The sequence below is a fragment of the Trichosurus vulpecula genome, chromosome 5 (assembly GCF_011100635.1).
Source record: "Trichosurus vulpecula isolate mTriVul1 chromosome 5, mTriVul1.pri, whole genome shotgun sequence".
NCBI lineage: Eukaryota > Metazoa > Chordata > Mammalia > Diprotodontia > Phalangeridae > Trichosurus > Trichosurus vulpecula.
Window position 1 is genome coordinate 17,233,692 of NC_050577.1, and position 72,089 is coordinate 17,305,780.

Genomic DNA, 72,089 nt, shown 5'->3' on the forward strand with positions numbered 1-72,089 from the left:
CATCCACTATGACTCGTCAGTATAATTTCATATACCAGCGGGAACATTTTGTGACACACACTATCAGCAGCCAATCCTCGTACTCAGACCTTATACAAAATATCTTCCTTGGAGAGCTGGAGAAAAAAAATTACCCAAGTATTTCAGATTCATTTCTGGTATTCCCCATCAGACCTTCCTCTGAAAACAGTGATAACCATATCATTTTTTTTAATCTGGGCAAAGGTTTAGCCAACTCAATTTGCCTCTTCAATAATAGGCAAAACTCTCTTAAAACAGAGCTGGACATTTTATTCTCAGATATCTTAAGGGCCACGGAACCTTTCAGGAGATAGTTTTAAAATGTCCACATTTCCTGCATTTCAACTAAGTGTGAAAATACAAAAGGCCAGAACCCTGAAAGCCAGGCTGAGAATTCACTTGGGACCACCCAGACCATAGTTCCCATGCTAGTTCAGATGTTAATGGACCTTCCCCAGAAAGCTTGGGAAAACAACCCAAGTAACTCAGCTCCCCCCAAGAGAAAAAGGCCTCATTTCTCCACGGCAGATTCACTCCTAATCACATTGCAGGGAACCATTATTAACATCTGGATATTCAGAAAGAGCCACTGAGCTATTATCGAAATACTTTACATCAGCAGACTCCAACTCAAATGATCTACAGTGTATATAGGAGCCTGGGGTTCCACCCTCCCCCCTTTTCTCCAAGTCAGGAAGAAAAATGAACAATCCCTTGTATTTCAACATTCGTTACACATTTGTTTTTAATCTGAGAAAATTCACGTCTGTCTGCTGCCCCCGCCGTATCAAAGCCCCATCGATGGGGGCTAGCTTCTGCTCTCCCACCACGACTTCCCCTTGAGAACATGATCTTCTGTGAGCAAGATTACTGAGGAAGTTAATTTGTTAGAAACGTCGACCAGTTGGATTCTAAATGCTGGGCCAGGCTCCCTTCCCCTGCCATTAAGTGCAAAGAGATTAGACAAGCATTAGGCGGTCTAAATGACCTCGCCATAAATAGCACCGTTCTCCTCCACAACATTTCCAAAAATTAATCACGATGACTTATGTGTCATTCATGTGCGTGGATTTTTAAAAGCTTTTCAGACCATGAAACCATGGAACGGCTCCATCATCTTTAAGGCAAAGAATAGCTTTGAGAGATCATTTAATTGGTATTGGCATCATCCTCACGGGCATGTGTCCTTTTGTCCCAATATTTCTATTCCAGGAAAGGGTAAAAGCCGAATGAATGGTTCAATAAGGAGAAGTTGCAGAAGGGCAGCTGGGGGTGGTGAATACTGAAGAGAGAAGGAGCAGGCCCAGGTACTATCTGACCGCTCGGTGATGAAAGGGAAGGGATCGATTGCACCCATAAGAACACCATAATAGTGCCTGACATGTACGTGGCACTTCCAGATTTGACAAGGGCTTGGAATATTGTATTATGATCCCTATTTTACAGATGAGAAATTGAGGCTGAGACACTCACTGACTTGCCCGTGGTCATAGAGTTACTAAGAGAAAGAGGCAGGCTTCAAATTCAGATCTTTCTAGTTCCAGTCCGCTAGCACAGGCTGTCCCAAGGCTGGAGGTCTTTCCATCATAGCGGCCGGGCATTCACAGGGAAATTGAGTGGCTGCCCACCAGGCCTCTTGGCCTCATGTAGAGGACACCTTCTTCCCCAGTGGAGGTCTCTGAAACACAAGCAGCACAGAGTCCGGGGTCACCCACTGTACCTGCATCTAACACTAAAGGACAGAGTTCTTTGTTCTCATGTGAGCATGTTTGAGGATGAAGAAGGAAAATGCCAGGATGAGCCCTGAACGATCAATGCCCCCCACTTTTAAAACCAAGCTTGGGGAAATCAGGGAAGTGTGACAAAGGGCCTACTGTTTCACACATGAAGACCCATCAGGAAGAAGATTTTGCCTTCAGTTTGACAAAAGGCCAAGTTTTTTAGTCCATGATTTGGACTACAAAGTACTTGGGAGCCAATTGTACGTATCTGTTGAAAATAGCTAGGACTGAGGGAGGAAATAGGAGAATTTAGATGCCCCCCTTTTCCAAACTTTTTGCTCTTAATCATCTTTCCCCCTTCAGACCCATTGGAAGAAAACATTAGCCCCCTGACCCTCTTGAATCATTTTTTAGCTCAGTGATTTCTCTCTGGAGAGAAGGCACTCCCCGCCCCCCCCCCCCAAATTTCAGGCTTTGTGTGGAAAGCTGTGTTACTATGTTATAATATCAAAGATTATTTTGCAAATGCTTGTTGCAAACCACTGGAAAATAGAGGAAAGGGAGCAAGGAATTCCTGGTAATGCAGAAGCCTGGGATCTTTGGGAGGAGCCCAGCAGTCCTGGTGCCACCTTTCTCTGTGCCCTGGACACATTTCTGAAGAGCTGAGTTCAAATGGCATCATGGCTGCCCTTCAGCACCTTCCTCTAACAATCTGTAAATAAACATCCTCTTACTGTCTTTTGAAAGAGAAGCAACTCATAAATCCATTTACAAATCAAAGAATTTCATTGTCATGGGACTGACTCCCTAGTGCCAGACAGATTAAATGAGATCTGATTCATAAATTCAGAGTTCATACATAGGGTCAGATCCACAGTCAGGAGAGAAAAGAAACCACCAGAATTCCCCTCATTCAGAAAGTATCCTTGGCATCTTTTTGCCAATCATTCGGGCAGTCAGAAATTCATTCAACAAAAACCAAGTTCTTTTAATGATCCCAGTTTCCTCTCTTGGGTTCATTTTTGGAAAAACCATTAAAAATATTGAGATATTGTATGCCTGAAAGTCATAGGCTATCACCATCCCCAGAGAATTGGGATTGACATGAAAAATTTAAAAAAAAACCCTCATAATGAATAGCCTGTATGCTCCCCTCACAACCTTGTGATGTCAAGAGAATTCAAAGGCCGTTGGAGAACTTTGCCAAGGGGCCCACTGAGTGGGTAGCCATGAGTGGGTTGAGATCTATGCCCTGGAGGGTTGTGGCCATGCTTTACAAACCTTTATCTCAAAGGTGAGCAAATGAAGGTTAATGAAAGTAAGGCAAGCAGACAGATGTCACACAGGTAGCAGAATCTGGGCTGGAGCTCAGGTCCTCTAAAGGAAAATCCCCGGCTCCTTCCAGCCCACCAAAGGTCAAATTGCAAAGCGAAACAAATATGTATTATGAAACCGCTAATGCAGCTTAGGCCTAACGATTTCAGGAAGTGAAACATAATTAAATTTCACTTGGTGCAAAGTTGCAGAAATTGTCCCATGTGAAAAGAGCGTTCTGTTGCTATGGCCCAGAGGTGGCCATAAACAGGCCCCAACCTCTCGGGCTGGATACAGTAGCACCCGCTGCCAAGCCTCAGGTTGATTTCATTCTAAAAGGTTGAATTTATGAGATGAAAGATTGAAAGGATTGTAACGACATGTTTAAACCCTCCCCACTTTTTTTTTTTAACAAGAAGCCCATGGCTTCATTCCGATTAAATGTTCACACTGGAGCTTGAAACAGTATCTGTTTACTGAAAAAACAGGCTTTTATTGCACTGTTAATAACTTCCCATTGAAAAGAAAAACAAGATACAGTATTTCAATGATTTGTGAAATGTCTGGAAATATGAAGCCCTGACTATGCGCCAAGCACTGGGCTAGGCACCAGGAAGAGAAAGATGAGAATGAAGCAGTCCTGCCCTCGGGAGGCTTAGAGTCTAGCGGGGATCACAAAGTTTCAGAATGAGAAGGGACCTCAGAAGATGTCTCGTCCAGCCCTTTCACATTACAGCAGACAAGGTGCGGTGAAGCTTTACCTCAAGGACTGTTTCCACACCATTCATTGTTAGGAAGCTCCTTCTGACATCGAACCTAAATCTGTCTCTCTGGAAGTGCCCCAAATGTTCCTTGTTCTGCCCTCTGTTGCCCAGCTAGGAGTATGCTGGAGCCAGCTCATCCCAGCTCAGGAGACCCTATTGTTAAATTTCAGCATGAGCAGAATAAAAAGCTGAATTTGATTTATTGTTTTGCTGATCATCTAGACTTAAGAAAGTAATAGAAAAAAATGTTAATACTATGAATTAAACTTGAAAGCATGTTGTGGGTGCATTTCTTTCTGAGAGTCAATTGTCAAACATTTACCAGCTCACCCATGACCTATTAGAACAAAATGAATCCCTCTTCTGTATGACAGCGCTTCCTGGTGCCAGCTTCCTTGTCTCCTGTCTGTGGGATAAACATTCCTAGGTCCTTTGACTGACCCTCCTAGCTCCTAGGGCATGAAACAAGACCCACCGGGTTGCTCTCCTCTGGACTAGCTTTAACTAAACAATGTCCTTGAGATGCAGTGCCCAGAACCAAGCACAATCTTCCGAGTGTGGCCTGGCCAGGCAGAGTGCACATGGGAGAGGGGGGTAGCATTTCCCACCATGGTGTACTCCTCCGGACTCTCCATCATGCCCCAGAAACTCTTCATCTTGCAGGATCTCTTCAGCCCTGGAAGATGCGCCCTTTGAGGCCCCCGGGGCCCCTCCTTCTGGCTCCTCCCAGTTAAGGAGGATCCCCAGAACAGCCACCTGTTCATTTCCCCCCAGGCTCCACTCCTTTTCACTTCACCTTCTCCCTTTTCAGCTTCCTTTGTGTGTTATCTTCCCCTTTTTGAATGTTGGATTCATGAGGGCAGGTTCTATCTTTATTTTTGCTTGCATTTGTATTCCCAACATTTAGCACAATGCCTAGTACACAATAAGCACTTATTAATTGCTCACTGACCAACTGACTCCCTAGTGCCAGATATTCTGCCTTTCTTAATGTAACCCAAGATCTCAGTCTCTTTGAGCGCTGCCATGACACACACACACAAATCCACTCCTAGCTTTAGAGCAAAGCATCTGCCCCAACCTCATTATTTTACACACAGGGAAACTGAGACTCCGATTACTGACATGACTTGTCCATAGTCATGCAGCTAATTTATGTCAGAGCCCTTTTTTCTACTATGCAGCATCTGTCCCTGCCAGTCAGAGGGGTAATCTAAACCAAGCCCACTGAGACCTTTCCTAGATGAGACCCCTCCCCTCACCTAAGTATGAAGGCTGATCAGATGGACAGACTTTAGTGGTACTCTCCTGAATTCCTTCCATGTTTCTTCTCATGCTTTGGACCTAGTGGGCATTTAATAACTTTTGCTGTGGTGTGCTGCTATTGCAGAAGAAGGCAGGAGAAAGAAAATGTCAGACCGTGGGTCTTCTGAAAACAGGCAGCCAGCTTTCCTTGTGTGGTTCTCTCCTGATGTTCTCCACCTGGGCTCTTGGCGCAGTCACCAAGGGCATGAGGAAGAGCTCTCTCTAGGCAGCCTCCATCCCTTTCCCTTACCTTGGGCACGTGCAAACAATTCCCCCACACCTGTCCTGCCTTAATGGTCTTACTATCCTCTCGTTTTTTGCCTCCTTTGTATGGTGATGGGAGTAAAGAAGAGGTTCAGGTTAGGAAGGCCTGAGCAGGATTGAGGGACGGGAAGAAATCAGCTGAGTTCTTTTGGCTTCCTGCTTCTGGTCTGACTGATAAAATATGCATCCTTTATCCGACCCTAGATTACTGATGCTGGAAGACCCTTGGGGGTCTTCTAAAGGCAGCAGGAAGAGTCCTGGCTGAAGAATTTTGGACTTAGGATCAGAGTGTGGGAATTCAGATTTGAACTCGATTATTTAATTTGTAGGTGACCTTGGGCAAGTCAATTCTCTTATCTGGGGCTCAGTTACTTTGTCTTACAAAATAAGCAGCCTGGAATAGATGATCTCTAAGGGCTCATTCCATCTCTGAATCTATGATATGCTACACACACACACACACACACACACACACACTTTGTTTTACAAATGAGGTCATTGAGAACCAGAGAAAATCAAGGTCACATAACTAGCTAACACAGAGAGAAGACTCTAAGCCCAAGCCTCCTATGCTCCCTCCCCTGCACTGCATTTCCTGCAATTTCTGTCGTCCACTATGATCTTCATGACACTGGGCACCTATAATTTCTAAGAGGAAAGGGTGGGCCCTCTGTTCTCTTCTGAGTGGCCATGACTGCCCTTGCTAATATGCCCACTTTGCTTCATAAAGGTGACTCCGATGACCTTACTTTCAAGTCCTCTAGCCTACAATCTGCGTGTTCCCTGAGTTCTTTACCTCATCTTGACTCCAATTAGCAAATGAGCTTGAGCAGAGAAATCCAAAGCAATTTAGCACATACCTTCGGAGAAAAAGGCAACACAAATCCAAATGAGGACCGTCCCAAACCCAATTGAACAGGTGTGCATTTCCATAATGGCTGTAAGATTCAGCAATGCTGGGGCATCTTACAGCTTGTGCTTGTGAGTAGAATTAGTAATCTCCGCATGCCCTGTCCCAGTGATTGAAATAAATTACTTTGTTAAATTGCTAAGCAGGTTGACCCATCTGTTGGCCCATGAATGTTCAGATTCTCAGAGGGTTTATTATTCCAAATAATAGCTGCCATATGCAGGGGTAAACAGTTCCTTTCCAATTGACGAAAGAGTTTGGTGTGACTTTTGAAGGCAATTTATAAAGCCATTTGTGTTCCCTTAAAGGATCTGCCCTTCAACTAAACTTCCCAAAAGTTAGTTTGATCGGCTAATCCTGACATCGATATCTTGTTCTTTTTGGTGAAGAGAGGGAAAAGTCAGAGGTGTAGCACTGGGGTATTGCTTTGTATACCTGGGATGGGAGGAAGATGGGGTAGAAGTGCCCTCCCTCCTGTTCTCCCAATGACACTTCTCCATGGGTCCCCATCACTTCTTCAGTGGCACTCACTGTAATGCATGAGGCTGTACCTTATTCTAGTCTTCTCCCCTGTAAGGGGAAAGACAGAACTTTAAACCTTTCAGTGGCAAGAGTCCAACAGGAATGTGAAAAAAATAAAGAGGAAATCCACAGGCCCTTTTCTCCTCCATGGCCTTCCTTTACATTTCGTTTCGATCAGCCTTCATTTCAAATCCCTCAGTAGAACGCGCACTCTTATTCCCACAAGGTCCATAAACCATGTTCAGCCCGTGGACCATCCATGATCTGTTCATGATGTTAACAATGACTCACTGTGGTGAGATTACAGATGTTGGATTGCTGATGGATGGCCCGCGGCCAGCTCAGGCTCGGCTCTTTTGGTATTCAGCTGGGGTATTAATCATGTGTAGAAAGATTTTTTTTCCCCTCTCCCTGTGAATAATGAAAGAGCTAATGCACTGCATGGAATATGCATCCTCCAACAATTCTTTTCTGAAAGGGATGAGAATAAAGCTATTAAAAGAAAACCCTGAAAGTGACATGATGACAGTGAGATTTTCAGATGAGTTCAGTGGATCAGCTCCCCCTCTTTTGATTTATGCCAATGGAAGAGGGTTTCAGAGAATCCAAAGGAAGAGAGACCTTGAAGAGACTGACTCTCCCCATTTTCTGTTTGAACATTGGGTGTAGCTAAGAGTTAGGCCAAAGGCAAGCATTTTGACAGGCAGGGACCCATCCCGAAGCCATAAAGGTCAACACCTAAGGGATCAACAAGGGAGGGAAGAAGAATTGCCTTGGCATTCTGCCAGGGACCTTAGTGGAAGAAATTTGCAGGAGAAAAACCCACTCCGGCAAACTCTCCCAAGTGTGAAAGCTAACTCTGACCTCCGTGGTAGGTCTTCCTCCCAGGCCAGGAGGGGATCAGGCACAGCTGGCCCCCAAGGCTGAGAATCCTGGGCCCAGGAAGGGAAATTCATCCTGTTCTTTTATCCACCCAGGATAGGACAAGACACAAGAGGCAAACCCACAACAAAACGTTTGGCAAGAAAGAAGGTGGCGGTAATCTATGGCTGAGACTAAGGAATGGAATGCCTAGTACAGTGGGAAATGTCCCTTGGAATTTAACTATAAAATCAATTCTCATCTTTCCAAGATGGTAGAGTGGAAAGAGGTGGCGGAAGAAAGGGAAGATGCATGAGAGACAGTGCAGCGCAGTGGAAAGAACACTGGATCTGAAGTCTGGATTTGGATCCCAGCTCTACTGCTCATTGCCTGGATCCCTTCATTTCCCCTCTGGGCCTCTTCTGTCAAAAGAAAGAATTGGTCGAGATGATCCCTAAAGTCCTTATAGCTCTAAATACTGACTGTGTGACCTCGAGCAAATCATTTCATCTTTATGAGCCTCATTTTCCTTATGTGTAAAATGGGTATATTGGATTAGATCTCTAAGATCTCTCTCAACACTGAATCACACCAACTGTGACTTCTAAAGGCATTCTGATTCCTGAGACAATTGAGCCAGCAAGTCGGCCAGAGTTAAGATGGATCAGATGAAGAAAAATAGCCTTGGCTTTAGACAGATGAGACAACTAAGTTGTTGGACGTGTTACATGTCCTGTGTTGTGTGGTGTTGTGTAAAGAGATTTGGATTTGGGTTTGATACTAGTTCTGCAACTTATAACTTCTGTAACCTTCAGTAATTCAGTTCACTTTGGTTAAATTCAGTCACCTCTATTAAGGGGCTTTTACATATAAGACACTGTTCTAGGCACAAAGGCAAGACAAAAAAATCATCTTCCCTCGAGATGTCATCCTAGACTCCTCACTTTCTCTCACTGCCACTCCATGTTCAATCTGTTGTCAAATCCTGTCCTTCCTACCGTGATAGCCAACCTTCTCAAAAAGAATCAGGGAGAGCTGTAGTGCAATAGTGAGCCAGGAAGGTAGGAGCAAGTGAGGGTATTTTTAGAGATGAAGGAAACTTGGGTGTCTTTGAAGGTAATAAAGAAAGAGCCTGTAGATATGGAGAGACTGGGTATAAGAGAGTAGCCATGGCAATGTGGACAATCTATCAGAGAAGATTGGAGGGGATAGGATCAATGGTACATGTAGAGGGGTTGACCTTGGCCAAGGACAAGGGCCACTGATTCACTTTGAGATTGGAGCGAAGGAGAAGATAGTGTGAAAGGATGTCTGAATGATGCAAAGTCAAAAAGAGGGAAGAAGAGGGAACTCTCAGAGAATGGTCTCAATCTTTTCAATGAAGTATGTAGCAAGGACTTGAAATAAGATGGGGAAGGAATATTGTGAGATGTTTAAAGAGAGACAAGGTTTGGAATGGCCACTATAGAGAGAACAATGAGTGGTGACTCGGTCAAGGGTATGGCCATTTTGTGTGCCACTGAGGTCAAATGGAGGAATGGGTCATAGGCACTGAGCAGATTGAGCAACTGAGCACTTAGGATATTTGAGGATGTGTTAATATATGTGCTGAACTCTCCTAGTGTGAGGCAGAAGTTGAGGAAGAGAAGAAAACCATGAGCCGGACACTGAACTCATTGAGGAAGGAAGAGGAAAATGTCCTGGGGAGCAATAGATAATGACCAGGATCTGGACTGGGTGATCAATTTTGATAGCAGGAACCTCAAGGAAGGAGAGGCTGCTGAGTGATGGAGGAAGAGCTTAGAAGTGACTATGGGGAACAAAGAGGATTCCATCTCTCTCACTATGACCAGTGAATAGAAAAAGCAGTGGTCTGAGTGAAAGGGAAACCAGCGCTGGAGAGAATGGAAAGGAAAACTATGTCATGAAGAGGGTCAGAGTCAGAACTAAGGTGAGGGCTGGGTCTCAGTGAGGGCCAGAAGATGGAGGAGCAAAAGGAAGAGACTGAAGCAGGGATGACAATGTCTAGTTCCCTTGCTTCTCAGAATTCTTCAGAAGGGTCCCCTTCACTGATCCTCTAGCTTTGGGACCATGGAGACAATTGCCTTCATTTACCAAGAGGCAATTCTGCTCAGAAAATTCCCCTCTCCTTCTCTCTAGAACACCCCTAAACCCTTGAACTTTGGCATTATCTACAAAGCAATCCTCCCCGCCCCCCAGCCCAAGGCTGTGCACCGGCTTGAAGGCTGGATGCTGAGATTATGCTACCTAGTAAACAAAAATCCTCCTCCTCAACATAGGAAGTTGGGGTTTGGTAGCATTGTCCAGGAAGTCTCTACCTGAGCCCTGTGGGTGAACATGTGTCTATTTCTACCAAGTCCTTCTGTAAGAACTTTGTAATGCCCTGGCTTGGATGGAATCTCTTGGATTCTTAGAATCAATTAGACCAAAAAAGTCCTTCTCAAGAGCTCTTCTCTCAGACCCTATGAGTCTACCAAGTACTTTTGTTATATAAATCACCGCCTATGCTTCTGGTGTGGAGGGGAAAGAAATCCCTTCTCTCCCTCATCCCCACCCCCACTCTAGGAGAAAGGTCTTCGAACTTGATATAAAATCTCGGGCAAGTCACTTCATGCCTCTCAATTACAGTTCCTCTATTCGTTGGTCAACAAGTATTTATTAAGTGTTTGCTGGGGGGAGGGGGTGGGAGGGGGCAGAGCTGTGCTTATCCCTAGAGACAAAGAAAAGGTCAGAATGAGGAGATTTAACCAGGTCATATCTAAGGTCGCTTCTAGCTCAAAACCATTTGATCCTACTATTCTTGGGGAGCTCTCTTAATATATTCCACAGCACAATCCTGTCCTGACCTAAACCAGAAAGGTAAAGAAAGGAAGAGAGTGAATAGAGGTAATAATAATAAAATATTATCTCCATGCTCTCTGTGGCTTCACAAGATGTTGGGCAAAATCCGTCTGGACTAGTCATAGTATAATGTTGACAACACCGTCACCTGAGTGCTCCTGGGATCTGCTAATTAAATTGCATAGTTTACTCAGGTGGAAGTGCCCACAAAGCTGAGTCAGATGCTGACTTGATAGGATTTAGGGTAGATTTCAGCTCCCTTGTCAAATGAAAGGAGAACTGAGCACCCAAAGGGGCATAAGTAGGTTAAGATCTTATCAGGCAGGAGAAAAAAAAAAACATTTTCAGAAAGGGTTGTCTTTCACATAGTCAGCATTCAAAAATATTCTTCCTATGGCAAAATTGATTAATATTCAGTCCATTGCATCCTGGCCTGTTTGGGAATCATCCCAGGCTTTCCACAACTCAATTTTCTAGTATTCTGGGTTTGGCAAAAACCCGAATTTTTGCTGAGTGCACCTACGTCCTCTGTTATGTTTCCATTCATGAAGGTATTAAAAGAAGATATAATATGCATGTTACATGTTTATTGCAGGTATGCCATTATCATGTGGGATGTCCAAAATGGCATTTGATCCTCCTCTGTCCCCAATGAAAGCTCTCTGTCTTTTGCCAAGGGCAAACAAGGTCACCGTCTGAATCACCCACTCTCCATGTAAACCTTGGAAAGAGGTTCCAAGCTGAGAGCTAACGCCTGGAGGATCTATTTCTGCCAGTCATTGAATATGGCCAATTCAGTCCAACAAGCGTATATTAAACACCTACTATGTGCCAGGCACTTTGTTGCAATGCTGGGCTTACAAAGACAAAAATGAAACCTGCCTTGCCCTAATGGAGCTTACATACACTTCTCTCCCTCAGCTTGCATGATACTTACCCTGGTGGTTCTCTTCTTACCTTTATGGACATCCCTTCTCTGCCTCCTTTGCTTACTCCTAATGCTCTGCCTCCCCTTAGACATGGGAATCCCCAAAGTTTCCCTCTTTGGTCTCTTCTCTTCTGCTTCTACCTCTCTTCCTTTCGGACTTGATCCATATTCATGCCTTCAATTATCACCCTTATGTAGAATTCCCAGGTTTCTATTTTTACCTCCAAACTCTTTCCAGAGCTCCAGTCAATTTAACAAGCATTTATTAAATATATACTGTGTTCAAGGGGTTCCCCACTAGACTCTGGAGGAGTCCTAAAGATAAAAAATAGACCAGTCCCTGCCCTCAGGAGCTTATAATCTAATGGGGGAGAGAGGGATATGGGGCAAAATCAAGCAATGAAGTAAGGTCCTTTCTAACTCTGAAATTCTTCAAGTGCAAATGAAAGACTCCAACCAAAGGCTATAAGAAATCTGAAGAGGAATATACTACCTCGACTTGGGAAGGTAGATAAAGGAAAGATCCATGCATGATGTCCCACAGGACCTGAGACTCAACGAGAATTTAAATAATAACAATACCATGTATACAAAGCCTTAAGATTTTCAGAACATTTGACAAATATTATCTCACTTGATCCTTACAGCAATTTTGTGAGGCACACACACACTAGTTTATTTTTCCGATTTACAGATGAGAACACTGAGGCACAGATAGGCAAAAATGTCAGGGGAATAATAAACCAAGTGTCCTGAGCAGACACATAGAGCCAGGAGGGGGCAGAACAAGATGGGAGAGCGATGAGTTTGGCCAGAACATAGACTGTGTGAAAGAGAAGCTAAATTTCCTTCTGGCTGGAAATCTATGGTCCCATGATCCTCACTCTACTTTCCCAGCCTTCATCTGTCACTTCTCCAATCCAGCCCATACCCTGTTGCCTGCTTAAATGTCCTTCTGAAACCACGCCCATCCCCCTTGCTTTTCTGACACCTCAGAGGAATGCCTTTCCTTTGCTTACCTGCTGCCTCCACCCCCCTCCCCAATCCTACACTTTTCTTTAAAAGTTCATACCTGGTCCCTGGCCTTGCAGGTCCCCAGCCATCTTTGAGTCTTGTTTCTCATGCTCTTCCAGCATCCTCTAGCCTGCCTCTTCAGTGGACAGTGAGGAGGACAATGTACCCCTACATGAACATACACTGAATTTCTGTCTTCCTTCAATCTTCATGAACAGAATATACTTGGATGGGGAAGATTGATTTTCATTAAACATAATTTTCAGTGGTCATGAAGAAGCCTGGTTTCTTCCAGGCTCACAAAAAGATCCTGCTAAATTAGAAGGCAAGTCAAGTTGCACCAACTTCTCCACCCCTAGAAAACAGAAAATCAGGGGGTTCCAGATTTACCATGGTGGAAACACTGTTGGCCATGCCACATTCCTTCCCCTCTCCCCATATCCAGTTTTGATCTGTACACAGAAAAAGAACACTCCAGAAGGGTCTCCTTTCTCTCTCAGGAACACTGTAAACTTCTGGTGAGATCCAACCAATTCCAAGTGTTTGGAAATGTGTTGTCAGCAGCTCTCACTCAGTTGGAGGTCTTCTTTCATCTTTTAGTGTTCAGAACACAAGAACCATCTGGGATGCTGGGACAAATCCTTCCTGATCCGGTCTAAAACTCTTTGTGTAATTGATGTAAATGTAGGTGCGTGGAATTCTGTGTCAATGGGTTTATTAATATAATGTGTGTTGATGGTGTTGACCATTACCCAGAAGATCTGTAAGCCAGAGAGAAGGTGATAGAAGGAAGAGAAATTGCACCTGAGGGCATAGGGAGAAAGGAAAGCATCAGGAAACAGGGAGATAAATAAATTGATTTAATGAGTGGACAGATCGCCTTCATCTCAATGTTCTTTGGAAAGGGAACTTGCCCCCCTTTCCTGAGCAAACAGAGAGAGAGAAAAAGACCATCTCCCAGGTCAGTCCCTAAAGAATCTCTCTCCCATAGGTACCAGTCTCACAACGTATATCACACACACACACACACACACACACACACACAAAGAATGAAGAAGACAAGCTTGGACTGACCACTGAGCAGAGGCCACACTCTGACAGAACACCATAAAGACATTCCTTAAGCAGACGCCTTTTATCTAGGGACCAAAGTTGGGCGAATAGAGGGCAAAGGGCAAGAGGGAAGAGCTTCTTCATTATTGTCCAACTTTCTTCAAACCCAATGATTCTGTCACCAAGGTCTCAGAGAAGAGGAGATGTTGGTTTGACCCAGAGACAAAGAAGATTCCATTCAATCAAGTGCAATTCAACAAGATTTTATTGAGTTCCTGGTTTGGGCATGGGCTGCACCAGGGGGCCTCGGAAGCCCCTTCCAACTTGGAGGCATCAGTTTCTATGAGCCCTACAACATGTCTGTACCACCGTGCTAGGTGCTGAGGAAAGGAGGCAAAGAATGGTCATGGGAGGGAGGAGATGGGAAATAAAATAATGGAATGGATAGGGGGGTGCCACTCACAGAATAACCTTGTCCATGTAGCTAATTCTACATGGCTACATTCACATAGTTGAAGCGAAGAGGTTTTCCATTTACCCATATTTACAGATCCTGAGCATGGCTGGCATAATTCATCCAAGTAACCTCATAACAATATCTGGAAAGTATGTAAAAAGGGTTCAGAATCTGCCCCTTTTAGAGATTCTTTTGGGCTGGCATTGAACCCAAAAGTCAATTTGTCCAAAACCTATCCCCAAGATCGAACAGGTGGGCCACTCATATCTCTTGTTAGCAACATCAACAATATGTCTCAGGTGCCTTGTTAGTCATAAGCAAGCCTTCCTACTGCTGAAAGCTCCTCCTCAGGGGCCAGATAATCCATGCCTCCCAGGAACCAGTTTCACTGGAAACTCAACCAAAGTTCATGGATATGGGGCAAAGAGAAAGATACCTTCCTTCCATCACTTGATTTGGGCATGTACGTGTGCACACACACTCTCACTCACATTTAATGAAATTTCACTCATAATCTACTTCTAACTTGTTTTGTCATCTGTCTCCTGATAATGGACACTCCCTTTCAGTCAGCAGCTGGCCAAAGGTATACATAACATACCAAAGGTATTGGCAGGTGAGGATGAAAATCTTGGGGGAAAAGAGCAAATAGACGTCTCGAATTCTTCTCTGCTCCAAAGTAAAAGTTAATGTGGGGGAATAAACTGCCATGTTCTTATAATTTCTAGAAATAGAACATGACTGATAACAATGAGAATCCCTCTAGTGAGACACTTAGGAATTGTTCTGTGCATCTGAACTGGTGTGATGATTGGGCTGGGAAACTCTAGGGCCATTTTGGAGTGAATAGTCTCAGTGAAGCAGATGGGGTGAGAACTGAAGCCTTCCTAAGGTCTTTAAAAGCATTTGTCCCTATGGAATCAGCTTCCAGGCTATTCAAGTGGATCAAGAAATAAAGTTAAAAAATAGATTAAACTCTTTTATAAAAAGTGAGAGAACAAAGGCCTCAGTGACCCAAAAGGAGTCTGAGTGTTGACCAAGGTGAAAGGTAAACAATGATACAAAATACATTTTACTCATTCCCATCCCCTCCTTGCTTTTCTTTGTTCTCCTTCCAAGAGGTCAAATTGTTTTAACTATTTTGTTTACTTATGTTTCATCATTAGAGTTAATTGCTTATGTACTTTTTAGACACTTGTCATAAGGTCATAGATTTGGAGTGAAAAGGGACCTCAAAAGCTATCAGGCCCAGAGGGGTAAAGTATAAAGAGGTGACCTGGCTAAAGGTCACATAGGTAATCAATGGAAGAACTTAGATCCACTGACACCAGAGCCAGTGCTCTTGCCCGGGAACCACAGCAAAGTCATCCTCCAATACCTGTTGATGGCATAGAGGTGACCCTGAGTTCTTAAAGTCTGTGCCAGGGGATTGCAAACTCAGAAAGGTCCAAGTTAAAAAGTCTCCAGGTGCAGGAAGGACAATAGACTGTGCCTGTTCTCCAAATGGCACCACAAGTGGGAAAACAGGATGATGGATCTATGGAACAGGAAGGCAGCTATATAGCCTTGCCCTACAGAACTGATGGTAGGCTGAGGCTTATCCTTTAGCATGAGTCAGGAGAACAGGTGACCATCTCAGCCTGGTCCATGGCCATCCTGGAATGAAGCCTGCTTCTGACCCTGACTACCTGAGCAAGTTGGATAGGTCTCTTCTCCCCATCCCCCACACAAATATGCCTATGTCCATCCCCTCACGTGTAACACATTGGGGTTGGGCTATGTCTGAGGTCCCTCCCGATTCTGGATCAATGATCCAGTGATGTTTACTCTCTGGGCCTCAGTTTCCTCCTCTGTCCTGAGGTACCTCACAGGGATGAGAATTGTCCTTTTCCTCTTTTTGTATCCCCAGCATTTAGCACAGTGCCTAGTAGGCATTTAATGTTTATTTATTGATTGGTGACAGTAAATTTCTAGACATGGGGCTTTGGCTTCCTCCAATGATCCTCTCAATCTGAGTCCTGCCTCTGGCTTCATCTGCTCCACTTCTCCTAGGACGATTTCAAGGCCTACTTCTCTCTTCATCCCATATGGGCCTGGCTTAATCCACACCCCTAGAGTCTTCAAGTCTATGACAGCTGCCACAAACCCTCCCAGCAAGCCAGGCAGAGATGAGCCCAGTTAGCCGAAGACTCTCCTTTGGGTGGCTGGAGTAAGAGAAAGCCACCCTCTAGTATTCCAGAACACGATTTGTCTGGTTTACATTCCTTGTGTCTCCCATTAACCCACAGATTTGCCTTTGGTCCTCTCTCTTTGTCCTTCCTGGAAAGTTGGTCTGGTAAAAAAAAATGAAGAGAGAAAAGTTATTCTCTCTTTCCCTCCAGGGAAGATCAACCCCTTTCCAAGAGGTCCTTTCACACCAAAGACATCTAAAGGCGGGACCCCATTTGGGAGTGATTATTCAGGGACCACACTCTTCCCCATCACCCCCCTCACTCTCATCCCTCCTACAGCTCCCCTCCCCTCCCAGACTCCCACCCACTCCCAGCACATTCTCTTAATTCTTCCCTGGAGGAGGAGTTGGGGCCCCTTGTGGGAAGGCAGATTCAGCAGGGAGCAGATGTTCTGTCCCCTGGGTGCTGATGAAAGCGGGCCATTAACAGAGCACATCAAAGCCAGTGACATTTACCCTGGCCAGACCCCAGAGGGCCTTTCCAAAGACACCCACACACTTTGTGGCGTCCTGGTATTGGCCCTTCCTGAGCACTGACAAAGCCCTAGGAACAATGGGGGCCCCAGAGGCTCTGCATGGCGCCCGACAGATGACGGCTTTCATAAATGTGAGTGATGGTGTTGAGGGCAATCACGGAGATTGAATTGTACACATGGTCCAGGGTTCAGTTCATCTTCCAGTTTGTGTTGTACTTGTTGGCCTCACAGGGAAAAGCTATGTATATATATATATATATATATATATATTCATACATGGATGGGGAAAAAGACGTGATGTCAATAGCTACTACTGTCCTCTCAGTAGAGAAAAGTGGTGGGCTATGTGTGAGGGATATTATATACACTGTCAGATGTCATCACTGTATCTGAACTGGTTTTTGGTTTTGTTTGGTTGTTTGTTTTTGTTTTTGTAATTAAGGGGAGAGTACTGGGGAAAAGAGGATTACTGCAAAATGGATGTGATATAAACACATTTTAAATAAATTTGAAAAACAAGATGTAAGAATTGGGCCATCACTCCCATTTGAGCTTTTTGGAGACAGCCTTGGCACAGTGGTTAGAACACTAGGCTTGGACTCAAGAAGACCTAAGTTCAAATACAGCCTCTGATACTTACTAGCTGTGTGACCCTGGGCAAATCACTTAATCTCAGTTTCCTCAACTTCTACTTACCTGTTTATGTATAGAACCATGGGATTAGATGTCAGGAAGACCTGAGTTCAAATGGAACCTCAGCCCCTTACTATTTGATTCATCAAATGAGACAATATTTATAAAGTGGTTGGTGCATCATAGGCACACTATCAAACCATATTTGTAAAGTAGTTGGCCCGTACTAGGCATGCTATCAATGCTTGCTTTCTTGCTTACCAATCTCTATCCAGCTCTAAAATCCTATGATCTATTCTGCTTTGCAAACACTGGGAAGGTGAGTGGATTGCAATGGATGGAGACAAACAGTCAGAAGGCAGACAGAACAGCTTATTCCTCTCACCCATCCTTTAAACCTCAGAGTCCTTGGAAACCTCTTTTTAAAGGTGGCATCTCTCTCGTCTCTTTTCCCAATTTTCATGGCCCTGCCTCTAATTGCTTCTGAATTTAATCCACCACTTCATCATCAAAGCCAGTTAAGATTTGTCCTTGGTAACTCTATTCACGATGTATTCAATATACTATAAATACCAGCCCCCGCTGAACCAGATTGCCATGACCAGCCATTGTAGCCATCTTGAATCTGGATAATAGTGTAAAAGAGCTCGGAGGGGTAAATGGTGGTGATCAAGCCCATACTCTACCTCGTAGGATGGTGTGGATCCCCCTTGAGAAACTCACAGATAACCAACCACAATGACAGGAGAAGAGCCCACCAACAGTCAAAGCAAGAAGCAGAAGGATGACCGATGGGAAGGCACCATAGTCAAGGGCCACTTAAGATAGAGGGAAAATGACCCTCCACCCCTCCATGATTCCTGAAGGCTTCATTATATTTCCAATAAAATGGCTGCCCATAATGATCTGGAGTGATGGACAGAAATCGTTAAATTCTCTTCCTTCCGTTAGATCACTATCTTTAGTACTGTTTTAAATTTAACCAACATTGACACAGTTTTTTTTTTGGTCCAGACCTGTGATTTCATCAGTACGAGGGAACTCCAGATATAGAGACTTTCTCTCCCAACTACATAGAAGGCTCAGGGAAGTGAGTAACTTGCTCACAGTTTGGATGTTCCAGAGACAGGACCTGAACTCGGGTCTTTCTGATCCCAAAGCAAGCTTTCTATCTCTCACACCCTGATGCTTTCCACACAGGGTTTGGATCTTTGTAAATGCCTTTCTATCATCAGTTCTTCTGATCCTCCCAGAAAGCTGAAGAAGTAGGTCCTATAAGGCAGTATTTCTGAATTATTCACTTGTGCCCTATTTCTTGCTCTAAGAAGGCAGGGAAGTATACAAATGCATTTGTTTTATTTTCTGTGGAAAACAAGTTTAATTGGTGCTTGAAGGCATAACTGTCAGGGAGGCAGACTGACCTAGGGAGGGAATACTGGGTTTGAAGTCACTGAGACCTGAGTTCGAAAAATCTCTCTGATCCTTAACAGTGGTGTGACCATGAGCAAGTGACTTCTCTCCCCAGCCTCAGTTTCTTCATCTGTAAAAGAAGATAATAATAGCATCTATGTCACAGGGCTGTTATGGAGCCAAAATGGGCATGAGTACAACAGCCTCAAAGTGCTCTGCAAACACCAGCTGTTATCATCTAGAAAATCCATTCCTGTGGCATTCTCTTTGTCTCCCCCGTGCCTAGCACTGTGCCTGGCACACCGTAGATGCCTGATAAATGCTCGATGCAGAATAAAGGGTTTTATCCTGTACTCCAAGGTCATGAAGCAATATTCCTTTAAAAGCCTAGATGAGCCTTCCCCCAAACTTTGTTTTCATCCAGACCTTTGAGTTCACTGGCCTGGGGAACCACCAACAAGGCAACACTTGGTACCCATGCAGGTAAGCAGGTGAGCTGAAACTCACAAACACAGAGAAGGGACTGGAGATTGGAGTCATGAGGTGAGTGCCCAGGGCTAGATGGCCCAGACACCCAGGAGGACCTTCCCCCAAGTCTTCTTGACTCCAAGGCCAGTCCTCTGTCCACTGCCCCTCTGGGCATTCTCAGCTTCTGATAATGAGGACTCCTTGCTTTGTTCTTGCCCTGCTTTCCCACTCTGTGTTTGCTTCTCCCCTTCTCCCAAGTGCACTCCTCGGCACAGTCTCAGAATTAAGGACCTCCCATCAGTGCTGGGCAAAGATCTGTTTGAGTAGAGCAGCCTCTGGACCACTCAACACACAGCACAGCGTTGGTTTGTTAGTCAAAGATCAGCAGGAAAAGAATTCTTTTCTCAACAGACAGAAAAGATTTGAGGAGCAAGAGTCCCCTCCTCTCCAAAAACAAGCCAGGATATCCTCCCCCTTCCCACTCTCCCTCCACTGCTCCAGAGCTGGGGAATACATGCCCATCTACTTCACATATTTCACCCTCCAATGGAGCCAGGGATGGGGCACCCCTCCCCATCCCTGAACTTTGGACTTATCAGGGGCAGACATCTGGGGCCACTGGCTGCTAAGACCACCCATGGGGCAGAGGAGGAGAGCCCTGGTCATCTGAGCCCATCCACAGGAGGTCATAGGTCAACTGCTCCAACCAGCTTGCTGAAAGCATCTCCCTCCGACCTGAATGAAAAGGTCATTTTAAGATAGTGACAGGGCACAGCTGGAGGGGAGAAAGGAAGAAGAGGCAAAGAAGTGTGTGTGTGTGTGTGTGTGTGTGTGTGTGTGTACATGTATTTTAATGACCAAAAAAAGCTGTTTCAACTCCTCCAATTTTTGAGTCAAAAGGGTTGAAGCCTTTTGGAATTTTCTAGTTTATGGAACACACACCCTTCTCATGGACATAATCCACAATTAATCAATAAGCATTTATTAAGTGCCTGGACATAATCCATAATTAATCAGTAAGCATTTATTAAGTGTCTACTATCCATGAAATACTGAGGACAGAAAGACAAACAAGGATGGGCTCCTGAGAAGGGTCAAGAAGAAGAAGGTTCAAATGGAAGGAAGATGAAAACCTGGGCATCTTGCTGCAGATCATGTGACTACATAAGGATGCCCAAGGGATGGCTCAGAAAAGCACATACTAACACTATCTATGTTCTACTGTATTTGTATTTATTTTGTTAGAGGTCATTGAGTCCAACACCAGCATTTTACAGTTGAGGAAACTGAATCCCAGAGGGACAAAAAGAATATCTTCAGTGGGATTAGAAGCCAGATCTTCCTAACACCACTTGCAGTGTTACTCTGGTGAAAATGTCCAGGTCCTCACATCCAGCTTCCAGCAGGATTTTAGGAGCCTGTCTCCCAGAAGGGAAAGATCTCCACATTCAGGAGAAAGGTTTCATTCCCCCCACAGAGCTGAGCTTTCCACCAGCAGCCCCAGCCTAGCCCTGGCCACTGGGGGAGGGTGAAGGTGCTGACTCCACCTCCCCCCGGCAGGCCAAGACTCATTTTGCTGACTTAAGAAGATGCCACGTAAATTAGAACTCATGTAACCATATGGTTCAAACCTGTGGGTCATATTTTATACACAAATGACTATGACAGGCTGTATTTTTGTGCTGACATGCTGTATTTCACCCGTGTTTACTAGGAATCCAGGATGGTTATTAAAAGCTGAGAAGCCAAACTTTCTCAGACTTGGGGACAAAATTTTCTTGTGGGGTTTGTTGGTTGGGTTTTTTGGGGGGAGGGGTCTTTTTCACAATGAAAAACAACTTGGCTGCAGAGAATGTTTTATGGGTCAGGGAATTCGTGGTTTGGTGATTTCGAGGATGCTGACATCAACAATTCAAGGGAGCATAACTCAAGCTTTGGCATACAGTAGGACCGGTGTCTAGGGCTCAGGACCATCATCTTCCATGGCTTCCCAGAAAAGGAAGTCCCAGGATTGTCCTTCCAGTTATGGGATCCCACTGGGGATTCCAGATGGATGAGCAGAAAAGAAGTGGAGATTATCCTGAGGAAGAGGAGGGAGAAGCAATGGTGCAGGGGTGGATTAGGTGACCTCCGAAGTTTATGACGCTATGTCCTTGAGCCATCCCACTGGCACCTCTCTATAATCACACTTACAAATATAAGTGAGATGCTGTGCTAGGTACTTGCATGTTGCCAAGGCATCTTAGAGAAAGGGGCCAGGATTCTGCCCCCACCTAGTTGAAGTGGGATCTCCAATTAAGCTGATCAGTGACAGCCATTGGCCTTTGAGTCAGAGAGGAGAAATGGAAAACCAAAGTGGAGAAACAGAGGGGTCATCCTAAGTTCTCAGGGCCCCTCTGGAGCAAAGCCTTAGAAAAACACCTTGGGAGTTTACAAAGAACTCTGAATGAACTCCGGAGACCTAGCTAGGCAGGCAGGCAGGCAGACTGATGAAAATATGGCTGCAGAAACTCAAATGGCTACACAAATCTTGAACTGACTGCAGACTTAACAGAGGGAAAACCCATTTTAAATGAGTCACCCAAGTCGTCATGCTCCCTTGAAGAAGGATGCCGATTCCAGTAAGTTCCCCATTTCATCTTCTGATTTCCCATAATCTACAACACGCTGGGTCCCAGAAGCACCTACTGGATAGGCATTCATGTGTAAAAAGCCAACATATTTTCTCTGGTCTAGCACAGAATAACCCAAACTTCTCCTCTCCCCCATCTCTGAGAAACCCAAAGAATCACGCAAATTCTTCTTTTAATGTCTCACTGAAAACGTAATGTCAGACAGTGATCTAAACAACTACACTTGCTGTAGTAAGAACGCTCTACATTTAAATGAACTCACTTCAACATCCAGAGCATTATTCTAGTCCTTCCTTTTAAGTCAAGATTTGGGATTATTTCTTTTGCAGGGGGATCCCCAGACTCTAGCACACAATGGGTGCTTAACTCATGCCTGTTGGTGGATTGATTCATTTATCCATTCACTTCCATCCACTCTTCAGATCAGCACATGATTATGGAACATCAGATTAGCGTATCCTCCATACTTCTCATTACTCCATAAAGGTCTTTGCAGTTGTTTTGGGGTTGTTTTTTTTTTTTGGTATTCCTTATACTTTTCAGTGCTCCTCGTTTTATAGTACGCCTTTGTTTATCAGGACGTTGGGCAGGAGCTGGGATTCCCACAGGTCTAGGGAACAGAAACACTGCTCTCCAAGAGCCTCCTGGGGCACTGAGAGTTGACATGACCTGGCCAGGGTCACACAGCCAAGATGTGTGATAGGCAGGACTTGAATCAAGTTCCTCTTGATTCCAAGGCCAGCAGAACCACCAGCCCGAGTTGGCTTTTCTTCCATTACATGGAATTTAACCACAATTTAACCTCCCACTATTGTTGAATGTTTCAGTTTTGTCCAGGTTTTTGCAATTACATTTAATGTTGCTATGAACATCTTTGGACTCATAGCTCCCTTTTATATCGATGTTTTTGATAAAAGACTATCATGGTGTAGTCCCAATGGCAGAATTACTGAGTCAAAGGGTATGATTATTTTTGTAATTTTTACTGCACAGAATGAGACTCATTTTTTGGACACAGACAAGAGGGAAAATTTGTTTCACTTGACTATTAATATTTCTTACAAGGGATTTGGTTTTTGAGGGGAAAGAGAAAGGAAAAGAAAAAAATAAATGTTTGATCATTGAAAAAAATAGATTGTAATGAAAAAATTCTACTGTTTTAGACAGCCAGATGGCTGGCTAAAAAATATATATATATGATATTCAAAGAGTTTTATCATATTTATTGTACACAAAATTTTTTCAAGTATTTAGGTTGTTGAAAAGTCAGAATCAGACCCGCAGAGAGGGCTGGCCAATAACCAAAGAATGTCTTCGAATCCTGCCACTCTGCCACCAAGGTGCTTTCCTCCTTCCCCCAAGTTAACCACCTTGCCCTTGGTTTGCCTGTCGATCATTTCCCCAAGGTATGAGGTTGAAGGATCATAGAGCTGATTCATCCCACCCTGGCATTTTGCAAATGAGAAACTGAGGCCTAGGGAAATGAAATGATTTACTCAAGGTTGAATAGGTAATATAGGGGAGAGTCAGGTCCTCTGACTCCAGGGCTGGCATGATAATGGCCTGTGGTATTTACTCCTCACAGGACAGCTAGGTGTCGCCATAGTTCACAGAGCACCTGGCCTGGAGTCAGGAAGATTTCATCTTCCCAAGTTCAAATCTGGCCTCAGACACTGACCAGCTGTGTGACTCTAGACAAGCCACTTAACCCTGTTGGCCTCAGTTTTCCCATCTCTAAAATGAGCTGAAGAAGGAAATGGCAAACCACTCCAGTGTCTCTGCCTAGAAAACCCCAAATGGGGTCACAAAGAGTCAGACTCAACTGAAAGGACTGAACACTAACAATAACAATTTATTCCTCACAGTATATTATTTTGTAAAGATTAGATTGTAGTATTGATTCAATTCAACGAAGCTGCCCTGCCCTCAAGGACCTTACAGTCTACCGCAGATGGGGGAGGGGGAGGACATGGCATGTACACAGACAAGTAAATTTAAATACATACGTATATATGCATATATGTATATATACACAAAGAGATCTGAGGTAGGGGGAAGAAGAAAATGTCAATGACTAGGGATTAAGAAGGGCCTCATGGAAGAAGGAGAAGCTTTGTGTGGCCAAATAGCACCGTGTGTATCTGGGAAGTTAGCACTCCGAAGGGCATTACCTCTTTGACCCTCACACTAACCCTGTGACACGGGTGCTGTGGTCAGCCTGGTTTATGGAGGAAGAAACTGAGACTCGGCTCAGCCAAGTTCCAAGACATTCTTCACTTTGGTGCATCCAGGGGGACCAAGTTTTCAGCCCCAGCAGCTTTTCAAGACCATTTCCCAGAAGGCCTCATTGGGCCTAAAGCACCTGATATTCAATCTGAAAATCACAGATCCTGGAAGCCTTTAAATTAAGACCTTCTTCCCCCGTTTTGTGGCCTGGCCTGGGTGAGGGCCCTTCTCAGAATCATGTTTCAGAATAACTAAAGGAAATGTGTGATTTGGGTTAGAGATTAGTGAAAGTAAAGATGTAATTTTGTGCTCATCCAAGTTCAAAGACCTTCCTGAAAGAGATCCATGGAAACCCCCAGGGAAGAACCCGCGTCATAAAAGATACTCGTACCAAGTATAAGGGGCATTTTTCTAGAGAGGCAGTTTGTCAGTGTGGACTGATTATGGTGTTTGTAATCTAGAACATTTATACAGCTGGCAAAGCGCTTTACAAATATCACTTCATTCGATCCTCACAATAACCCTGAGAGACAGGTGCTATTATTAACCTCAATTCGTAGATGTGGAACTTGGGACTCAGTAAGGTTAAATGATGCCCAAGGTCCTACCACTAGTAAATGCCAGAAGCCCAATTAGGACTTGGTTCTTCCTGAGTCCCAAATCCAGCCCTCAGTTGACTCGGTCCCTTAAGCTGGACAGACCTCAGTTCAAATCCTGCCGCAGATAGTTACTAGGCAGGTGATTTTAAACAAGTCTTTTCATCTCTCTGAGTCTGTTTCCTCACCTGTAAAATGGGGATAACCACAGCAACCCCTTATAGGGTTATTGTGAGGCTCAAATAAGATAGTGGACCTGAAGGGTTAAAGAAACATGAGCTACTGCTCCCAGGATCCCTCCCAGGATCGGACTACAGGGAGCAGATAGAGACAAGATCTTTGAAAGAATTTCCTGACCATGAGAGTCATTAAACCCTAGAATGAGGTTCCAAAGGGGGCTGTGGAAACTCTCAGGGGGAACTTTTAAAAATAAGCAAGATTCTCATTCATCTAGGATTGTTTAACTGTGATCCCCACCCCCACCCCAGAAGGCCTCTCAAAGTAGTTCCTAGTCCTTGAACTCATCACCCAAATTCACCCTGATGTTCTTGGGTGGTTTGCTGCTAACAAAGCTGCTGCTGGAGTCAGAATTCAAGATGTCAGCCTAGACCTTTGAGGGCCCTCTTCCTATCTAGAACAGGACAACATCTCTTCCCATGAAGGCAGAGCTTTGTTAAACATGCTGGATCCTGGATTCCACTGACGTGTCAGCAAATTAACCCCTTCACATACCTCCTTACGCTGTCCTCTCCACAGCCCTGGGTACCCAGCCTTTGCACTGGGAATCCTGAGCTTCTGTCTCAGAAATATTCTTCTCATGATTGAACCTAACCTGACTCAGATGCACATGTCAGCCTAAGTTAACCCCGAAATTACCTTGCGTGACTTTCCTGCCAACACCCCTAATTGTAGGACACCTCCCTACTGCTTGGACACTTTGCATTTTAACTTGTATCTATTGTTACATATGTGTGTCTATGCTGTTTCTACAGCTAGATGAGACAGGCACACAGGGCAGGCACACAGATAGACTAGAAGAATACATCCTTTTGGAGAGACTTGAGTTCAAGTCCAACCTCAGACATTTACTAGCTGTGCGACCCAGGGCAAGTCACTTAACCTCTCTGCCTCAGTTTCCTCATCTGTAGAATAAAAGCAACAATAGCCCTGCCTCCCTGGGTTGTTGTGAAGCTCCAAGGAGACCATATTTATAAAGTACCTTGCAAACCATAAAGTTCCAGCTGTTGTTAGGTGATGGAGAAAGCACTTATTTTAAGGGCTTACTATGGTGCCAAGCACTGTGCTAAGCTCTGGTAGAATGAAACTTCCTTCAGGGTAAGAACTGTTCCAGTGTTGTCTCTATAGTCCTAGCACACAGGAGGTTTCATAAATTCCTGTTGATTAATTAACTAATTTTTCCCATTCATTCAGTCATTCTGATGAGATGGAATGCATAAAGCACTATGCAGAACCGTAAAGCACTTTATACACATGGACTATTTCTTAAGTGCCTACTATGTGCAGGCAGTGGGGGTAAGGCAGACCTTCTCCTCAAGGGGGTTACATTCTGTTGTAAGCTCATAAAAGAATACAGAATATATACATAGTATTAATAATAATATTCAGAGTATGTAATTCAGGGCACTAGCAACTGTTTCACTGAAAAGCTTATACCAAAGGTGGTGTCTAAGTGCTTAGAAGGAAGCAGAGACTTGTCTTCACCCAGTTGTTCGAACCCTTGCCAAATACTTTTTCATCATTCATTTGGTGAAGCCCTGAAAAAAAATTGCCAGACCAAAAACCAAAGCAAAGTCCATTAATTCTTCTTACTTTGTGGGAACCTGCATCTCAGCATGTTCCCTTCTCCTAACTTTGTCTTGAATTTCTCAATTCTCTGATCTTTCCAAAATAAATCACCAGAATCTAATAATGCTGTTGGAAGATTCCCTAGATTTACTGGCACTGACCCAATGTTCTCAATGTCCCCTATAGTGCTATTCGATCAATAGCTCTTACTTTTTAATTTTTCAGATCCCCTTTGTTGGATTTATTCATGATTTGTTTAAACAGTAGGATGGATGACTAAAGTTGGAGATGGAAGGCATGGTAGAGACCAGGTAATCCAAAACCTTCATTTCACCAAGGAGAGAACTGAAGCCCAGGGAGGGGCACACAGCTAGTGTTAGAAGAAGTACTCAAACCCAGGGCTCCTCAGTTCTAACTGCAACGTGCGTGATGCCATCCATTTCATCAAAGTTAGCCAAATTATGTGGTTTAAAAAAAATGTATTGACACTTTTATTCCCTCCCATTAGATTGTAAGCTCCTTGGTGGCAGGGACTTTCTTTTTATTAGTTATATCCTCAGCACTTAGCACATGGTAGGCACTTAATAAATGTTTATTGGAGTAGATTGGACTGAGAGCAAGTTTTCAGAAAGATGTCCAAATACTCAACCATCCACCAGTCAAATGTTCCCCAGTCTGTGCTTCAGATGCTGTTCCAGGAGAAATGAACAAAATTCTACGAGAAGCTTTCATCTCAGATCATAGGTCTCAGGATTTAGAGAGCAAATGGGGCTAGAGAGCTCATTCAGGTTAATTCCCTCGTTTTATAGATAAAGAAACTGAGGTCTTTCCACTGAGGTCTTTCCACTTGTCCAGAGTAACACTGTAAGTAAGGGGCAGAGAGTGGGATTGGAACTCAGGTCCTTCGATTCCAAATCCAATGGGACCACTACACCATAAATGCTGGCAATACTTTCCTCTGTAAAGTAATAAACACAAAATTACACATGTACTAAAGATACATATTATGTACAACAACTCTTCACTGGGAAAACTGGTTTAATTTTCTTAATTTTGCCCCCAAATTTTCATGATCTCCTCATCCCAGGGAAAATAATAAGTGATGCTTATACTGTAGTGCTTTATTATTCAGAAAGCCCTGGATACGCATTATGTCATTTGCTCGGCAATTGGCCCAGGGTCAGAATCAGAAGGACCTCAATGGCCACAGATTCTAATCTATACCTTTATAAGATATTCCTCCATAATACCCCAAGCAACTGATCATCAGGGCTGGACCTAGGAAGAGACTGGCAGGAAATCTTCACATCTGATGGGGGAATTCCCCCTCCCCAGATCTTCCACCTGAAAACATAGACATGCCAGCAGTACTCACTTCTAACATAGCTCTGCTCCTCACTCTACACTTTTCCACCTTGCCACCTCCCCTTTTTCATGTGTTGTCTTCCCCAAAATTTCCTTGGTCTCCATTTTGCCTTATATTTGCATTTCCAACACTTAAAACAGTGCCTGGCACATAGTGGGTGCTTAATAAGTGCTTTATCTAATCTAATCTAATGAGGATCATCTGTAGAATCTGTAACTCAGCAGTGGCTAGACTTCAAGTAACATCACCCTAGAATGTAAGCTCCTTGAGGGGAGGGATTGTTTCACTGTTGTCTTTCTATCATAAGCCCCCAAAACAGTTCCTGGAAAACAGTAGGTGCTTAATTGGTGCATGTTGATTAATTCATTGATTGTTGTCCAGGGTGGGCTTCAGACCTAAGTCTCTCCTGACTCCAAGTTCATTGCTCTTTCCCCTACACCCCACTCCCATACTCCATAGAGTATCAGAGCTGGAAAGTTTAGAATCCAGACCTGGACATGACAAACACTCAACTATGTCTGTTCTTGGTCCATGAAGATTTGAAAGAATAAGAGGATGCTGTCCCCCATACTTCAAGAGTGGGGAAAGACCCCCACCACCTCTTCCCATTCCTTGGTCCCCTTCACAAAAAAAGAATTTCACTTTCACACATGGCCCCAGCATTCAATCTGAGCCTTCTGCTGAAGACAATCAACCAGCTCTGGCTTCTTACTCTCCCTACATCAGAAGCTGACCATATCACCCCCAAGCCTAATCAAGAACTTTCAGTGACTCCCTATTGTTCTAGGATTAATACCTATTTCTCAGCTCCTCATTTAGAGTCTTTCACAGAATGGCTCCAGCCCACCTTTCCAGGCTCATTGCATGTTACCCCTCTTTATGCACTTTATATCCCAGGCAAAATGAACGAGTTGGTATTCCCTGAACTTGGCACCCTATCTCCTGCCTCTATATCTTTGCATAAGCTGTTTCCTGGTTTGGGAATGCATTCCCTCTTTGCCTCTACCTTTTAAAATGCTTCAAGGCCCCTGTGACATGCCAATTCCTATGGGAAACATTCCCTGATCTCTTTAGCTCTAAGTGGAATCTCCTTCCTCCTAAATTGTCACATATGTACTTATCTGTGTGAATATTCTATTACACATCCCTCCACCTCCCAGTAGGCAAGTTCCTTCAGGGTAGAGATTAGTTTTCACTTTGTCTTTCTACCCCCAGTGCTAGTACTAAGTACTTCATCAGTGCTTGGTGGGTTGGCTTGGCTGTGCAAAGTAGTCTCCGGGAATCTCTCTGGATTGAGTCAGAAGACCTGGCAAGGTTTGAATCCAGATTGTCACTCACATGAAGGAGAGGTTCTACTCCTACCTAGATTAAGTCTATTTATCAACTGAGACCAGAATGTAATGAAAAGGTATGAAGTAGGTGTTAAGGAATTTTCCTACCACTCCTCCACAATGTGTGAAAAGGTCTTTAATTAACTTGAAAAGGTCATAGGGTGTGGAACCACGGGATAAAGCAAATGACACCACACAGGAAACACCTTGTAATTAGAAAACATAACTTTCATGGGTCTGTGTATAAGAACAAGTTAGTGGGGGAGTTTGCCAGGGCATAGTGGAGGATTTCAGGCTTAGGAGAGCTTTGTGGAGGTCAACTTTTTCCTCTTATACCAGAGGGATCTGTCTCCTCTCCTCCTCTACCCCTATGGACCATGTTATTGGGAGCTCCTGTACCAAACAGGAGACAATGCACCCAGCCTAGAGCAGAAAGACACACCAAAGACAGAGATGCCTAGAGACAGTCGCCCAAAAGAAGAGGCAGCTTCAGAGACCTCCACTCCTCTTGTGAAGCAAAGGTCTTCCAACTATGCCCTCAAGAAAGAAGCAGAACCTAGGAACCCAAATGAGTGGCCTTCCCAGGAAAAAACCAAATTGCACCTAAGAGGAGCTACAGGAAGTTTCTACAGAGAGGAAGATTTCCTATTCTAGGAGGCCAGGTGTGGATTACACTTTGCCATCCCCACATCCTGCACTCGTGCCTAACTACCATTATATTCTCAGTTTGAATCCACTCTTCCAATGAACATTGTGTGTAATTATGGGAGGGCATCTTCCAAGTTTGGGAGGTAACATTTTGTACCCACTGTTCTTACTACAGCCTTATGAAATACCTTTGTTAACAGGTAACCATAAAGCCCCTGGTTAATTGATAGTGGGAAGCACACTGGTGGGAGCTTATGAGCCACAGATGTGAGAGTAGCTGTTCAGAGGGTGGGCCCTAGGTTGTAGTTGGGCATACAATCTGTGAGTGTGAGCACAAATCGGGGGACTATCTCAGACACTTATAACCTGTGTCACTTAATCTGACATAGTCTCAATTCTTCATCTGTACATATGATCACGTTTTGCCAGGCCTGAGAAACATCAGAAAGATACCCCTCCCCCACCCCCAAGCTAGAGGAATTCACATGACTTGTTGAAGAGGCCCTGGAACTCAGTCCCATGAAATCTCTCCACTGCGCCTGGCAGGGTTGCAAAATGTCGATCCTCTGTGGGGATTTTGAAGGTGCATCTGGTTTCACTACAGCAAAACAAATCACCCCTTGGACTCAAAAGCAAAGAGGAGAGGAGGAAAGAGAAGATGAAAGCTATGGGCCTCTCAGTAAATTATATATTATCTGTGCCTGGAATGCCCAGTGGGATCATGAATTTCTAGGTTTCAACAACTGAAAATAAAAGGCTCCAAGAGCTGACACCTTCTGCTTCTAGACTCCATTATAGCATTGGGAATGAAAGGGAAGGAGGAAATGGTGAATAAATTATTTAAAAGAGGAAAAGGTTTCATTATTTTCTTGCACTTTTCTAAGCTTTCCCCAACAGTTTCCAAGGAGCTAGGGGAGGAGGATGAGCATCCTGCCTATTAAATTATCCCTCAGAATCAGAGGCTGAAAGGGCCTGGCATTCTCTCTCAAGCTGCAGAATCCAGAGCATTTTGCTACTCAGTCTCAGATCTTCTTGCCTTTTATTCTAAAAATGAAATGGGTGGGAGTCACAATGAAGGAGAGTAAGACACGACATTGTTTCAAGCGTTCAGTCACCAAGCCGCTGAGCTTGGTCCCACACCCAGACAATTTCTGATTTTTTTCAGAAGCCATTTTTTTTTTCAAATGCCTCATGGTCCCATTCTTTCTAGGTTTGCTTGCAATGAACTGGAAACTAACTTCTTGAGGTCTCTAATCTCCCTCAAGAGAAGCTTTGTTCCAAGCTGACTGGGTGACTTTCTCCACTCCTGGTTCCTTCCTCTATGTGATTTCTTCATGAGAATTGCATGATGGGAAAAAATACAAAAAAGACATCAGGAAGGAAGCAATGGTGACTGGAGAGAAGGACCAAGAAGCATCAGAAGGGAGGAGAGCTGGTGGACCCCAACGGGAAATGAAGTGTATGCATTCAATTGATGAACATTGATTAAGTACTGACTATGTGCCAGGCACTGGCCTCTGGGGACACAGAGAGACAAAACACTGCCACTGACCTCAGGAAGAAAAAGACTGTCTCTCTGTATATGAATGTTTGTATTTTGTGTGTGTGTGTATACATCTTGTAAGTGCGTATATACTTACACACGTAGATATGTAAACACAAAATATGTCAGTTGTCAGACATGACCGATGTGCTAATGTGGGTTGTTTACTGTCCTTCCTCGTGTTAAGAGAGGGTTCACTTAGGCCAAGAGAATAGCACGGAGACGTTGCTTTTTAAAAAGCAACAATAATTTTTAAGATATTCGCTAGTGCCTAGTGAGTTGGCCTCACAGTGTGGTCCAGTGAAGAAAGCATTGGCTCTCGGGTCTGAGGACCTGCCGTCAAATCCCAACTCTGACACTGACTGTCAGTGGAATCATGGGCAAAGCGCTGCCCTTCCCACTAGAGTGTGAGCTCTTTGGAGGCAGAGATTGGTTTTGCTTGTCTTTGTATCTCCAGCACTTAGCAGTGTCTGCCACATAGTAGGCACTTAATGTTTATTGACTGACTCCCTGGGTCTCAGTTTCTTCCATTGTGTAATGAGAAGATTGTGCTAGCTGGACTCTGAGGTCCCTTCTACTCTATGTCTCCGGGCCTAGAATCTAATGAGAGCCTCTCGTGTCTGTTGTTCTGCCTTCGACACGGACATGGCCTCAGGACTAACCTTAACTAACCTTGAATCTCACCAGTTCGTCAGGAGGGCCCAATGACTTCAAGGAGATGATGGTTCATCGGCTGCTGCTGTTGTGGACACACGGACCCACTAAAGTCAACTCAACAAGCTTGTTATGTGCCAGGCACCGGGGCCGCCAGCACAAAAATGAAACAGCCCCTGCCCCGAGGAGCTGCCCTTCTATTCAGGGTATGAAAATAACACGAAGATTATCGAGGGGTCCCCAACCACACCCACCTTCTGGCCAAGGGTGGCACCAGCCCAGACTTAGCTACTGTTCAGTCAGCCTTGCACTAGTGAAGTTGATTCTTTTTAACTTAAATGTACAGTTTTGCATATTTACCAAATGTCTTTTTTTAGGTTTAATGCATCATTCTGTGTAATTATGATATTTAGGGACATTGATTTCGCCATCGATCCCCCTCCTAGATTCCAGTCCCTTGCAAATAAACATGCTTTGTGTGTTTGTGTGTGTGTGTGTGTGTGTGTGTGTGTGTGTGTAAATAACTTTCTATAAGATGTCTTGTGTCTTTGGTTTGGTTTACTTTGACCAGACCCAAGATTTTATCAGTGGAAAAACGCAGGGCCCCCAGTGAGGAACCTCCTTCTCCAGGGCAAATTGACACCTTCTCTAAAGGCTGAGAGATTTAGCTGATAAAAATGAGCCAGGAAAGAACCCTCCCCCATTTCAAGCCACCTCCAAGCTTAGACTGATATATTAATTAACATTTAGGGTGAGATATTTTGAAATAGCCTGGTTTCACTGCCTCAAATCTCTCCCAACTCTGGTTTCTCCTTTACTCAGTGGCCAAAGTGAGCTTCCCACAGGATAGACCTGACCACATCCCCTTGATCAACAAACTCCAGTGTTTCATGTTCCCCACAAGAACTCAGGCTCACAAGACATGTAGCACAGACTTTATTTAACCAAACAAAAAATATAGAGCCAATTTGTATAACCATAAAAAGTCAAGAAGACCCTCCCCCCACCAAAGTCCATAGTTAGTCAATTCTCAGCATTAGCGTGTTTTAACTTTTATGACTTCAAGCATTCACATGTTCATTTTCACTTAGGCTTTGGCAACCACATCCATTCATGGTCATTCAAATAGAGAAAAAAAATGATAAGTCCCATGTGCCCAAGTTTGTAGAACTGGCCAGAGACATTGAGGCCGGTAATCCCATCATTGAGCACAACCTCAAGGGCAAAATGCCAACTTGCCTGTGTTATGCTCCCATATTCCAAGACCCTCCAGGGTCTCAAATGGCCCATGAAGAAGACATTGCCAATGGATTATTTCAAGCAGTGAGTCTTTCATGAACTCCAACACCATCTACCAGCCATGAGGCACAGAGCACTAGAGGCCATGTTGAGAACTCACCAGGCTCAGTGTCTTCTGACAGCAATAGCTGAAGTTCCAGCAACCTCTCCCTTGGTTTTCAGAGGGTAGCCAAGGCAGAGTGGTTCACAGCAGTATAGTATACAGTTCAATGCCCTCACGCCACCATCTGACACAGCAGAAGACAAGATTGAGTCTTTAAAATGTTTTAGTCTTAAGAATTTTATTTGCTGTAGGGCATTTGTTGTTGTGCAGTCGTTTCAGTCATGTCCGACTCTTCATGACCCCATTTGGAGTTTTCTAGGCAGAGACAGTGGAGTGGTTTACCATTTCCTTCTCCAGCTAATTTTACAGATGAGGAAACTGAGGCAAACAGAGTAAAGTGACTTGCCCAGAATCGAGCAGCAGCTAATAAGTGTCTGAGGTTAGATTTGAACTCATGAAGATGAGTGTTCCTGACTCCAGGCCCATGCTCTGTTCATGCCCTTCAAGTTTTCCTTAAGTCAAACCTAAAACTGCTCTCGATAACTTCTACCCATGGTTCCTGGATCTGCCCCCTGAAGCCAAGAACAAAATCTAAGCTCTCTTCCACATGAGAACCCTTCAAATGCTTGAATATGGCTTTCAGGTCCCACAGAAGTCTTCTTTAATCCAGACATCCCCAGTTCCTTTAAAAGGTTATCATATCTCATGAGCCAGAAGCCCCATCACAATCTGGGTTAGCCTCCTCTGAATATCTTCCAACTTATCCATGCCCTTCCTAAAATATAGCCTACAGAATTGAACACAGTATTCCAGGTGTGCTCTGACCAGAGCAGTATTCAGTTGGACAGTCACCTCCGTGGGCTGAATTCTAGACCTCTCTTAATGTGACTGAAGTTCCTATTGGCTTTCCTGCCTTATGATGAGGTACTGTTGACTTCCATGGAGCATACAGTCTACTAAAATCCCAACATCTTTTTCAGACAAAGTGTTGACTAACCTTACCTCTACCATATTGTATTTGAGGAGTTCATTTTTTGAAACCATTCCGTCTTAGCCATGTTTGATCTACCCTTTTCCTGTCTTAGGTTTGAAAAGATGTTTGGTCATATCACAATGCTCTGAATACACACAGTAATTATTTGTTGGATAGTATGTAAGCTCCTTAAAACATCAACTATTTCAACTTTGTCTCTGTCCTTCAAGATAAGAAAAGCATGGGGAAATCTTAGACCTTGTTGATTCCAAAAAAAATGTGACCAAAAAAGCATCAACAGCTGCTGACCTGTATGCTTCCTCTTCACCCATACAAACTCTTTGATTGTGAACTACAAATGAATTCAGGGCATTCCTGATGAGGGTATTAGTGGAAAACAAGTAGGTTTTTGCAAACAGTTTTCAACCATGGATCCCATCTTTCCCGACTCACAATTGACTGAAATATCTAGAAAATGTAAAGTCCAATTGTATTCATTGTTTGCTGGTTATGAAAAAATATTTTGCTCCCAGAACAATTCTTTCCAACAGTGCCAATTCTACCTTGTGCAGCTCCACAAAGTTGCTTCTGTTTATAGATGACATTTTGTGAATTGCATCAAGTCTTAGAATACTGCAGAGCCTTCTCAAAGGAATATGTCCATCCACACAGGAAAGACCAAGTGGATGAAGAATGTCTGTTCAAATTTCAACACACAAATGAATGGGCACCCTCTAATGCTTGTCCCATTGTATGTGTATCGGGGACAGACAGTACTGGTTCACAGTCATGTTGGCCCAGAGTTGAAAAGGAGATGGAGAATAGGGAGAATGGTTTCAGGGAAATTTGTCCTCAAGCTTCCTATAACAGCAAGGGCTCATCTTTTCTATATAAATATTTTTCCAGCATTGCTATCCTGGAACCCAACTGACTCAAAAGAAGTAAAGATGAACATCATACACAGGGCAATAGAAGGGTGCATGGTGGGTGTGAGAAGGCTACAGCAAGCAACCAATGAGGAGCTATATTTCTAACCCTGGAAATGTAGAAAAGGAGTAAAAGATGTTATCATGTAATTGCATTACAGAAAGAGTAGATGAACTGGTTGGTTGGTAAGAGGGACAAAACCAGTGGGCAGCCACAGAGTTTCATTGATATCCTTCTAGTGTCAGGAGAAAGTGAGGAAGGCCTCCTGCAAGGTGGGCGGACCCTTAGGGGTGAACTTTGATGAGGACACAGACAAGAGTCACGGGTAGAGATGGATGGTTGGCCATCAACATCCTTGGAGGAAAATGCCTGAATTAATAAAGCTACAGATTCTTTTCAGTATTCTGCAGCCCTTGGCACATAGTAGTCACTTACTAAATGATTAATTGGTAATTATTATGTGTACTCATCATATGGGTGGTCAAAAGTCATGGCACAGATGGACAAGGACTGTTCCCTTCTTGTCTTTGCATTGGCAGGGGCCATCACTATACCTGGTACACAGCAGGCAATGAATAAGTGCTTAATGAATTGAAATGTTTCCATTGTTCATGTTAATTTCCTCATTTTCATTATGTTTTGAGGATTATCTTGAGTGCCTCCCAAATAATTGCTTTTTGTTTAAAAACCTATTCTTTAGTCTATTAAAATGAAAAAGAACTCGTGGTCCTCTTTGTATTTTTCCTAAATTGTCTTGAGGACCTTGGTCAGGGCTGGTGGCTGGGACAGCCCTTTCAGGATAATCAAGACCTTTGAAAAATTTCCTCTGTGTGTTCAAGTTTTCCTTGTGACACAAAATTGGAGGGTGTTTGGGAACCCCCAGGAACAATAGGCTGGGCTTAACAACCGTGAAAGGCTATCGAATGACAATAAGAAATAGTGGGTATGGAGAAACAATACGATATTTCCAAGTGCCCGCAATGCTGCCAATCATGAGACATTCCCAGAAAGATAGCTAGAACTCTTGCTTGGACAGCAAAGCCCCATGAAAATGTTCATGCAAACCCAAGAGGGTGGACACTCAGGGCAGTGCAGTGTTCTCACATACCAAAATTTGGATTGCACTGAGCTGGTATATTTATGTATGTCGGCAAGAAAAACATCTCTTTTGCTTGGAGAAGATAAATTAAAACATCAGAACCACATGCTAGTGCCCATGGTCTTTAGCAGAAGAGTCCTTGTGACTGCTCCATGAGGCATGAATTACAGTACTTAGCCTCTGGGTCTGGTTATTCCCAGGGCTGCTCAGCTGGATTGGCAGACCTGGACAAACAGCCTGTTATCCCAAACAGGACTGAAGTGTTAGCAAAGGGAAGGATGGTTGTGCAAGAAGAGATCGCTGGTAAAGTAAACAATTGAGAGAGAGAGAGGAAAGGTCCCAGTCCCTTAGGATCCTTCCTCGCTGGGAAGAAGGGCATAGGTTACAGAAAGACCACACTGGAATGACAGAATGGGAGACTGCTTTAGAGGACTTTGGGCTGAGATCTTCTCATCCAACACTCCCATTTAACAGGAAAAGAAACTGAGATGAAGAGAGGGAAAGAAATTTCCCAAGGTACTAAAGCTCCATTCAATTAAACAAGATTTTAAAAAAGAAATAAATGTTTGTTGCTCTCTTTTGTTTTTCTATCACCTACATTTCTGGAAATGTCCTTCCTCTGGTTCTTCCCAAAGAGCCAGCCCTTATAACAAAGAACTAAAAAGTACAGGGAGAAAACACATCAGCAAAATATACTAAACTAAACCAAGTTTACTGTCATCAACATGCTAAAAAAAAAGTCCGGCATTACTACATCCAGAGCCTCCCATCTCTGTCTCTTCTCTGGGGCCAAGTTTTATACTTATGACCCATTTTATTGCTGTTCTTTCTGTTCACATTGTTGGAGGCATTGGGTGCTTTCCTTATTCTGCTTCTGTGATTTTGCATCAGCTCATACAATTCTTCCCTGGCCTCTTGGTAATCATCACTTCTTGCTATGCTGCCACATTGTATTCCATCCACTCAAAAAACACTTAAGCACCAGTCACTGCTTAGCACTGACATCACAAAGGCAAAAGTGAAAGTCCCCGCCCTCCAGGAGTTTCCATTCTACTGGGAAGAAATAAGATGTTCACAGACAAAAAGATACAAAATAACTGTTTATGGAGGGACAGTATTGCTAAATTGGAGTGATCCAGAAAAGCTCACTATAAGAGATGGGGCTTGAGTTTAGTCTTGAATGGACTTGGAATTCAAAGAGGCAAAGGTGAATATGACAGGTTTGGGGGAGAGCCCATGCAAAGGAGAAAATGGTGTATTGATGGGATGTCAGGTACAGGAAACAACATGTGGATGGAAAGAGGGAAAGAGAAGAGGGCTGGGGGTGAAGGGGGAGAGAGAGAGAAAGAGAGACAGAGATAGGGAGACAGAGACAAGAGAGAGATGAGAGAGAGAGAGAGAGAGAGAGAGAGAGAGAGACAGACAGAGACAGAGACAGAGACAGAGACAGACAGAGAGAGAGAGAGAGAGAGAGAGAGAGCGCTTTTCCACTATACTACAGACTGCTTTGGAATATCTTCAGACTGCACTCTTGCACTTGGTTTCCTCCAAGTTCCCATTCTTTTTTTACACACTATCAGTTGCCAGATGAAAGCTAAGGCCCACCTGCTCATTTGCTGTTCTTATGGAGACATTGATGGTGATGAGATATTGGAGTAGCCACCTTGAAACCAACCTTTTTAGAATATGATCATAACGTCTCACTAGATTGTGGTGCCCTGTGAGAGGTATTATGGCACATGGATAGAGAAAGTCACATCTGGCATCAAAAGATACAGGTTCAAGTCTCAACTCTGCTACTTAGTACTTTTTTGATCCCCAGCAAATCATTTATTCACTTGGGGCCTTAGTTTCCTCTCCTGTAAAATAAGATTATTGGACTAGATGATCCCAGGCTCCTTTCTACTTCTAAATACTATAATTCTAGCCTAGAAGTGTTCCACAGAGGGGTTCAAAGAGAACAGTCCCAGCCTGATGGCGTCCATTGCAACCAGTGTCTGGTAGGAGATGACAATAGCTTCATCTAACTACAGCTAATTTCATGCCTTTAGGTGAACCTACTGTAGTTTTTAATCTCTTATGGGGCTGTCCCTCTGACTGTGGTGGTCTTCCAGCAAGTGAGCTGGAGAGAAGGGGTGCTGGTTTTCAAGAATACCCCCATTCAGAGGGTATGCCCTGCTATAAGGAACACTAGAGTTTCAAGTCTGTTTTCTTAACAGAGGGTGCCACTTTAATATCCTGCAATGATACTTAACCAGCAGGACTGAAAGCAGCCTGTGGTGGAGGGCTGAGGGGTGAGGAGCCAGGGAAGGATTAATAAAATAAGACTCCAACATCTTGAAAGAATATGGCCCTGAAGACCTCTATGAACTGATGCAGAGCAAAGTGAGCCAAAGTAGGAGAACTTTGGAGAGGAAAAAAAAAAACTTTGAACAACTTTGAGATTCTGATCAATGCAAAGATAAAGCACAAGTCCAAAATACCAAAGACAACCCCCTCCCCCACCTTCTGCCCGAGAGGGAAGGGACTTAACAATGCAGAGAAACACACAGATATTCGGGGATGGCATTGCAGGTATTGGCTTTGCTGGACATGCCGACAATGAGGAGGCTTTTCTGGTTCATTTGGGGGAAAGGGGCATCATGGTGGGGTGCAGATTGTAAATGTAGAGGTAGGTAATTGGGAGCTGGATTGATAAATACACTTTAATTTATTTACTTTTGTTATTTTTTATACTTCGAGTTCTAAATTCTTTCCCTCCAGCCTCTCCCCCATCCATTGAGATATCAATTATACATAATAAACTTTCCTTAAAAATGGTGCTGAATACCCAAACAGAGCCTAGAAAGGGAAGATAAGAGCCAATCTAGAGGAAGTTCATGGCCCAAATTCCTAAAAGTTCGAATTGGCTTCAGGGGCCATCTAATCCAAATAATGCCTGAACAAGAGTCCTGTATATAACTAGCCTTTACTTGAAGAACTTCCAATAATAGCTCATAATAATTGCTAACATCTGTATAGCACTTACTATGTGCCAGAAACTGTGCTAAGTACTTTCTAATTATCATCTCATTTGGTCTCACAACAAATGTGGGAGTTAGGTGCTATCATATATATAGTATCCCTATTTTCCAGATGAGGACACTGAGGCAGAGGTTAAGTGACTTGCCCAGGGTCCCACAGCTAGTAAGCGTCTGAGGCTGGATTTGATCTCAGATTTCCCTGACTCCAGGTCCAGTGCTCTAATCATGGCACCACCCACTCCTTTCCGAGGTAGCCCACCCCGCTTTAGATGGCTCTAAAGCTTAAGAAGTTCTTCCTAACACCAAATCTAAATCTTCTCCTGTGGCACAATCTCAAGGCCCTTTACCCTCTGGCTCTGTAAGTCCTTTCTAGAATGTAGGTCCCAGAACTGAACATGATCCCCCAGACATGGTCGGACTAAAGCACACAGTACAGTGGTAATATCAACTCCGCAGTCCAATGCATTATACCCCTCAATACAACCCAAATTTGCCATATTGGCCGCCATATTACACCGTTGACCCATATCCAGTGGGTAGTCCATTCAAAGCCTCAGACCTTTTTTCACTGAAATGGTCATCCAGACATCTAATACTTTTGAGGGAAAGTTTGTAGATGTAAAATTTTACATTTATGCCTCATTTGTCCTTATTAAATCTCATCTTTACTTAGATTCAGCCCAAAGTTCTAGCCTAATAAGATCTTTTTAGATCCTGACACAGTTCATCTAGGCTGATGAATTGAACTCACTAAGAACAGCTATGATCATGATGGTAGAATCCTGAAAAGAAGTGTGGAAGTTCAGTTTTTCTCTATGGAAAAAGTCCCACCTGGGGGACTTATTGTTCATAAATGAAATTACCCTGTAAGGATTTCTATGTATGCACATCTACATCAGCAGCTTTTGATCTTTTCCATACCAGTTTGGATGCTTCTATTTTTTTTTCTTTTTTATGATGAGACTTTCAATTGCTTACTGTAGTTGATGGAAAAATCAGCTATCCAGCTATATTTTATTGGATGGTCATGTATAGAACTTTGGGGAATCTTTATCCAAACTCCCACTTGCATTAATGTATGAGACTCCCCCACTCATCCAGCAAGGCTACATGTCCCCCTCAGGGTTCTGGGGGTATTCCTGAAAGATCAAGGGAGGGGATAACTTTCTCTAATGTTACTGGTCCAAGCCCCCATGTTGATGGGTTCTCTACAATATCAACCATAAGCTACAGATGGCTTCTCCCTTGCATCAACACACTCCAGTGATTAGCACCCCAGTGCCCTGTCAGAATCTGGATCAAACAAATAACAAACCTTAATTAGGCATCTACCTGGACAGGCACTGTGCTAAGTTCTGGGGTTACAAATTTGAAAGTGATACAATCCCTGCCTTCAAAGAGCTGACTGTTAGGTCTATACAACACCACGCCACAAATTGAATCATGTCTTGGATTGAATTGACAAAATGTTTTTCAAGGCTGCATAGACAGAACCTTCATCTGTTTCTGGTGCCATTGGCTCCCATCCCTCAGAGGCAATGCTTTTTAACAATATCTTCTCCTTTTCTGCTTTCCCATCCCACAGCCTCAGGAGAGAAGAAAGAAAAGATGAAAAATCGTTCGTCATTTGTCAAACTTCCATCTAAGAGCCTATGAGAGTTATCTGAGTTAATGAGCAAGTTGCTTTATTTCTGTCTTTGCATCCCCAGCGATTAGCAGAGTCTGGCACAGAGTAGGTGCTTAAATGCCTGTTGATTGGTTGATTGGTTGACTGATTGACTGATCTGAGAGTTACTGAGTTAATGAGCAAGCTGTTCCATTTCTGTCTTTGTGTCTTAAGTAGCTAGCTGGGCACATAGCAAGAGCTCCATAAAGGCTCCTTGAACTGAATTTGTGAATACTCACAGAGGCTGAATGCTGGGCTGAGAGTTGGAGTCTGTGACTTTCTTTGACGACTTTGTTATTCCCATAATATATCCCCCCCCCCACTTTTAGAGTATTTTTGTATCAGCTGTAAAGCATTCTGTGTGGTTTGATGGGTGGTTGTTAATATTCATGTAAAAAAAAGAAGGCATCCAGCCTATTTTGGGTTTCAGGAATGAAAGAATGGGAAAGGTCTTGGGGGATGGAGGATAGAGTGACAGTTCTCATGTTTAGAAGTCTTTTCTGTTTTCCAAAAGTTCTCTGTGTGTGTCTCTTGATCTCTGTCTTTGTCTCTCTGTCTCTCTTTGCCCCTGTCTCTATTTCTGTCTCTCTGTTTCTGTCTCTGTCTGTCTGTGTCAAAAGAAGCTGTTATTTTTTTTGTCAGTGCAGCAGATCGTTAATATCCAAGGAGAAGGGGCTCAGGAAACCGAAACTCAAATCAGACTTTTCGTGGCTCTGCCAAAGCAATGTTTTCCACGGAATCATTTCAAATCCTAAGATAGAAGCTTCATTTTTCAGTCCAGGGCAGAGATCTCCTAGAGTCTGAAATAGCCCACAGAACTTCAGCTAAGGTTAGGGGGGGGAGAAGAGAAGACAAAGGAAGACCTAAGCCCCGATGTGGCAAAGAAAGGAGCTGTGTTTTATTGTCATTTGTTGTTTAGTTTAAGATTTGCTCAGTTTGGTTTCTTAAACTGATACCTCCTGAGACATTGAGGTGAAAGCTCTGGGCACCCAGCTCTCTGAGGTAATTCACGCGGACCATACTTGTCACTTTGTCTGATTTCATCAGTTTTGTAGCCGTTCTGGCTGCATCAGCCTCTGACAGAGAGCAGCCCCTCGATCTCCCCTTCCAAAAGTCACCCCAGAAGCTTTTCTGTGCATGCGTCTACAATCAATAGAAAAGTGGGAGGAAGGGAAGGAAAGGAAGTGGGATGGAGAGGTGTCTCTTTGTTCGCCTTCTGTCAAGACGTACAATGCTCTAGACAGGCCTTTGGGGTCTCCTGCTTTGTCTCTGCGAGTGGCAGATGGTGGAGACCCACCAATGCATGGATCCCCACATGGGAGTGATGAGACTGGAGGAGGGAAACAGCAGACCCTTCACTAGGGTGGGGCAACTAGGGCCTTGCCCCAGGGCACTGAAGCATAGAGGGGACAATGACAGACTTTTCTAGCCTTTAGCAGTATGGGAACAAGTACACTTAGCATCTGGAGTTTCTTGGTCCAGAGCTACTTGGTCCTCCTTGTGAAGGCCTTCCTCCACTAGAGCAGAACAGTGACTCATTGGCAACTTAGAATCTTAAAGAGTTTATGGGACTTACACATGGTCACACAGCTGCCAACAGAAACAACAATTAATAATAGTTGTTATCATTGTCATTTTCAAAGCATTTTAAGGTTTGCAAAATGCTTCATAAGCATTATCTCGTTTTGTCATCACAGCAGCCCTGGAAGGCAGGTGCTCGTACTGTCTCCATTCTGCAGGTAAGGAAACTGAGGCAGTTAAGTGACCTGCCCAGAGTCACATAGTTGGCGAAGTATCTGAAGTCTTATCTGAACCCAGGTCTCTTTGACTCCCTGGCTGGCTCTCTATCCACTACACTCTACTGCCTCTCACCCTTTAGCCAAAATCATTCAAGCCTTGTCCCTAGGGAAACCAAAGGCCAGATAGACTCCTGCACCTGGCCCAGTCCTGCCCTGCTGTACCCCAACCTCCCACTCGAAGAAGAGCCTCCGCCTACATACTTCACTTCACAGTCCTGGGGTCTCCAAATCTTCCTTCCCTAGCTGAACTGAGGGTAAATCATGGGCCTCTTTCCCCAGACACAAAAATTGCAGGTTATAGCTCAGGGAGACAGAATTTCAGGCAACTCTGCCTGCCGGAGGGGTGCTGAGAAGGGGAGGGGTAGAGAAGGGAGCTCACAAAATACAGCCTTTGTTTGAGACAAAACCTCCAGAAGGGAGGACAAAAACAAACAAGTAATAAATAATATCCCCGAGTTTATCCCGAGCCCAAACAAGCCTCATTCTGATGCACCACAGAGCCCCCAGCAGCTTGGGCCAGGCCTGGCCCCATCATCAAGTCGCCAGGGCCGACTGATGGGTGTTTTTCCTGAGAGAACCCCCTAGGCCACAGCACCAGACCAAAAATATATGTGTGTATACCAGAGGTTTCTCTGGCACCCTGAGAACAGGCCCTGTTTTGTCTAAGACCACTTCCCCCACCCCCATTTCACCCTCTTCCTTGTCCAAATTTAAAAAAAAAAACCAACCCTAAAAGGAAATATCCTTGAAACATAAGGAATAGGTCATTAGTGTGTCTAATTGTGGGCATTTTTAACGTCAAACATTCAGTCTATAGTGAATGAGGGCAACTGTTCAGGACCCTCCCAAAATGCCCAGCAATTTTAACCTAATGGGCAAGATTAATGGATTGTCATCTACAGGGAAGGGGGAAAGAATTAGGAAAAAGCCAGGGTAACTCAGCCCAATTGCCTGGAAATTGTGGTCCACCTGAATGCACTCCAGCCAAGGAATCGCCGTCTGCTGGATTCCCAGCTAAGAGCCACATTCATGAAAGGAAGGTCCCTGCCTTTTCCAGATATGCCCAGCACTCAGAGGCTGGTTTTCTGTTTTTACAAAAACAAACCAAAAAAACCCCAAAACACCCACCACCAAACCAGTGCTTAGCATGAACTGTCTGCTGCCAAGTTGGGCCCCCATCCCCTACCTCCAGGAGGCTGGGGATTGGCTGGGCCCCTGGCTCCAACACCTGGATTTGTCAGGGCCTCTCAGAGGCTGCTGAGAATGTGCCCCAGCCAGGGCGGCTGCTCCCCCCATCACCCTTCTGACAGAGGCAAACACAGCAAGGCCTGTGGGATGACTGACACATTCCTCCCCTGTCTGCCTCTGAAAGGACTTTATTTAACAGGCCTCAAGTTGGGCTTTTGACTGACAGGCTGTGAAGGGTAAAAGTCATTTGGTTCCATTAGGCTCAGTAACCACTGAGGAACAAAACACCTTTTAAAGGGGGAAGAAAAAAAAGAGTGAAGAAAGAACGGTAGAAAGTGGGGAGAAAAAAAAAGCAGATTCTTTTCTAGTTCAAAAACAATCCTTCTCTTTGCCTTCTGTCTATCAATTAGAGCAGCATCCCCAGAGGGGATCCCGGCGGGCCCTCATTGGCGTCATTCATCTGCCAATCCAGCTGACATGAACACCAAAGACCTTCATGTAGCCCTGCGGAAACTGTCTGTCAGCCAGTCAGCAGCTGCTGGGACGCCATCTTCTCTGTTTTTCTACGATGATTATGGAGAAAGGGGGAGAAGGAGAAAAAGAAAAACCCCTGCCTGAGTCCTGGAACCCAGCTCCAAGGGACTGCTCATCTTTGCCTTCTTCCACCCCACCCCACCCCACACACACTTCTTCAGCCCCCAACCTGAGGGTCTTTGTAAAAGGGAACACGGCCCCCTTGCCTTGGCTGCCTTGGCAAAAGAAAGCATCGTTGGCCAGTGGAGATTCTGGAGGGGAGACAGAGGGAAAGGGAGTTCCTCTTTAGGGGAAAAAGAATTCCTTGCTGAGCGTGGGCCAATATCTTCATCTTACTGAGGCCCCAATAAATGTCTTTGGTATCTTCCAGGGAGCACCTGGGAACCAGAGCCCTTTCACCAGCCCTAAGCTGGTGCTGGAGCCAGAGATCCTGGAGAGCCTGCCAAAGGTTGTCTGTCCTCCCTGAGTTTTGCTTGGAGAAGGAAGGCTCAGCTGGTGGAGCCAGGAATTGGAGGCCAAACTCAACACCCAAGCCACTGCTTCCCACCTCCTACTTTCTCAGCCTTCCCCAAAGCCAGATGCAGTCAAGTGGCGTTCAGAGTGGGCTTCCAAGATTCCAGGACCCTGTGGGTCACCCTGAGAGCCTGGGTTTGGGTCCATAGGCAGACTCCAGAGGAGGGCTGAATTGCCCCCAAATCTTTGTTGTTATAGGAAAGGGTATGGGTTTGGGAATCAAAATCCTGGCTCTGACCTCTGACAGCTGTTTGACCCTGGGCAACTGGCTTAATCTCTCAAGGCCTTACTTTCCCACCTAGGAAATGGGGGGATTGGAAAAGATAGTTTCTGGGGTTCCTTCCAACTCTAAATCACTGATCCTGGGATCCTTTAGGCCCACGTGTACACAGCCCTCCCACCATCTTCCCAGCCCCCATACACATAGCCCATTCCTCCTGAAGTAGTGAATGCCCCACGGAAATCAGTCCTTCAGACGTCTCAGTCAGTGGTACTGACTGAGACCTGGGTACTCCTGAACTCCTTTGTACCCTGGGAGAGAGGTTTCCCAAAAAAAGGCAGGGTGGCCCTCTAGACCCACCTGAGCCTGGGAACCGTCCTTCGTCAAATCGCTTTCTGTCTTATTTTGGTGAGGGCTCAGAGCAGAGATCACCCCTCACATACCTGGAAGGCAAACACTTGGCCAAATTCTGTATGGGCATGCATGTGGAAGTTACTGTCAGAGACGTAATGGGGTCCTCTTTTCTTTCCTTCCTTCTTCTTTTTCTCCTTTTCCTTTCCTTCTTTCCTTTCTTTCTCTTTATTTTGTCCTTTCTTCCATTCTTCCCTCATTATTTTTCTTTATTACGTTTCTCCTTCATAACTTCCTTCTTCCTTTCCTTTTCTTCCCTTCAAGCCTCTCTTTGTCCTTAATTCCTTTCTCTCTCTCCTTCTTCTCACTTATTGCTTGTTTACCTTCCTTTTGTGCTTCTATCCTCACTTTTTCCTTCACTTCTCTTTTTCTTTCCTTTCTCTCTGATCCTTCTTTTCTTCCTCCTATTCTTGTTTCTTTTTTATTCCCTTCTTTTCCTTACTTTTTCTTCCATCCATTCTTTTTTACTTTTCCCCTATTTTCTCTTTTCCTTCTTTTTTCTTTTCTCCATTTCCTTTTCTTTCCTTTTTTTCCTCTCTTCTACTCTTTTCTTCTTTTATCTTTTTCTCTCTTCACTTCTATCTCTTGTTTTCCTATCTTTATAAAAAAATCCCTGCCAGGTTCCAGCAAGTTCTCAATTTCTAACAGAGGACATACTGATAATGTAACCACACGTGCACTTTGTAAATCCAGGTCCCAGGTTCTGGGCCCTGAAATGGTCTATTCCAAGCTAAGAGTAAAGCATCTGCATTTCCACAGCAGAAAAAATATGTAAGGGGCTAAGTGAGGAATAGGAGGTTATTGTTTAACTAACCTCAGCCAGCATAGATGAGAGGCTAAGGGAGGCAGACTTCGGTCTTCTGCGCCAAACAGTGTCTGCCAAGTCATGGCAAGGACAAGGAGCTCCCAAAGAAGCAGGTTTCCAAACTGCTCCTCTGGTCTTTGGCTGCTCCATTCTGAAAATCAAAGACAGAAAGATGAGGGGAGAGGGGAACAGTCAATATGATGCTAAAGCAAAATAAATTAGCAGAGAGAAAGCAAAGTCTAGTGGCGTTGATTTGAATGGTGGGCGCATTTTACTCAATTTTTTTTTTACTTTGGCTCCAGTGCCCAGAATAAGACACACAGTAGTTCTCTATCTCAGAGAACCAAGTTGATATGAAAAAGATCTGGGGGTCTTTGTAAAAAGCAAACTCACAATGAGTCAGCAGTGGGAAGTCACCACTCTCCTGAGGAAGCAGGCAGTGAAACAATAGAGTCCAGAACTAAGGAGCCAAGAGACCTGCTGTCCTCCTGCTCTGGATGGATCACATGGAGGGTGTGTTTGGTTCTGGTGCCAAATTTTAGAAAGATCAGTGAAAAGCTGAAGAGTGTCCAGATGAAGGGGCTGTACACATGCCATACCAGGACTAGCTGAAGGCACGAAGGATAGGTAGCCAACAGACAAGAAGGCTTGAGGGAAAGGAGGATCATTTTAGTCCAGAAGGATGATTGGGTGGAAGAAGAAATCTACCTGTCTGTTCTACTTGGTCCCAGAACCAAGAACAAGGATGGCAGGGGAAAAGAGGATGATTTAGGTTTCTACAGTTAGATGTGCCCCAAAGGTGAATGGGCTGCCTCTGGAGGTGATGGGCTGCCCATGGAATACAAAGGATTCTTATTCAAGTAAGGTATTGGACAAGATGGCCACAGAGGTCCCTTCTGAGGCTGAGATGCTGTGATTCTGTGATGAACTTTAAAAGACCTTAGAGGTCATCTAGTCAAATAGATAGAGAACTCTGCAGGCAGCACACTAAGAAAACCACAAATTAACACTATCTATGTTGCATCATAATTTTATTTATTCTGTTAAACATTTCAGAGTTACATTTTAATTTGGTTCTATCCCAATCAGGCCCTGAGTTTGACACCTCTGCCATAGTGACTTAAAACATGAATCTCTTCTACAGCATCCCCAGGGAGGGGTCATTCAGCCCCTGCTCGCACCCCTCCGATGACAGAGTGCTCTCTCCCTGTCATTGTTGAGCCCAACAATTAGGATTTCCTTCCCTCTCCTGAAGCAACATCTGCCTCCTTGTAATATCCACCCTTTGCTCCTGGCTCTGTAGCCTAAACTATGTGGTAATCCTTCAGATAGATGAAGTGATTGAAGCCTCCCTGGGGCAGCTAAGTGGTACAGTGGATGGAGCACCAGGCCTGGAGTCAGAGAGACTTGAGTTCAAATTCAGTCTCAGATACTTACTAGCTACAGGAACTTGGGCAAGTCACTTAACCAGTTTGCCTCAGTTTCTTCATCTGAAAAATGGGGATAATAATCATAAATCACTTAGTTCAGTGCCCGGCACATAGTAGGTGCCCTATAAATGTTGGCCAGTCTTATTTTCTCCAGGGTCCTCTGGTAACTCCAACCTCTCTTTTCATTTCTGCTCACAGCCTTGCTTTCAATAACTGCTACTCACAGTAATGTCCTCTTTGCCCTCAGTCCAATTTAAATTAGGAGGGGGTGAAAGGTCATTTCTGCTTATTTTCCAACAATTCTCAATGCACCTCATCCCCTTCATTCAATATACAAAACCATGCCAACTTTTCCCTATTGTGGAAAATGTCATTTCCCTTTATTTCTTCTCGTTGGGTTGGCAGGGGCAAGTTAACCTCAACCACTTCTATTTGTATTTCATTCAGTTCATGGAATTTGGGTTTGTTAGTGAGGTTTCTCTTGGATTCTCCTAGACTGTTTTTCCCTTGACTGGTCCTATCATGCGGCCTCTGAAACCAAATGGCTTTCAGATCACTTTCAGGAGAACAAAAAGTTCCTTCCATTCTTTACTTTGAACAAAATCTTAGTCGATTCTTACTTATTTGCAAAGACTTTCCTTGTTCTGAGCTCTGCTGTTGCTTTCAGAGTCTCATTGACATGAGGCATGAGTCAAGTCCATGCTTAGCAATCTCTTCTTCCTCTGCTTTATCTTTACTCCTTAATTCTAAGTGAAGCCTGGCAAGAGGTTTTTGGAATCAAAAGTCCCCTCCCCTTTCAGCAAAGATGGAAATCCTAAAACATGAACACAACCAATACACAGCTAGGTCCCTATTAGGACAGGTAGTGAACAGTGAACACCCTGCGGGGCCTGGAATCAGGAAAATCTGAAGTCAAATCCGGGCTCGGAGACTTAGCAGCTGTGTGACTCTGGGAAAGTCACTTAGCCTCTGGTTATTCCAGTATCCCCATCTGTAAAAGGGGGGTGATAATAGCACCTCCCTCACAGGGTTGTTGTGAGATTCAAACCAGATAGTAATTGTAAAGTCCTTACCATAGAAAATGAATCCTATGCAATAGTCCTGAATTCACACAGACTATTTCCATTGGATTGGAACCAATTATGCTATCGTATGTAATTATAATTTTGAACACTGCAAATTTGAACATGTGATCATATCCCAGGATTTATTATTCACATTAATCAGGACTTAGTTGTATAACAGATCTTCTTAGGAAGCTGCTTTGCATCATGCTGAAAATTGATGCTGGCTATCTCTAGGATGGAATAGAGAGGAAGGAAACGTTCTAAGCAGGAGTATTGGATAACCAAAATGGTCCATTTTAACCCCTTTGTTCTTGGTCAGTTCTTCATAATAGGGCTTCAATACAGGATCACAGAATAAGAGCTGGAAGGGACCTTCAAAGTCATCTGCTCTAACCTCTATTTTACAGCTGGAGAAACTGAGTTGCAGAAAGGTGGCACAGCCAAGATTGGGGCTGCCTCTTTAATGGCTGGTTCTTCTTTCTGGGTCATGGGTGTGGAAAACCTTTGAAATCCAAGAGCTTTTTCTAGGCTCAGGACTTATGTCAATCATTGATGGAGTCCATCCCAGAATGGCTTCCATGTGGTCCGGCTGCAGGATCAGAGGGCTTGAAATGCTCAATTTGTCAACAAAATTGATGCTTGGCAGCCCATATATGACTTAATCCATGAGCTGGGAGAAGAGGAGCCAAGTCCTTTTGAGGTCAGCTCCTAGCTCTGCCAACATTTACCAGTGTGGGTCAGAAGAAGTAAATGACAGAAGAAACAGAAATAGAAAAAGGAATGAAGCGTCAACAAACCCCTTTCTTTGGGGAGTTTCAAAAGAGCTTCATCACTTGAGAGCTGAAGGGAATGCAGAGGTCGAAACCCCACCAGAACGTAAACCCTCGGAGGGTAGGGACTGTTTCACTATTAGCTTCTTATCTTCAGCACCTTGCTCAGCTCCCGGCACAGAGCAGCCTCTTAATAAATGCTTGTTGGATTTGAATCAAACTTCATTTTACAGATGAGGAAAATAAGCCCTAGAGAGGTAAAATTACTTGCCCAAGGTCACACAGGTAGTAAACAACAGAGTTAAGATGTGAGTCCAAGTCCTCAGATTCCAATTCTAAGATTCTTTTTCATGATCCCTTATTGCCTCCTGCATCTTAACTAAGATTTCTTACGTTCCTCCAAGCAGAGGCAGTTTAGCATAGTGAAGAGAGTGCAGCTTCTGATCCACTTTGTCTGTGGGACTTTGGACAGGTGAACTTCCCCTCTCAGTCCCCTTTGGTAACTCTTTAAGATGAGAAGTTTCAGAGTCAGGACAAATCCACATTGATAGAAAACGCTTCTTCCACCAATGAAACCACATGTCCGGACTTAAAAAGAAAAAAGTCCCCATAGGGGATTAACATCAGGCACTAGGGATGAAGAGACCAAGACAAACAATCCCTGTCCTCAAAGATCTTGCAATTTTTGGGTTCAAATTTGGATCCTCTAAATTCCCCAATCAGCATTCTTCCTGCTACACATATATGCCAATGTCTGGTGCAAATACCAGAAAGAAAGATCAGTGACTTCATCCCTGGGGTAATTCCTGGTGTAAGAACTTCCTTCACCAATGCACATCTGCATTCTATCCTCCTGGTTAACAGACTGTCCTAGGGGTGTGGAGGTAAAGTGAGAGACAGGTCTTCCCAACTGTATTCCCAACACACTCATCACTCCAGCAGACTCCCTCACAAACACTAATAAAGTAATAGCCTAAATCCACTCCAAAAACCTAACCCTCACTAGAACTCTCAAGGTCTTGAATTTCAATGAACATCCACCTCCACACCAACCCTGCTCTACCATCCTGATGTGGTTTTAATACTTGAAGGACCGGAAATCACATTCATATGGGCACTCCATTCATTCATTCCACAAATATTTTAAAATTATATTTGATTTCAATCAACAAAAAATCCACCTTATCTTCCCATTCCAACATCCTCCTCCTCCCAAGTAAGAACGAAAGGAAAAAACAAAAGCCAGACATATATAGTCAATCAAAACTAATTTCCACATTGGCTATGTCCAAAAGAAATTTCTCATCCTACATTCTGAACCCTTCCTGGCTCTTTCAGGAGGTAGGTAACATGTTGGTTGCATCATTAGTCTTTCGGAATTATAGGAATCATATATGGTGATTACACTGATTAAAGTTCCTAATTCTTTCAAAATCATTTGCCCTAAGTATTAAGTATCTGCTATGTGCTAGACACTGTACTAGGCACTGGGGTCACAAAGACAGTCGTGAAACAGTTCCTGCCCTCGGGGAGCTCATATTCTATTGAGAGGGGACATGTACATGGAAATAGATATAAAATATAGGCAAAGTAAATACAATGTAATTTGGGGGAAGGGGAGAGGGAAGGATAGGCTAGGCTTTTTGTAAGAGGGGACCTTGATCTGAGCCTTGAGGTAAACTAGGGATGCTCTGGAATGAAGTACAAGGCTCTCTAGGTCCCAATTAACCCCTCACTCATGTTTTTGTCAGATTTCTGGGCAATCTAGAAATGTTGACCTTACAATGATGTTGTGCCCTGTCCTTACACAACGTGTCCCACCTTTCCCAGCTCATCATCCCTCTACAGAGAATGGAAATTTGTCCTGTGAGGGTGTAACACTGTTAAGGGTCAGATTATCTACTAAAACATATAGGTATGCCTACCACCACAAATGGCTTTTAAAATTCTATAATTCACTGCAGAGGAAGGGCACTGTTGAATCCTCAGGCACAATGCCAGTCCCACCTTGGTGAAGCATGGTTAGAAGGGGCATCTGGGGAGCTATTCCACCTCTTTGAAGAAAGCCGCCTCCAAAAGCCTAGAGAGCATGGGCTCCTTTGGGATCCTCCTGAGGTTGTATCTGTGAGGCCTCCTTAGGGAAAGTCACCAAGCTCAGGCCAATGTCGACAATGTCAACTTCTTCCAAATTGGTTAGAGCATTTTGGATGGATGGCTAATATTCACAAAGGGCTTCGAGATTTGCAAAGTGCTCGATGCACATGATCTTTCTTAATACTAGAAACAGCCCTACTATCCCTGTGTAACAGATGAGGAAGTTGAGCAAGTATCTTGAGGTCACATGGGTAGTAAGGTGGGATTCGAACCCAAGTCTTCCTGACACCCAGACCAGTGTTCTATCTATCCCACCATGCTACCTCTCTGATGGAAAAACCTGAAACTGTAAAATATAAAATTTGGCAGAATGGTGAGCCTTTGAGCTATCCCATCATGCACCAGATAAAACAATTCCAGGGCTCTCTGTCCTGTGTCCCTTTGGGTAACAGGGGAGAAGAGAGTTCATGGTAGCTGCTGAGGGAACCATGTCACATGTTTACTAGTAAAAGGGTTGAGAGCTTTCTGGTCCTTCCTCAAACCCCTGTCCCCCAACAAACACACACACACACACACACACACACACACACACACACACACACACACACACATCCAAATTCCTCACATTGCAAGCCACCCTTCGGAGACTGGAGCCCTGGACCAATTAGAGAAGAATGAGGTAAGTCTGCCAACTGATAATCACCACAACACCTGTGACATTTGGAAACATTACCTCACAAAATTCCTGGGGCCTTAGGTAAATCACTGGATTTCAGGCTGGGGAAAATGAATCACATATGTGTCTTCCTGCTAAGATTTGATATGTATTGGTCTAGAAGGCTCATCATTGTAGCAATGCCACCCAAGTATGTAAGGCATGTGAAAGGGGGAGGGGTGTCCTAAAAGCTTACAAAGGAAGAGGAAGAGCGGAAAAGGAAGCCTCTGAAGGTGTCATCATTCCAAGGACCAGACCACCCCGGGACTCTTTTGGCGTAGAGTTCAACAAATGATCCTCATCCTCCTCAACCTCTCTGTAACTTCTGTCACTGTTGACCACCTCTTCCTTTGGGACACTCTATCCTCTCTGACCTTCATGACCCTTTTCTCTCCTGGTTCTCCTACCTGTCTGACTTCTCAGTCTCTATCACTGATTTATCACTTCTCTCCCTCCTAAGCTTAGCCCCTCCCTCCTCAGGTTCTGGCCTGGGTTGTCCTAAGCTATCAACAACGACCTCTTAGTGGCCTCATCTGTTCCCTACCCAGTGGACTCTCAGATTGAAATATCCAGTCATAATCTCTCTCCTGAGCCCTCCTTTGACCTCTTCTCTTGAATGTCCCATCAGCATCTCAAGCTCAACATGGCCAAAAGAGAATTAATTATCTTCCCCTCATCCCCCAGCCTCCTGCTTCTCCAACTCTCTCTGCTTGAATTGATGGTGTTACCAGCCTCAACAGTGTAGCTGCATGTGGCCGGTGGATCACATTTTGGACAGCCCTGCCTTAGAGGTAGAGTTTGGTCCTCCAGCCTCTGGCCCTCTAATCAGAGAGGTCAACCAGGCTTGAAAACTAGTCACCACCCTTGTTCTGGGGCTCAATTGTCTCTCCCCTGCACGATCGCTCCTTCACAGTACTGCTAAGGAAATTTTGCTAACGCGCAGGTCGGAACTGCTGTCCTTAAGTTCACAAAACTTCAATAAGACAAAACACAAACTTTTTAACCTGGCATGTAAGGCCCTCTGCATTCTGGCCTCACCCTGCGTTTCCAGGCTTCAGCACTTCTTTTTGTACATTCCATCCAAAGATGACTACCAACTACTCTTGGGTTCAACATGCCATCTCCTATCTCTCTGGACTTACACGGAGTATTCCACACTTTGTAATGCCCCTCTGTCACTGACCTTCATCGTCAGAATGGGTCAGCTGTCACCTCCCCTGGTGAGCTTTCCTGAGTTCTCATCATTTGAAAGTATTCTTTTCTTCTTCTAGTCTCCCAAGAAAACATTGTTTGGGGCTCTCCTTTGCCTCTGTGATTTCCAACTCTGTTTTATTCTTATTTCTATACATCTCATATCTCCCCCTACCTAGTAAAAATGTTATTTCTTCAAGAGCAGAAATAGTGTCATTTTTTTTTAAAAATTATGTCTCTAGTGCCTAACCCAGAAACTTGAATATAGTAGGCACTTAATAAATATAAGTTGAATTGAATTTAAACCATGTAGACACAAAACTACCTCAGGACACAGCTTGGCCACTTACCTTCAACACTCAGGCTCAGGAAGCAGAGTGACCCAGTCAGGGGGCAAGTGTCCTCAGGAAAACAGGTGGTGGGACTTATCTCCCTTTTGGCAGGTCACCCATTTCAGAGGCAGTGGAAAATGACCACTCTCATACTGCTGCCATGGCCCCGCTTGGACACTTCTGTCCTCTGACCTGCCAATCTGTCCATCCCTTTGGCTCTCCCATCCAGGCAGGATTTCTGAGCATTGGGTAACTATATTATTAATAACGATTGAGTCACAGTATGGAAAAAATTCTAGGCAGCCAAACAAATCCCAACCCAGGGCCATTTGGGGGCATCATCACATTTGGGGACATCTGGGTCCCAAAAGGAAGTCTCCCCTCCTGCACCCAGTTTCTTATTTTGCTATGTGCCCTTTAATGATTTTCTGAGGTTTCCTTAGTTAATATTTACATGGGAGATTTAGCCCTTTCACTCACCACTGACTCTGTGACCCAAGTATTATTATTATTAATTATTATTATGAGAGAGAGAATATGATAGAGCATTTATTAAGTTCTTACTATGTTCCAGGCCCTGGGAATACAAACAAACAAACCAATCTCCATTCTCAGGGAGCTTACACTCTAATAACGAATGACTAGATATGAGAGGGAGATGGAATAGGGGAGACGAGGGGAAGCCGTGGTGGAGACAACCAGGAAGTAATGTGGAAGCCTGGTTCGAGGAAGATAAGGTTAAAAACTCACCTATTTTGAGTCTGGCATCCCAGAGGCTGAATCCTAGATTCTGGTGGAAGGGAGAAAAGGATGACAGTCAGAGTGAAGGCAGGTGAGTGGTCACACATCACTATATATTGGTCCCTTGCCCTCATCATCCTCGACCTTTGCAGCTTCAGTCATCGTCCATGTTACCTCTTTCTGGACTTTCTGGCTCTCTTCCTTTGGATTCCACAACCCGGCTCTCTCCTGGTTCTCTTCCATCGGTCTCCATGTGGAAATGAAACAATCCCACAGGTGAAGTCAAGGCAGAGAAAGAAGCATCCATGAGTGGTAGTCAGGATTAGAACCCAGTTCTCCATGCTGGCTCACACAAAGCCCTGGGACCCTACTGCTGGGGCTCTCCTAACCCAAAGGTCCACCCTTCCTTCTCCCTGGGGCCCATGGCATCAGCTGCATTTTGTGAATGTGAAAAACTGCCCCCATTTTTAGGGGACCAAGATCCTCTCCCCCTGGGGATGATAATGTCTTTGTCTCCATGCCTGATGTGGTTCCTCCATGGGCAAAGGCCCAGCCAATCTGCCTGATTTCAACGCCTGTGAAGGAGATGTTCCGCCCAGGTTAAGCTCATTACCTCTAATCTCATCAGCAGGCTGCTTAAATGAAGCCGTAACTGATATGCCTCTTTCCACCTTCTCTCCTCTCTGATTAGAGGGCCAGAGGCTGGAGGACCAAACTCTACCTCTAAGGCAGGGCTGTCCAAAATGTGATCCACCGGCCACATGCAGCTACACACATAGAAATTTACATAAATGCTTTAGTAAACGAAGCCGAGCTACTGCAGAGCTCTCACTAAAATGGCAAATCAAAATATATTGTCTATTGCTTCAATAAAAACCTAAGGTTGGACAGCCCTGCCCGAAGGAATGCCTTCCTTTATAGTGGGCAGACACTGGATTTAGGGCTCACTCCACTCTGCCTCTGTTACTCTGCCAGGTTTCACTTTCAATGAACAAGATGCCCCAGACCAGGTACTCCCTGGGTCCTCTCTTTTTGTATGTTGTCTCCCCGCATTAGACTGTAAGCTCCTTGGGAGAAGGTACTGTCTTTCTTTTTATTAATTATAAACCCAGTACTTAGCAAAATGCCCAGCACATAGTAGGTGTTTAAAAAATATTTCTCGAGTTGGATTGGAGCTGGACCCCTTTGGTGGTCTGGTGAAGCCTATGGGACCCCTTCTCAGAAGGTTTTTAAATGCATAAAATAAAATACACAGTTTTGAAAAAGAAACCAGTGATATTAAAATACAATTATCAAAATATCTTTTTAAACAAGTTCACAGAGCCCAATTTAAGACTCCAGTCTTAGTATTTATACCAGACATGCAGCCCATCCCTGTGCCTGTCCCCAAAGACTGTCTTTAAAACAATAAATGGGTTTTTATGCCCTTTTTAAAAAAATCACTATTATTTCCTTATGATGATGACATACCGTAGCCTCCTGCCATGAAACCCTCCCTCACAACAAAAAAATACAATTAGGCAAAATAAATCAAAATGTTGGCCATGTCTGACAATGTATGCCCATTCTGTACCTATAGTACACCACCTCTCTGCTAAGAGGAGAAAGGCATTTTTTACCCCAGGCCTTTGAAGACACCATTGGTCACTGTGCTGATGAGAACTCTAACATTTCTCCATATTGTTTTCTTTCACATTTCTCTACTCCAAGACTTTCTGTCCTTGAAGGACCTGCCAGAGTTTTACACCCTGTGATTATAGCCCTCCAGAATCCTGGGTTCCCTCCAGCGTAAGATGAGGCATCAGAATCAGCCTTAGGGGGAGGGTTGATTAACATATAACCCCAAGACAGAGTCTTCCAATGGGAAGACCCTGAGAGGTCATCCAGCCTGGTATGCTTAAAATAGAATCTAGTGAGCCAGATGTCAAGAGATTGGACTGGGATGAAGAAAGCCCTTGTACACACATCCTAGACTCCAAATACAGACATCTTAAGTGAATGTTAGCTTGACTACAATGGGATGAATCCCTTCCCCAATGGATCCCAAAGACCACACACGGGGAAGGCTGAAGGCTGGGGTCACAAAACTTTCCTAAGACAGTCACCAACCCTGCAGGAACCTCCAGAGCCTGTCACATCCCACTGGGTGACGATACCTAACGTGGATCAGGTGATTTGTTAGGTCAGGGGAGCAGGGCCTAAAACAGGCCAGGATAGCAGATGTAACAGGTTCAGTTACTCCCCATCTGAAATTTGAGAGGTGAGAATGAGAAGAGGTGTTGAGATGTGTGCAGTTGTTGGTGACACCTGAGAAGGCGGGTGCTCCCTCCTCCCTCACTCCGGAGGGAAGGAGTCTGTGGCTGTTGGGGGAATGACTTTGAACCTTGTGCCCAGCCCCCTGACTCCTGTCTGGGAAAAACAAGAAAGTCACTTCTCTCCTGGGCCTGGTCTCAGTGAATCAGGTTACCTGGCACTTCAGCCGGGCCCTATCACAGGGTGAAAACTTGTGGAACTGGAGAATCACAGGATTGGAAAAAAATATCCAAAGGCCATCCCCTCTGCCCCCTGCTTCTAGGAAAGAATGTAGCTAAGCCAGGAGTGAGACATCCATGGGTGAACCTGGGCTGCCCTCACCATATCAGCTTAACACAACAGCAAGGTGACCTGGGCAATGAATGACAGATCCAAAAAAACTCCTGGCCCTGGTTTCCTGGACCTTAAAGACACTTGGCTGCCAAGTCCTCCATGGCCCTGCTCTCAGAGAGGGAGAATGAGTGGGGAAATTTGGCAGTCATACCAACAACTGCCATGGGCCCTCAGTGAACACTCAATGACGGACTGAAAAGAGGGAGCAGGTGCGTAGGGGAAGCAGGAGAAGAGAAGGCCAGAAAACTCCCAGGTCCGAAGGACCTCTGACCCTCTTTCCCCTTCACCATCAAGGCTGGGTGCTTCTAGATTGGGAGGTTCCCTCCTTCAAAGCAGACCACAGTTCCTCTAACCCTTGATAATGAGGCCTCAATGAGTAGGGGACCAGGCCTCAGAGTCAGGAGGACTTCTGTGTCCCCATGGACAAGGTACCTAACCTCTCACCACCCTCCAAACTACTTTGTATTTACTCTGTATAGATTTAGTATTGACATATCTGCATCCAACAGGCTCAGGACTTTAGAGCTAGAAGGCACCTCAGAGGCCGCTGAATCCAGCCCTTTGTTTTATTCATGAACAAACTGAGACACAGAAAAGTTGTGACTTGCCCAGGGCCACACAGCTAGTAAGTGTCTGAGGCGGCATTTGAACCCAACTCTTCCCAGCTCCAAGTTCATTGCTCTATCCATTACAACAAGAATGAAGCTCTATAAAAATTGGGGTTATTTCATTTTTACCTTTTCATCGCCACCATATAGTAGGTACTTTAAAATGCTTGTGTAATGAATGGAGTGAATGAATGAGTGATCTTTGAGAGCTGCTGTGATCACTAAATCCCACATCCTGAGGCCAACTTGGTGCTGACACATTCATTCCCTTCCATTCCCATACCTGAAGTCCCTCTGGGCTAATGTGCCTCCTAGAGGAAAGGAACCCAAAGTCACCTCCCATCACCCACAACACAGCACCCATGAAGGGATTAATGGTGGCTCTTTGATACAATGATCTAAGTTCAGTCTCTGGTGCACAGGGTCTTCCTAACCTTTTCCTAAAGCCATTTCAGATTTTCTGAAGCAGGTGACAATGGGGGTGGCTACAATTACAAGAGATCAAAAGCAACCCTAGGGCATCACACATCTCACAGATGAACCATTTTGTTTCCCTAAAGAACAGCAACCGACCTAAGAGGATTTGACCTGGAAAGTGTTCGCTTCTGAAAAGGCTGCCTGGGCAGCTGCTGCAGAGACCCTTCCATTCCAATGAAGCGATTCAATCCAACACATTTATGAGGTGCCTACTATGTGCCAGATACCATACTAGGCATTAGAAATATTGAAACAAGAGTTAAATATTTCCTGCTCTCAAGGAAGTAACATTCCACTGGGGGGGGGGGGGGTGGAGGTTGGGGAAGAGGAAGAAGGAAATGAACAAACTCCACTCCAAAACAACCTTCTACAGGTGGTTTTTCCCAGTCCCCCAACAGATAGTCTTCCATCTATTCTACCTATATCTAGTATATGACTATTTATCCCCACACGGTCCCCTCCCTTTAGAATATAAGCCTCTCGAGGGAAGAGACTATTTTTGCCTCAGCGCTTAGCACAGCGCCTGGGTACACAGTGTTTAATAAAAGCTTATTGACTGAGGCCTTCAACTGACTGGCGATGTAAACAGGGAGAACGGGACAAACGTGAGCAATATTGAGGAAATGGACTTAGCGATCACTTAGAAATGGCAGCGAAGGATGATGAAAAGTTGAGAATGACTCCAAAGTTGCAAATCTGAAAGTCTGAAAGGGTGATGGTGGTATCCTTGAGAAAAGAAGAAAGCCAAGAGGAAGGGAGGATTGAGGGGGGAAGACAATGAGTTCCGTTTGGCACCTGCTGGGTATGAGGTGTCTTTGGGACAGTCAATTGGAACTTTCCCAGCAAGTCGTTGGTGATGCAAGACTGAAGAGAAGGGTATGATAAGGGGACAAAGGAAGGGTTCGGTCCTAAGAGAAACTTTTTCTCTTGTCCCCATCAAGTCCACAGGAGAGAACTGAGGTCATTATTATTTCTGATTTGACCCAAAGGTCTCAAATACCATTTTAAGAAGATTCCTCATCGGTCAGTGAGTTGCTTTATGAACTGAAGAGGAGAGACTGGAAGCAGGAAGAGCACTCCCATCATTGAGGTGGGAGATGATAAAGCTGCACAGTCTGCTCTCATCTCTCCCAGCTGCCTCTGTTGCCAAAGGGAGCAGAACCAGACCTGTGATTTCATGGCATAGGGAGAACTCTCCCATGAGGACATTCTCTCTACCAATGCCAGTTGGTACTTCCTCTACCCCAGAGGTCTTAGAGGGCTGCCCAGAGTGTTGGGAGGTTTAGTGACTTGCCAGAGTTACAACCACCAGTAAATACCACACCTTGCTGGTATCAAAGCCAGCTCCCTATTCACTCTGCCACACTGTCTCTCTACTGTTGTCGTAGACTTTGGCGATTCTGAAATGGCAATATAGAATGATTAGGAGGGGAAGAGAAAACATGAGAGATGTTACCCAGAAATCTGGGAGGAACCTCATAGGTAATCTAGCCCAATCAATACTTTCATTTTCCAAAGAAAAAATGAGGACTCATAGAAATGAAATGATTGATAGCACAAGGTCCCATAGAAACCCTAGAGACAAAAATGGTGCCAGATACCATTGGATAATAATACCACACTGAGTACTGGATTGTCTAATGGTTGCCATATTCTGTCTTCAAGCCTCTAGCACAACTTGCCATCCTTCCAACCCAGGGGAAGGAAAGAACTTCGAAAGAACTCAGGGCTTCATAGTTATTCTGAGCATGTGGCATTAAGAGCACTCTTGTAGAAGCCCATGCCAGCAGCCCCAGCTGGGCCCCGGGGGCCACCTCCCTCCAAGAGGCGTTCAGGTTTATTTATTTATTTGTTTGCTTATTGGCAAGATCTATTGCCCAGAGAGCCAGAGCCATTTGACCTCAGGGCCAGAGAAATCACTGGGAAAATGTTATGTCATTTTTAAGCATACTGTGTGTTCCTGTGCTCACCCCAACTTTCAAAGGCTCAACAGTTATAGAATTCTATCCATTGGACCAAGAAGAAAATTGAAGACAAAATTCAAATGGGCCATTAAACATGCCTGTGAAAAGCAGAGAACCTAAAAGTCAGACTGAGGAGTTTTACAGCCTTATTTGTAGGAGAGAAGCTTATTCCCCTTAATAAGAGTAAAATGAATCAGTCTGGGACAGGAGAAATGGCACCAGATCGGGAGTCAGAGAACCAGGGTTCAAATCCTAGCTCTTTGTCTCATTGCCTGCTTGAGTGGGCAAGTAGCAACGGCCATAGCGCCCTTATCTATAAAATGAGGGTCTGGACTGATGACCTCTATGGTCCCTTCACCTGTGAGGCCAATTGAGTTCCTTCTCAAAGCTTGACGGAAGGAACCTTTCTTCTTGGCATAGGGGGTAGAGTACTGGACCTGGAGGCAGGGAGACCTGAGACACCCAATGACCAGTCTAGCTAAATCTGGAATTAACAGAAATCCAGTCTGCCCACCCTTGTTCATATAGACTCCGGTAACATGTCACCTCAGTCATCGGATAAGGGGCCAAGCAGAACAAGTCCGACTCCTAGTGCCTGGCACACAATAGGCATTTAATAAATGCTTATTTTCTTCTCTTCCTTCCCTTCCTCCTAATGGAAACCACAGTCTGCTACAAGAAGTGTGATGCATTCATAGCCAGGTCTAATGCGGAGGAGAGTATGAAACACAAAGCGCTTAATAAATGTTTGTTGATTCTATAGTTGAGGGCAGCAAGGAAAGATTCAGACAGAGACCTCAAGGAATCTTTGAGGGGGGTGGTGTGACCCAGTTAGGGAGTTCATGGAAGACTTCCCAGAGAAGGGAGAACCTGCACAGAGCCTTGAGAGGTGAGAAGCTCTCTGAAAGAGAGAAAGGAGGGAGTATGCCCCAGGCATGGACTGGCATGTAGAGTGTGTGATGGGAGAAATGTGAAAGAAGACTGGAAATGTGGACTGGAGCCAGACTGAAGAGGGCCCTCAATATGGGTCTGGCTTGACTCAAGCGCCAGCATTCACAATCACTAAAAAAAAGATTTCTTGTTTTCTGTTTCCCTGTTTTGTTTAATTGCCAGATTTGCAACTGAATGGTTTTCTGCTATTTTCCCCCATGTAAATCTGTTGCATTTCCGCCATGTTTGGGGTTAAGTAGTTTTTGGTGGGCAGGCCTGGGAACCTGACTGCCATTTCTAGTTTTGCTTCCACGGGGAAATGATTGCAGTTCCAGATGACTTTACACGGAACTCTGGGAACAGCTCTTTGGAAGTCAGGGCAGCCTGGGACGCCTGGGGGATTCTGGAGCTGATAATAAACACTTCAAGAGCCAGTCCAATAGAAAAATGTGAATTCTGCCGGAGTAGAAGACTACACCCTCGCTGGACACGTCAATTTGGTAGATGGATTTTCCCAAATTAGTGGGTTTAGGACCCAGGGGCCCCAACCAATAAATATCGCACACTCTGGGTGGAAGGAGGTTGTCACTCCAGAGAAAGATGATGTCACACCACTTAAAGGTACCTAAGCTACCAATAAAATCCAAACAACCCCATTCAGATCTGTACTGGACCCAATGACTTAGAAGTTCCTTCGCATTCTAAAGTTCTGTGATTCTAGTATTCTAGATTGAAAACTGGAAGGACCTTAGTCCTTCCTCATTTTGCAGCAAACTGAGGCACAGAGAAGTGATGTCACTTGAGCTGATCATACAGCTTGTAAGAGTCAGAGGCAGGATTAGAATCCAAATCTTCCTGACTCCATGTCCAGTGCACTATCTACCATGACATTCCTGGTTCCTTCTGCAAGGGACTTTCTTCAGAGTTTATTAGAAAGCTCTTAGCCCATAGGAAAAAGCTAAACGGAGAAGATTATATTGAATAACGTTCACAGATGCTATTGGCTTAATAGGACAACTTCAGCTTTTCCCTAAAACCTTTCCCCAGGAAGTCCACTCCCCATTTTGTGGTCATGCTGATGGAACCCATAGCTTAGCATGCCAAGCTGTGGACTCCATCTTGGGGAAAGGACAAGGAGAGGAGCTCTTTCTCACATCCTGGTCTTGGGCTTAGAATTTGGGGTGTGGGGGGCAAGGCAATTAGGGTTAATTAGACTTGCAAGGGCAATTAGATTGGCCCAAAGTCACACAGCTAGTTGTGTCAAGTGTCTGCGGCCGGATTAGAACTCAGGTCCTCCTAACTCTAGGGCCAGTTCTCTAGCCACTGTGCCACCTAGCTGCCCCTTGGCCTTAGAATTTCATCTGGAAACCTCAAGGTCTCCACAGCTATGGGCATAATGGCCCAAGCAGATACTCAAAGTAATAATATAGATCCATCTTTATTTCATCTAACTGACAGAAGGCAGAAAACATCAATGATTTACCATCTGCCATAAAGATTCATTATTAAAATGGTAGGGCTGAAACTGGGCATAGATCAATATCTTACATCATATACCAAAATAAAGTCAAAATGGGTTCATGATTTAGGTACAAAGGCTGATACTATAAGCAATTTGGGAGACCAAGGAATAGTTTACCTATCAGATTTACAGAAAAGCAAAGAATTCATGACACAACAAGAGACAGAGAGCATTACAAAATGCAAAATAAATAATTTTGATTATGTTAAATTGAAATGTTTGTTACAACTAGTGTCTCTGATAAAGACCTCATCTCTAAAATATACAGGGAACTGAGCCAAATTTATAGGAATACAAGTCATTCCCCGATCGAGAAATGGTCAAAGGGTATGAACAGGCAGTTTTCAGAGGAAGAAATTAAAGATATCTGTAGGCATATGAAAAAAATGCTCGAAATCACTACTGATTAGAGAAATGCAAATCAAAACAACTCTTAGGTACCACATCTCTCCTGTCAGGTTGGCTAAAATGACAAAACAGTAAAATGTCAAATGCTGGAGAGGATGTGGGAAAATTAGAACACTGTTACATTGCTGGTGGAGTTGTGAACTGATCCAGCCATTCTGGAGAGCAATTTGGAACTATGCCCAAAAGGCTATAAAAACGTTTGACCCAGCAATACCACTGCTAGGGCTGTATCCCAAAGAGATCACACAAGTGGGAAAAGGACCCATATGTACAAAAATATTTATAGTGGCTCTTTTTGTAGTAGCAAAGAATTGGAAATCAAGGGGATGCCCATCAATTGGGGAATGGCTGAACAAGTTGTGGTATATGAAGGTAATGGAATACTATTGTGCCATAAGAAAGGGGGATGATACAGACTTCATAATAACCTGGAAAAACCTACACGATATAATGCCGAGTGAGCGGAGCAGAACCAGGAGAACATTATACACAACCACAGATATATGGATTCTGTGAGGACTAACCCTGACAGACTTCGCTCTTCTCAGCAATACAAGGTGCAAAGACAACTCCAACGGACTCATGATAGAGAGAGCTATCTACATCCAGAGAAAGAACTATGGAGTCTGAATGCAGATTGAGGCACACTTTATGCTTGCCTTTTTTTTTTCCCTTTTGTTTTGGTCTTTGTTTTTTTTTTTTGGTTCTGTTTCTTTTTTCTCATGATTCATTCCATTGGTCATAATTCCTCTTTACAACTTGACTAGTGTGTAAATAAGTTCAATGTGAAGTTATATGTAGAAGATATATCAGATTCCATGCTGTTTTGGGGAGGGAGGTGGGGAGGAGGGGGAAGAAAATCTGGAACTCAAAGTTATGCAGAACTGAGTGTTGTAAACTAAAAATAAAAAATCTTCATTATAAAAAAAGAATCATTATTATTTTTCCTCTCTGGTGAGTCCCACTTTCCCTATTCCTGTATAGCCCTCTAGATGAATTACCCCACTCCATGGCTTCGACTGCCCTCTGAGGCAAAGCAAACTTGTAGATGCCAAAGGGTCAACCTCTCTGACGTTCCAGTGACCAAGCCCTGGGAAAAGAAACAAAAGAGTCGGAGATCTTCTCCAATCTGCCCCCTGCCCCTGGGAACCCTGTGGGAACACAGGAGTCTAGATGTCTAGAGTCTAGACATCTTCCCCTTCCCTCTCCCCGCCCCAAGCTCCTAAGGGTCCTCCTAATGCCCCTCCCTGAACAATCGCCTGTATGATTTTAAAATATGGTAATTATTTCAGTCAGCCAGCCCTGTACATGGACACTGAAACCGCTGTCCCCCAAAATTGAAACTTCTTTGGAATTTTGGCTTTTTGAGTCGGATATGCAAATATGTGCAAATATGACGGGATATTTGGTAGCTTACATTACCCCCTCCAGAATCTTTGAGGCTGAGGGGCAAGAGACTGGAAATCAGGGGACCTGGGTTCAAGCCTCAGTCCTGCCACTAATTAGTTGTGTAAGATATCAGGAGCTTAATAAATACTTGTAAATAAGGAATAAGTAATTTTTAAAACTTGTAAATAATGAATAAATAAATCACATATATCTAGATATGTGTCTTATTCTGATGCCTCATTTTTTGGAGATGATTTCATTTCCTTTTTTAAAAAATTCAGTAAGTGGCCTCATCTACTGTCCTTACCCAAATAAATTCCAAGAATTTTTTTTTAATCGCCACATTGAAAAAAAAAAAAGAAAATACGTTACTTCCAATTAGCTCTGTGAAGCCCTCATCCCCAGAGACCTGTGGGGCACTCTGTAGGCTTGTGTCAAAGGTATTAGCCATGGTTCTCATAGGGTCCCCTGCCCCCACCGTAGGCTTTGTATTTTAGGTCCCATTTGTTTATACCACCCTAAATTAAAATTACACATCCCAAATATATCTTTCCCATGATGGTAGTCTTGGAGCAGGAAAAGAGATAACTCCATCAAATGTCCAAAACTATCTAAAGGCACGTAACACAGCCCCAGTCTCTCACTACCTGAGCCAAAGGCATGGTCACCTGAAAATGATCTGGACTCCTCAACGAGCTGCACATCTGGCCTGAGGTGGAGGGGCTGATCACTTTCCTTGATGCATGAGTGGATGTCTTTACCCCAGGCAACGAGGCTCCTATCAGCTAACCGTGAAAATTCATACCACCTGTGACAGCTGGGCTTTCACAGAGCTTCCCTCTCCCCATCCACCCTCCAGACACTTCTTCCTCACAAAGATTTCTTTTCACAAACATTTCCTCAGAGGGTGTCATCATCCAAAGACACAGGGGCTCCCCTCAGGGTAGAGAAGCCCCCAAAGTCAGTGGTGATTGGCACATCTCACCAAGACCTGTTGCACTCCACCATTAACTCAGAGTTCTGGCTGCATTAGATCAATGGCTCAATCCCTTCTGCTCAGCTGGCAGAGGCAGGCTCCATGGCCAGGTATGGTACATCAAAGAAATTCCTACAGTGCTTAAGAAACTCCAGCACGATGGAATCGGTCAGAGGGGCATGTACATATATACATACACACATTCAGCGTCATATGACATTAAGGAGAACATATTTCAAGGGAAGAAATGAAATGCGTTTGACCACATTTCTCATAGAACTTTTGGGTTGCTGGGCGGTGCAGTGCCTAGACAGCTGCGCTTGAAGTCAGAAAGACTGATCTTCATGAGTTCAAATCTGGACTCAGACACTCACTAGCTGCGAGATCCTGGGCAAATCATTTCATCCTATTTGCCTCAGTTTCCTCATGTGTAAAATGAGCTGGAGAAGGAAATGGAAAACCGTTCCAATCAGTGTCTTTGCCAAGAACACCCCATGAGATTGAATGGAAGGAGACAATTTGGAACTGATAATAACAATTTTGAAAAAAGAAGATTTGAAAAAAGAAGATCCCTTATCCAGGGATAAGGGAAGCAATGATCTAAGAGAATTTTGTTTAGGGGAAAAGCACTGGAGAATGAGTCAGGGAAGCTGGCTTTTCTTCCCACCTCCAAGTACTGGTGTGAAGCCAGCTCTTTCCTCCCAGGTTCTGTTTCCCCCACTAGGAAGGGGTGGCAGTGGTCCTAATAGGTGTGCACTTTGCCTTCAGAAAACTGGGCTGCTTAAAAAATCTGAATTTACAAAAGAAAGGAAAAATGAGGTGGTGACTGTTTTCCTGAGACTCTTCATTTTTTAACAGGAAAGCTTTCATCCCCAAGGAAGGACAGATGAGCAGATCATAGCCTTGGAACTCAAAGGCTCATGTCAATATGACCTTTATTTTACAGAAGAGGGGAACTGAAGCCTAGAGAGGGGGAGGGGAGTTATCCAAGGTCTCCTGGGTTATCACCGGGAGCCACCACTTGAACCCTGGTCTCTTGCCTCCACTTCCAGCATCCCTGCCACTGCCTGGCTCCAAATCCCCTGATGGTTTTTAAAATGATTTGGTTTCTGGAGGCAGAGGAAGGAACTGGGCAGGAGAAGGGAAGGCTGCCCTTGATGTCCTGTATTCTGACTTAGCCTCCTATCATGTTATGCTAAGCCTTTTGCTGATTGGGCGCATCTTTGCTACCCAGCAGCCCCCAAGTGACTATGCTTTTGTCATGAAATGACTGAACAAGTTATAGAACTTGAATAAAGAAGAACCTTAAAAGTCATAGGCTTAAAACTAGAAGAGACCACAGAAGCCATCCAATCTGGGTCCTTCATTGTATAGTTAATGAACCTAAGACCCTGAGATTAAGACCCTGGTCGAGGTCCCACAGGCGTAAGTGACAGAGGAAATCAGTGCAATGTCATCTGCAAACAGTAGCATCTGGAAGTCTCATTTGGGTCTCCCCATTAGAACAGAAGCCCCTTGAGGGCAGGAACTATTTCTTTTTGCCTTGGTTTTTATCCCCATCCTTGGCACTTAATAAATGCTTGTTGACTGACTGACTGACCCTGCATTGAATCTCCTCTATTCCAACAGTACATTCCTTCGACACACATGTGTCTGCATGTTTTATGACTCACCTTTACTTAATAATCAGAGGTTATATATTTTAAAGCATTTCGGATAATTCTGATGTATTCATGAGATAGACCTTATTGTGACAGTCTTTCAGAGGGCATTTTGTGCTACTAAATAAGATGTTTAAGTTTCTTGAATTTATTTGTATAATTAACAAACAATAAACATGGTGGGATTTCATACTCCCTACACCTATCAGTCAATCGAGTGGTCTGTGGCCCATCACCTTTAGAAGTCTATTTGTTTCCTTGCTGCCACTGATTGAAAAGGCCCATCATGGATATGTAAATGATTCTCCAAAAACAGGTAGACAGATAGATAGATTGATAGATAGATAGACAGATAAGAGGAGAGAAAGTAGGCATAGAGGTCAGCAGCTTTTGATACTCTCAGTTGCTTTTTTCTGAATTAATGGTGTCCAGAACTCTCCCCCATGCCTTTGGTACCTTCCCTACCTTCAGCTACCTTATAAATTATTAGCTCAATGTCCTCACACTGCTGTCATCACTAGCCCAGATCCAGTCTCCATATATTTGGCCTCATTCAGCTGTTTTTCCCATTTTGAGTCTCTTTAATGCAATTTCTACCTTCTATGGAAAGGACTGTGATGTCTGAATCCAAATGTGGTGGCTCCATTGCTCTTGATGGTCTTTGCAGATTTTTTCCATTTTTCTTCTACTTGTTGTCCTCCTTCCATTTCCTTCCATAGATGTCCTTGGAATAGCTTTGCTGCCTAAATCCCTTGCCCAGCTTTCTACTCTTTTTTTGCCTTCTACTCCTTTTCTCTTTTATGATGATAAAATCTGCAGGATTTTACAAATGAGTTTATATTCTCAAATGATTAGTTCCTGGCTCATCATGTCCAGCACCCTCCGAATCTTTTCTCAAAAAAAGCATTAATGATGAATAGGCATCACCAATTAGGTAACGGATGAACAAGTTATAGAATATAAATGTGAATTCAATCAGAGCACTTTTCCTACTAGGATGATGGAATATTGACGAGTGTTTGTGTCTTATATTCTGCATTTAGCCCCATGCCTCAGCTGCAATCTCACCCTGGAACCTACCTCGGATGTCTTCTCATCCTGAAATAGCCCTTAAGGACATCATCTCCTTTTACCATTGGTGTATTCCTCCTGGTCCCTCTCTTTTGACGAGGGGGCCAAGTTGGCCAATCTTCATTCCACTGGACTCAACACCATGGCCCCCATATAGATCATTCAACCCTCCCCCTCTTCCCTATTGGGCGTTGTCTTCTCCTATTAGAATGTAAGCTCTCTGAGGGAAAGAATTTTCTTTCTTTTGACTATATTTATATCTCCAGCACTCATTTAGCACAGTTTTTAGTTCAGTCGGTCTAATCCTTCATGACCCCATTTGGGGTTTTCTTGCCAAAGATACTGGAGTGGTTTGCCATTCCTCTTCCAGCTCATTTTACAGGTGAGGAAACTGAGGCAAACGGAGGGAGAAGTGACTTGCCCAGGGTCACACAGCTAGGAAGTGTCTGAAGCCAGATTTGAACTCAGGAAGATGAGTCTGCTTGAATCCAGCGCTAGCTCTTTATCTGCTGCACCACCTAACTGCCCACCTGGCACATAGTAGGTACTTAGATACTGCCTGCCTTCTTAATACTTCTGCTATCTCCCCCTAATTTTCTGTTGTTACACCAGCTGGGAGGGGGTACAAATCCTTCCCCCTTATACTACAATTGCTTGCCCTGGATAGACTTTTAAATAATAATGTCTGATATTCATATAACATGCCACAGTTGGCAAAATTACTTACATACATTATTTCACTTGAACTTAACTTCAGCTCTATGAGGTAGGTACAATTTTTATTCCCATCTTACAGATCAGTTAAGTAAGGTGCAGAGATGTTAAGTGACTTGGTCAGGGCCACTCAGCTCTTTAATAGCTGAGAAGGATTTAAACCCCAGTCTTTCTCACTCCAGGACATTGAGGACAGTGACCATTTGCAGTGTGTGGGACTAGTCTGGTTTTAAAACAATCTGTCTATCAGCAGCTCTTCCTCCTCCCCAGGTTCAGAGCTTCTCTTCTGAGATCGAAGTCACAGCTTTCAGACCTCTGGGGATGAACTCAAGCTTTACATTTGGACAATTCAGTTGTGGCAACATATCCAGTATGTGCTGTCCAAGAGCCAAAAACCCCAGTGCACCAAGAATCACACTAGCCAAACCCAACTGTCAGACCATGCAAAATCCCAGAGCAAAGGACAGTGAGTATAAACACACAGCAAGCATGTTACTGTCACACTCCAAGGGAAGAGAAATATTATTCCCTGGATTTTGTCCTCAGAATTGGTACCCTAAATTCAAAGCTGAAAGAGACCCTAGAAACCATCTACCTGAAGCTCAGAGAGAAGTGACTTGCCCAAGGTGACGTAGCTTACAGATGGCTAAGCCAGGCTTTTAATTTGGAAACAAGATTCTGTTCTACCTGGAGGTTAAGTAGCATGCATGAATCATGTGAATTCTAGGATATGGAGCTGGTGAGGACTTCGGGAGACTTAGTCTAACTCCCTGAAAGCCACTATTAGAGAAGGGGCTAGGACTGATGTTTCCTGCTCCATAATCCAATGCTTATACCACCCTTCTGGGGCCCAAACTGCTCAGGGAAACAGCAAAACATCTTTGTTTTGTTTTATTTTATTTCCTGGGAGTATTGAAATGTGCCAACAGAATCACGTGGGGCTAGGATCTTTTCTGAACTGAGTTACTTTTTTCAGTAATCTCTGGCCATAGGAAGGTTACTCAGTCATCTTTGGTATATTCACCACTATGACTGGTTTTGCTGAAATGGAAGAGGCACGTAAGAACCTCAGGATTTGACTCCTGCTTCGATTTTATTTCCCCATCCTGACAGATCTGATCTTGAAGGCACAGGGAAGATTGCCATTCCACCTAATCCCGAGGACATAGGCATTGGTATTTTTCATTCAATAAGTATTTTAAGTGCCAGGCACTATGGTAGAAGATGGAAATACAAAAATAATCAATCGGTCAGCAAATATTTATTAAACACCTACTATGTGCTAGACACTGGGCTAGGAGATGGAGATTTAAAAACAATCAACCAGTCAATAAACATTTATTAAGTACCTATTATGTACTAGAAGAGGGCAGCTAGGTGGTGCCACAGTGCATAGTGTCAGGCCTGGAGTCAGGAAGACTCATCTTCATGAGTTCAAATCTGGCTTCAGACACTTACTAGCTGTGTGACCCTGGGCAAGTCACTTACCCCTGTTTGCCTCAGTTGCTCATCTTCAAAATGAGCTATAGAAGGAAATGACAAATCACTCCAGTATCTTTGCCAGTAAAACACTAAATGGGGTCATGAAGAGTCAGATACGACTGAAAAATGGCTGAACGTGTGCTAGGAGATGGAGATAAAAAATCATTAACCAGTCCACAAATATCATTAAGTGTCTACTATGTGTGAAACACAATGCTAAAACATGGATGTGCAAAGACACTCCATCGATTAACAAGCATTTATTAAGCTCTAAATGTGTGCTCAGAGTCAGGGACAGCATACACCAAACATCCCTGGCCTTCAAGAAGCTTCCATTTAACTTGAGGGAGGGGGAGAGACAACAAACCCTATACGGAGAAGTCCATACAAAATGTATGTGAGGTAATTGGGGAGGGACAGGAAAGGGAAGTAGGGAGGGCAGCAAGAGGTTGGACAGTTACAGGCTGCGGGATCAGTCACATTTATTTAGCACTTTTTGGTTTTCAGAGAACTTGGAATTTCAGGTTGGAAGGACCTCAGAGAACATAGGGTCCCAGAGCTGGAGAGGCCATTAGAGATCATTTAGGGAGCTCCCAAGATCTTGCAGATGGGGAAACTGAGGCCCAGAGGCATGAAGAGGCAGAACTACCCCCCAAGGGGTCCCCAAATCTAATCTCGTTCTCACTCCAGTCCCTGTGCCCAGCCACAGCCACCTAAGAATCCCCTCTTGTTGACAACTGGCCACCAGTGGCCTGCCTCAATGTCTCCAGTGAGGAAGACTCCACTACCTCTGGAGGCCCTTTCTTCAGATTTTGGATCCCTCCAATTGTTCAGAAGTTTTTCCTTCTATCAAGCCAACATCTGCTCTCTGCAGCTTCTCCACCACTCCAAGTTCCTGCCTTCTGGAGCCAAGGAAAACATCTCTAATCCCTCTTACATGTGACGGCCTTTCATGAGCTTGAAGACAGCTCTCCTGTCTCCTCTAAGGCTTCTCTTCTCCAGCCTAAATATCCCCAGATCTCTCAACTATGCATATGCTGTCTCACTTACAGGCCAGAACCAGGAGCCCAGACAGAACTGGGAGGTCAAGTGCAGGCCAATGAAGCAGAGATTTAGAGCTGGATAGAACCTTGGAAGCCCTCTAGTCAACCTCATTGACAGAGGAGGAGGCTGAAGCTTAGGGAGGTAGAAGTAATTTACCCAAGTCACACAGGCAGTAAGTGATAGAGGTGGGATCTGAACCCGAGTCCTCTGTCTCCAGACCCACAGCTCTTTCCACTGTGCAAACACAGCCTCTGCAAATGGGTCCACACTTAGGTGTTCAATCAAGCATCTGTTGTTTGGTGGGACGTACATCCAGCAAGTAAGCTTGAGACCAGAAGAGC